The sequence below is a fragment of the Equus quagga genome, chromosome 12 (assembly GCF_021613505.1).
Source record: "Equus quagga isolate Etosha38 chromosome 12, UCLA_HA_Equagga_1.0, whole genome shotgun sequence".
Lineage (NCBI taxonomy): Eukaryota > Metazoa > Chordata > Mammalia > Perissodactyla > Equidae > Equus > Equus quagga.
Window position 1 is genome coordinate 57540567 of NC_060278.1, and position 71555 is coordinate 57612121.

The following is a 71555-nucleotide window of genomic DNA, read 5'->3' on the forward strand; positions in this document are numbered from 1 at the left end:
GGAAGTTTTATCTTTCTTGTGAGAATGTATTTCTCTCTTTTGGCTTCCATCAGGCAAACAGAGGTTCTACTAACTTGGGACAAGTTCTTGTTTTTATCCTGACTTTGATTTTACTGGACTAAGTGGGTATAATGAACTAAATTGTGTCTCCCTCCCAAAGACATATGTTGAAGTTCTAGCCCCCAATGTGACTGTACTTGTAGATAGGGCCTTTAAAGAAGGATTAGGGTTAAATGAGGTCGTAAAGGTGGGGCCCTGATCCGACATGACTGGTGTCCTCATACGAAGAGGAAGATACACCAGGGATGCACGAGCACAACGAGAGGACCATGTGAGGACACAGTGAGGAGACGATAGTCCTCTGCAAGCCGAGGAGAGAGGAACCTGTCATCAGGAGGAACCAAACCTGATGACACCTTAATCTTGGATTTTTAGCCTCCAGAGTCGTGAGAAAATAAATTTCTGTTGGCTGAGCCATGCAGTCTCCGCCATTTTGTTTTAGCAGCCCTAGCAGACTAATACAGTAGGGAATAAAACTTTTAACCTCTAACTCATGTGTGGACAGACCTCTCTACAAATTTTCAGGGCAGTCCAGGCAAGGTTGGACAAGTTCCATGCCTTCTCTCACTGCTGGTGGATAGATTTGTTTCGTGGTCCACTCATTCACTAAGGGCAGGGCTGGGACTAAGGTGAAGTCAGAGCCATACTGGCTTCACCCTGCTAGTGGCCCTGCCTAAGGGTATAGCTCTTTGAGTGTCTCAAATTTATGGCAGGATCTTGGCTCAAACTACTCATCTGGCACAGCCCAAGGCTATATCTCCTGACTCCATTAAGCCATTAAAACTCAAGCATCATGGTGACCAAGATTGATAGACTTCTCCAGGGCCACAGTAATGCCAGAGACAAATTACAACTCTGAGGTTAAACTCAGTTTTCAGTTTTTGGTACCTAGATTTTTCCTACTCTTTCAGGCTTACTTATGCATTTAAAAATAGGGTTGTTTTATTTTTCCACTTAGATTTTTTGTAAGGAATGTTTTTAAGGATATCTACTGTACCATACTCCTGAAAACTGAAGCTCCCTTTGTCTTGATTAAGAGTAAGAAAATCTTTTCCAGAAGCCTCCCTGCAGAATTTGCCTCATGTCTCATTGGCTAGGAGCTTGCGTCAGTCAATCAATGCAGGAAGAATGGGATTTCCAAGCCTGACTTAGACGAGCCAGAATTTATCTCAGGAACCCAAGGGGGAGGAATGGACAATGAGACAAATTTGGGGAACAAGGAGGGAATAAGTGTTGTGGAGACAAACTAGCATGCCTGCAACATGGGTAATTTAGGAGAGGTTGGGCAGACTAGTCTGACTAGCACAGAGTACTTGACCTAGATAGTAACAGGGCATAAAACCAGAAAGGTATTTCAAGGGTCAAAATGTGGGAATACCATAAATGCCTAGCGAATGACTTCATATTTTGTCCTACATGTAAAGTTGGGACACTGAGGATTTTTGAAGCAGAAAATGACAATAAAAATGGTGTGTTAATAATATTATTTTGACAATAGTGTTAAGCATGAATTAGAGGAGGAGACTAGAGGCAGTAATTATAATTTAGGAGTCTTTTGCAGTAACTTAGGCATGAAGCAACAATGACCTAAACCAGGTAAGACTGCACTAGGAATTGAAAGGAAGGGAGACACATTATGAGAGAAGAATGAATGAACTTTGGTGACTGAATTGGACATGGGATAAATTAGGAGGAAAAAGGCAAAGATTTAGTTTACTTAAATAAATATATTTGATAGTGTGATAATGACTTAGAGTCAGATTGGAGGGTTCCAGTTCCAGCTCTGACATTTCCTAGGTAGTAACTTTGGACAAATCATTTAGAATCTTTCATCCTCAGTTCCATCACTGGTAGAAATGGAGAAAATTATGTATTTTCTACCTTAAATTGTTGTGAGAATGAAATGAAATAGAGTTCCTGAATGTATGTTTAAGATTATAAACATTCATTAGGGCATGTCTACCGTATGCAAGGATTTCGGTTGGGTATCGCAACAGAAACTAGTAGATATGATGCTATTCTTTGAGGTTATAGCTCAGTGTTGGGAGAAGGGACATAATTGTTTATGTCCTAAGAATGTATGAGGAACAAAGAGACATGGGGTAAATCAGAGATGGCAAGTACAGAGCTGGGTATATATCCTAGCTACCTTACTCGAGGTGAGGCAGTATGGCAATGAATGAAGTGACTTCCAGGCTGAGGTGGTTGAGTACGTTTTGGTGAATTTAGAGGTTAAATGTTAGAAACAGTGGTACCAAAAGATGCAAGGAGACAATAACTGGCCCAGTCCTTGAAGGAGAGCTGACTGACCAGAAACATCCTCCATGTGTTTTCCTGAGTAAGAAATACATTTTCATTGCATCGATTCACTAAGGTCTTGGTACTGCTTGGTACAGCAGTTATCTTGCCTTGAAACATGGAGGTTAAGAGAATGTTTCAGTTAACCATTGATGTCATACATGTTACCCCAATACTTAGTGACTTAAAGCAACAACCATTTTAACTGGCCATGACTCTGTGGGCAGTAGGGCATGCTCAGGTGAGCAGTTCTTCTTCTGGTCTCCCCACAAATCACTCATGAGTCTGTGTTCACCTGACACACTGATGGGGGCTGGATTGTCTAAGATGTCCTTATTCACGTGTCTGCCAGCTGCTGCTACCTGTCAGCAAGAGTGCCTCAGTTTTCCTCCTCAAGACCTCTGCAGAAGCCTAGCATGGACTTGTTTACTTCACGCTGTCATGGTCCCAACTATGGATAAAAGAGCGGAAGCCCCAGTGCACAGGCTCTTCAAACAGCTGCTTGTGTCACATTTGCTAAAGTCACACTGGCCAAAGCAAGTAGCATAACCAAGTTCCAGTTTAAGTGGGAAAGATAGACCCCACCTCTTGATGGGAGGAGATGTAAAAATTGCAATGTGAGGGTATATGAGTGCATGGGTGGGGGGAATTATTCAGGTCAATTTTATGAACGAACTGTCATGAAGAACAAGAGGTCACATTTTAGATATATATGAAAAGGCTGAAGGAGGAAATGGCATTTTAGGTGGATCCTGAATGATGCGAAAAAATTTTATCAGGCTTAAAACAACAATAATTTACTCTCTCCCAGTTTGGGGGACTAGAAGCCGGAATCCAGTAGGGCTGCACTCCTGGGGACTCTAAGGGAGAATCCGTTCCTCGCCTCTTCCAGCTTCTTGTGGCTGTCCCGGCATTGCTGGACTCGAGACTGCGTCGCTCCAATCTCTGCCTCCATCTTCACATCACCTTCTCCCTGTATGCCTGTTAGAAGGACGCTTGTCACCAGATTTAGCTCCACCCACTCCCCTCCAGATAATTTAGGACAATGCCCTCATCTCAAAATCATTAGCTTAATTACATCTGAAAAAACTCTTTTTCCAAAAAAGGTAACATTTACACATTCCAGGGATTACAACATGGACATATATTTTGGGGGACCACCGTTAGCCCACTACAGTCTAAAGACTTTATTTTTCCTCTTTCTCCCCAAAGCCCCCTGGTACATAGTTGTACACCTTTAGTTGTGGGTCCTTCTAGTTGTGGCATGTGGGACGCCACCTCAGCGTGGCCTGATGAGCGGTGCCATGTCCATGCCCAGGATCCAAACCAGCGAAACCCTGGGCTGAGGAAGCAGAGCGTGCAAACTTAACCACTCGGCCACAGGGCTGGCCCCTCACTACAGTCTAAATACCAACTAAAAGGCAGAGATTGCGAAATTGGAATTAAAAAAAGACCCAACTCTATGATGCCTATAAGAAACACACTTTAAATATAAAGACAAATAAGCTGAAAGTAAAAGGATGGGAAAAGAGACACCAGGCTAACACTTATCAAAAAAAAAAAAAAGCTGGAGTAGCTGTACTAATATCAAACAAAGACTATTTCAGAACAAAGAAAAATATCAGAAATTAAGAGGGGCATTATATAATGATAATGGGATCAATTAATCAAGAGGACGTAACGATCCTAATGGTTATGGATCGAAGAACAGAGCTGCAAAGTATATGAAGCAAAAGCTGAACAAATTGGAAGAATAAACAAATTCGAAATTATTTTCAGAGACTTCAATACTCATTTCTTAATAATTGATAGAATGAATAGAAACTTATGAAGGATTTGAACTCATGAACAATTTGACCTAATTGACATTTGCAGACAATTCCACCGCAGAACACACATCCTCCGCAAGTGTATAGTTGATAGGAGGGTGGGAGGAAAGATCACAAAAGGGCACAAGGAAACCTTGGGGGGATGAATATGTGCATTATTTTGACTGTGGTGGCAGTTTCATGGGGGTATCTCATCAAATTGTACACTTTAAATATGTGCAGTTTATTGTATATCAATTATTCCTCAATAATGCTACTTTTTAAAAAGAGACAACCAGACTAACACACATATCGTGGATCACACAGCACAAACAACATATTCATACACATACAACTGACAAAGAATTCGTATCTCAAATTTGCAAATAACACCTACAAATAGATAAGGAAAAGACAACACAGTAGAAAGATATGCAAAGGCTATCTGCAAGTATTTCACAAGAAAACAATATACAGGACAAAGAAACATGAAAAGATGTTCAATCTCACTTGAAATTAGGGAAATGGAAATTGAAATCACGCTGAAATATTATTTCACACCCATGAGATAAGCAAACATTTTTCAAGTTGACAATATGTAGAGTGACCTAAATTCTTATCTACTGCTAGTGGGTGTGCAAATGAGTAAAACATTTGGGAGAGGAATTTGATAACAGCTGCTACAGTCAAAGAGGCACAGACCCTTCAACCGAGCCATTTCCCTCTGAGGCAAATACCGTGTGAGAATCATACCACAAATGCATTAGGTGGTGGGTATAATAGCATTTATGGAAACATTTTTTGGTAGCTATAAATTAATAACATCCTAAATATCCATCAAATAGGAGAAGACTAAATAAATTGAGATACATTAAACAATAGAATCCTGACATGATAAAAATGCAGTAGAGCCACATAAATTAACATAATCTCTTGAAGTTAATTGGAAAATCAAGTTTTATAAGGATTATAGAGTCTGAAAGCATTTATGTAAAGTTTAACAACAGGAGAACAATACCATACATTGTTGAGGGATTCATATATATGTATCGAAAACACAAAGACATGTATGGGAATGATCAGTTTAGGGTCATCGAGGGTGGGGACTGGGAGATAGAGAGATGTTCTTGGGGAGGGGTGCACAGGGAGTTACAACTGTGATTTTTCTTTTTTTTTTTCTTTTGAGGAAGACTAGCCCTGAGCTAACATCTGTGCCCGTCTTCCTCTACTTTATATGGGGGATGCCTGCCACAGCATGGCTTGCTGAGTGATGCCATGTCCGCACCCAGGATCCAAACCCGCGAACCCTGGGCTGCCGAAGCAGAAAGTGCAAACTTAACTGCTGCGCCACTGGGCTGGCCCCACAATTGTGATTTTAATGTTTCGTTTCTTAAACTGGGTGGTAGGAATATGGGCATTTGTCACATTGTCTCTATATTTTTATGTGTGTTTGACATACCTATAATAAAACTCAAGAGGCACAACAAAACTCATCCTTCCTCTTGCACTGGACATTGCCATGTCTGGATACGACCTGAAACTGTAGCAATCCCGGCTGTCATTCTGAAGTGAGCAGTGAGTATGATCAGATGGACTCACTGACGGCACCAGAGCTGAAAGACGAAAGGCACTTAGGTCCTTGCTGATGTTGCGAAGCCGCTGAACCAACACACTCTGCAGCGCCTATGTCCGGACTTCCTGTTCTGCGAGATGAGCAGTGTTCTCACTACAAGCAAATCAAGTTGGTACTTTCTGTCGCTTGTAACCAAAAGCACCTCACTGATACCGTCCACAAAAGCTGTCTTCTTCAAATCTTCCTCTTACCCAGGTTTCCATCCCTAGCTCCTGTCAAAATTAGAAACAGTCTTTAATATTCAGTTCAAATTCAACTTCAGTCATCAAACTTTTCCTTACCACGAAGTTTAAAAAGATATCTCCCTATTCTGAACACTGATGTCACTTCATGTCTATAACTATTTAGAGCAACTCAGCGAATATGTAATTTAAATTTTTACAGTCAAGCTGCCTTTGAAACATGATCTCTGCAATCTTAAACTGTAATTTTGGCTCAGTGTACAAAAACCTTTCTTTTTAAATTTTTTCCCAGCTTTATTGAGGTATGACTGAGAAATAAAAATTGTGTATATTTAGATTATACAATGTGAATTTTTTTGGTAAGTTCTCCAACATGACGTTCTAATATAAACATATATTGTAAAATGATTACCACAATCAAGTTAATTAACATATTCATCACCTCACATAGTTACCTTTTGTTGGTTTGCGTGTGGTGAGAACATAAGATCTATTCTTAGCAAATTCCAAGTATACAATATAGCATTATTAACTACAGTTACCATGTTGTGCATTAGGTCCCCAGAGCTTATTCATCTTACAACTGAAAGTTTGAACCCTTTGTCCAACATCTCCCCATTTCCTCCCATCTCCACAGTCTGCTCTCTAGTTTATGAATTTGGCTTTTTTAGATTCCATGTATAGGTGAGATCATACAGTATTTGTCTTTCTGTGTTTGACTTATTTCATCCAGCATAATGTCCTGCAGGTTCATCCATGTTGTCACAATGGCAGGATTTCCTTTTTTATGGCTGAATAATATTCCTATGTGTGTGTGTGTGTGTGTGTGTGTGTGTGTACCACAACTTCTTTATCCATTCATCCATCAGCAAAGACTTTGTTTGTTTCACTATGTTGGCTATTGTGCATAAGGAACCACCATACTGTTTTCTATAATGGCTGCACCAATTTACAACCTCACCAACAGTACACAAGGGTTCCCTTTTCTCCACACCCTCCCCAATATTTATTGCCTGTCTTTTTTATAATAGCCATCCTAACAGGTGTGAGGTGAAATCTCCTTGTGGTTTTCATTTGCATTTCCCTGATTGTTAGTGATGTTGAGCACCTTTTCATATACCTGTTGACCATTTTTATGTCTTCTTTGGGGAAATGTCTATTCGGGTCCTTTCTCATTTCTTAATTGGGTCATTCTTTTTTTTTTTTTTTTTTTTACTGTCGAGTTGTATAAGTTCCTTATATATTTTGGATATTAACCTCTTATCTGATATATGGTTTGCAAATATTTTCTCCCATTCTATAGGTTGCCTTTTCATTTTGTTGATTATTTCTTTTGCTGTACAGAAGCTTTTTTTTTTTTTTAAGATTTTATTTTGTTTTCCTTTTTCTCCCAAAGTCCCCTGGTACATAGTTGTGTATTTTTTTTTTTTTACTTGTGGGTCCTTCCAGCCATGGCATGCAGGACACCGCCTCAGTATGGCTTGATGAGCAGTGCCCTGTCCGTGCCCAGGATTCGAACCAGTGAAACGCTGGGCCGCCACAGCAGAGCATGTGAACCTGACCACTCAGCCACGGGGCCAGCCCCAGAAGGTTTTTATTTATTTATTTATTTAATTGAAAAATCTGTTTAATTGTGCACATATCTAGCGAGTTCTTGTCATTTACAGTAAAAAGTAGTAATGATTGAGCCAAGCTAAATCTCTTGTCATAAAGGATGGATGGTGAAATAGGCAAGTGAACTATTGGGCAGCTGAGGGCTGACATATGGGAAGGTTGAACACACAAAGTGGTTTCCTGCTTCAATGACAACAGCTACCATTTAGGAGCCTCACACTGCCCCAGATGGTCTCTAGCCAATATCTCATTAATGTTCAAATAACTCAGCTCTGAGATACTCACATTCTAGAGAGGAGGAAGCCCAGGCTTAGAGAAGCTAAATAATCTCAGTGTCACAGAACTAGACAGGAGATAGGTTAAGATTCAACTCCAGGTCTGTACACCTTCAAAGACAGTGCTCTCTCCACAAGCCACGCTACCACTCAGACTTATTCCTTCACTGGACTATGGGTCAGGCGCTATTCTTAACAGTGGAATAAAAACGGTGGGCAGAACATATATGTTCCTACTATCATAGAACTTAGACTGGTGGATGAATTACTCAATTGTATCCCAAATGTACCACTATTTCCAAAATCACAATATGGACAGGGCACTATAATTTTGCAGGGTTCCACCAACCATGATGCTTTGCTTTTTCTGTTATTACTGGTCCCATGATGTAGTACAAACAGGATTAGCTCACGACAATGCTACCCGAAATGTGCCATCGAGACATATCATCAGATAGAGTAGTTGGTGTTGATGACATCCTTACAGAATTATACAAATATAACAATTCATGCAGCAATATTACAGTTTAGCTGCACGTAAAAGATTCACATTCCACAGGATTTCAAAGATGCATGAATTCTACACCTGTAGAAAACCTAAAGGGATTGTGCGTGCTGTGCTGATCACTGAGGCGTATCACTCGTGCCTACCACTGGGAAGATATTAACATGTATCATACTCAGTAGACTAGTCATACACGTCAATGTCATGGATATTTGACCTGAAACTCAGTGTGCCTTTCATTCCAGTCATGGAACAGTGGACATGCTCATCTCCCTCAGGCAGCAACGAGAGTGCAGAGAACAACACTCTGATTTGTATGTTGTATTTATGGCCTTAACCAAGATCTCTTTACCACTGTGTTGGTATGTGGGAAATCCTACAAAACAGTGGCTGCCTATATCGTTTTAAAAGCACAGTATTAATCTATTTATTGTAATAAGGTACAAATGGAATTAGATTCTTGCTATTTTTTTAGCCAAGGTCTTTCTGGGGATTACACTGTTAATATTGACTGTACATAAGAGTAGGTTTCATTTCTAATACTTGCATGACAAAAGGGCTAGCAGTAATTAGTCTGGATATTTTATGTGACAGTGATTGTGTGCATGTAGTTTATAATTGGAATGATTGTTCGGGGTTAACAAGGCTGCCTTCACTGTCAACATAAACTTACTTCATTTGAAATGCAGTCTGTATACTGCACTTACCATTAATTCAATGACTGTTTGGGGGCAACTTACTAAATAGATTGCCAAATAAAATCACAGTTACCTTGTTATCTTAGTGTATTGTGTCTCAGAACAATAGCTTGAGAACAGCTGATGTGTTGATAAAGCCCAATACTGATGCCTAACCAGGAAATATGAGGGGGAGATGCATTTGTATCATTTCCTTCCTATGTGACTCAGACGTGGGGTTTTGCCACCATTATGCATTCATCCACTCATTTCAACGAGCATTTCTTTTTCAACCTTTTCTAGGTACATGTGCTACTAGAGATACATAGATAATTAAACTGTCTTTACCCTTAAAGACCTCACAGTCTGGCAATAAAAAAGCTCTCCTAAACATAAAACTACAATAAGAGAGTGCAAACATGGAGACACACTTTGGATATTACGGCAGCATTGAGGCGATGCACCCAGCCCAGCCTGCAGAGGAGACTGGGGAAACAATGAGCAAAGTGAGCAGCCAGGGAAAGCTTACTGGAGGAGGTGACATACGGGCTGAGGCTTTAGGGACAAGTATAACTTCACCACTCCAAGGACACGAGGGATTATTTTTGTCAGACTAAACAGCATGCACGAAGTATGAACAATACCTCTTCAGCCCTTAGCAGAGGGCCTGATACAGACTAAGTCCTCATTATATGTTATTTACATCAATGAATCACTCTGTTCTAGTCAAGGGGAAAGAAATGATAACGAACTGGACTAGAACATTGATAGAAGCAAAGTAGGACCAGTTTGAGACACAGATGAGTAAAATTGGTAGGACTTGGTGATTATCTGGATGGGGAAAGGTGGAAAGGGTAAAGGATCACTCTAAGATCTCTGAATTAGATGAACAGTAGGACATCTGTGTTTTTAACATGGAAAATAAACAGGGAAGATTTCAAAGGGAGTGATGGTTAAGTCTATTTTGGACATGGTGAGTTGGCGGGTATTTTTAAGCGTATATGTCTAGCCAGATGGATAGATAAGTGTGTTGCTCCCAAGCACTGACCCCGATGCAGAGATCATTGGCAGTGGCGGTAGCAGCTAGACTGAGATTCATTAACGAATGATGGAGAGGATGGAAGAGGAGGTGAAAGGGTTAGATTACTTCATACTGTGTAGTTCACCTACAGCTCGTCCAGGAGAACAAAAACAAAATGGAAAGATAAGAGCCAAATGCAGTAGTGCGCTGGGCATGTAGCACTGGTGGCGGGGCGTCCACTGTGAAGTCAGCAGAGATTCGCTGGGCTTGCCAATAGAAATGGTTATAATTCCCAAAAGTATTTTCTAAGACTGGCTCTGTGAAACAAAGTGTGCTATCGGATGTCCGATTAAATGAAACAGATTCCCTATAGGCAACCTCAGGGGCATGTAACATTTGCTCTCAATCATAAGAATTGAAAGTGAAAACACACTCTACATGGAGCATGACATGTCATTACACACCATTCGGCTATTTGAAAAACATCAAATACATAAACCAGTGTCCAAAAAGAACTGGGTGACACAAGCAGTATATGGACACGAAATCTGTGGGCAGCTCTGTGGCTCCAGCACAAATTTGTCCACCAAAAGCACAATACATTCATAATTCATTAAAAGATAACACAAATTCAATTAGAGGCAGAATTTCAGGGGCTTAGATTGGATAATTTGATAATGTATGCATCTGTCCTGTTTGTCAGAAAAATGGCCCAGTTATTTAATAAATACAACTTAATGAGATTTTAGAGTTAGTACCTTTATCACTTAGTTTTCTTTAAGTATTTATTTGCAACAATATATAGCAAATATTTGCAAATCTGTATTACCATGTACAGAATATTAATTTTAAAATTTCAATATGAATTTGAGAATGAAAAAACACTGACATTTATCCATTCAAAAATTCATTATTTATTATTCAGTTAGTGTTGTAGTACCATGTACAAAAGTACAAGGGGGCTGTGGAGATATAAAGATGAAAATGACATGTTCCTACTGTCTTATGATCTGTTGGAAAACAATGCAAAAAAACCTACTACATGTAAAAAGGTAAAATGGAGCAAATAATTGTGGGAGATCAAAGGAAGGAAGTCTAGAAGGTAACAAGAGGAACAAATAAAAATGTTTTAAATGATAAGCAGATACTAAAAGGATTGGGTGAGCTGGTGGTATTTATTTTGCCCTTGCAAGTCACACTGCAGTGGACATTTTTAACTGCGCCCCCAGCATCAATACAGACCATTCTCAGCCACTGGTTTGGGTGGGGTTGTACACAGGCAGCTCCACAGGCAGGCCGATTGGCTGAAGCGTAACCTATACTCATAAAGATTGATTCAGAAACAGAAGGCTGTTAGGATTTCTGGGGCAAAAAGGCTCCTTGTCCAGGAGCTTCATAACAAGACTCTCTTTTTAGCTAGACAAGGATGAGAAAGGATGAAGCCATAGGAGCTGTTTGCAGCCATCTTTAACCAATAAGAAAAGAGCCTTTCTGAAAAGAGAATTAACATTAAAGACGCACAGCTGAAAAATGGAGAGACTGAGCCCCGGTCATATCATTGAGCCCTTAATCAAGTCACACTTCATGATTATGTGAGCAAATTCCTTTTATCGTAACTGAATTAAGTTGTGTGATCTATATCTTGCAACCTGGAGAGACCTAACATAACTATTTAAAAATTAATATAAATGAAACCTAGGCGAATGCATGTCTCTGAACGACTCTCCTCCTCCCCTCAAAATAACAAGCATGTTCAATATCAACATAAACATCTCAAATGATGGGAAGGATTATAAAATATATCCAATATCATGTTATGTGCAGAGATGTGGCGCAAAGCAACACTTTCTAGGGCAAATTTAGGCGTAAACGCTTTGTAAATAAAGTAAGGACTTAATTTACCATTCTAAGGTGGAACATTGTGTCCCGACTTTCATAGTTTTGTCTACTGTGAGCACAGAGAATCTGAGAAGAAATGGACATATGCTAGAATAAGGTAAGAGTCAAGCCCTGAGGAGGTGTTTTAAAATAAGGGACACAATGAATGAAAGTTACTTGATGTGAAATGACACCAACTCTAACGTATGAAGATCAAATGACAATTGAAGGGGGCAGATAATCTATCCAATGTTTAAATGATAGTCTAATTATCCAATGTTTGAAAATTTTTTGTAAATAATTTAAAATACTTTATCAACTCTTGAGTATACATATTTCCAACTCTGATTATATTTTAAAGAGATATATATCTATAAAAGCATGCACATAGGTAACATGTGAATAGTACAAAACAGCTCTCTCAGTCTGAATGCCCACAGGCATTTTAAACCTGGGAATGGAGGAGATACAGAAAGTCTGGTTAATTCAACGATCTGGCTCACCAAGTAATCTGAAACAATTTTTACATCTTTTTTTTTTAATTGCTGTTTTTAAATTTTGAAATAATTATAGATTCACAAGAAGTTGCCAAGACAGCACAGAGAGGTTCCCCTCACCCAGTTCCCCCCAATGATTACACCTTACATACGTATAGTACAATATCAATACCAGGAATCTGACACTGGAACAAGGTGTGAATAGTTCTATATCTTATCACATGTGTAGACTTGTGTAACCCTCGTGATCAAAATAAGAACTATTCTATTACCACACGGATCTCCCTTGCCCCACGGCTTTACATTCAAACCCACCCGGTCATCCATCAGAAGTTTCATGTAACAGCACTTTTCCTAGATTTATTTTCTATTTGTACCTGGTCTAGTCTATTTCACTAACATAAAATACTATGCCACTGTTTGAATTATGACGTATTTATAGGTCCTCATCCTCAATTTTAAAAACAACGGAATCAACCTGAACTTCCAGACTTACTTCCTTTATTCGAGAATTTGGTTTCGCAAACACACACACCTGATTTATGGTGAATTCCCTTTTCTAATCCAGTTGCTCACTTTTGGTGATGTCAAGTTTGGTGGCACCTTTCAGCTTTTCCTAGGGTCCCTCCTTGGCCTTCTGGGTATTAAATTCTTTTCTCAGATCACTGAGCATTCTCCGGATCCTGATAACTAATTTATTATTCCAACACAAAGGAAACAGATTTGCAAAATGGGATTCCAATTTATTAATTCACTATGAGATTTATAACGGACCAATAGGGTCGTTTCAATCAGCGCCTACTGAGAAAATTCAAACATGATTACAGGGTTGCATGGTAAATGCAAACACCAAGGGCAATGGTCTACAGTGGTTCAGTCACTCCTCTCCCGTACAACTCAGGAATCTACTCTTGCTCTCAGGGATCAATTCCTGCCCTCGGTTCTTCAAAACGGAAGATCACGTACAAAATGGAAACTCTAACCTTCCTTCTCCTGAGACCCAGGCTGAGGGTGGGGGACGGAAGTGCTGCTAATTTAATTCTAACACTTCAAATTACCTCCTGGGCTTGTGCTAATTTTCTCACATTCCATTTTGTGGGGTCCCCAGGATAACTTTCATCTTTTCAGACAGGAAATATAACTTTAGTTTAGATCTTGCAAATACTCAGCAACGTGAAAACACCGCTTTTTCCCAGGCTGCGATTTCGCTTTTGGTTCTCATTTCAGGCCGGGCCAAAGAACCAAGACAGAAGGCTCTGCTTTCACCTTTATTCTTGGCACATATTCCGTGTAAATACTCAGCCTTTCTGGATGGGCCCCACCCTTTTCTGGATCTGGCATCTCATCATCGTCGTGCCGATGCTGCTGAAGGATCCCAAGTCTACTCTGACATAAGAAAAAAAAAGGTCCACTTTTCATCTCAGAAGAAAAACGGAATACTTGGAATTTCTGTGCAGAGACTGGAGACGGCACGTTCCTCCTGTCCCCGCATCTTCTCGGAGCCTCACCAGCGGCCTAAAAAGTCCACTTTGTTCCGCGGCCGGGCGGAGCGGGTCCAGAGGCTCGGCCCACGCCCCGCCCCGCAGCGCCCGCTCCCGCCCCGCGCTCCCGCCCCCGGGGCCCCGCGCCCGCCCCGCCTCCCGCGGACCGGCGGCGGCCATGGCGGCCAGGCAGATCCCGGCGGTGGCGGGCGCCGCGCTCGGGAGGCAGCCTCCCGCCGCCCTGCCACCCAGGCCTCTCTGGGCCGGAGCAGGGTGCCGACCGCGCCTCGGCTTAACCCTCCGCCCCGCTTCCGAGGGAGACGGAGGCGACGCCGGGCCCCGCTCGCAACCGAGGCCGGAAGAAGCGACCAGACGCCCGGCAAGCGAAGAGTTAACGGCGGCGGAGCGGAGGATCGCGGAGCTGCACGCCGCCGCCTGCGCGGTGAGGCCCCGCCCACCCGGCACCGGTCCCGCCTCCCGGGGCCCTGCCAAACCCGAACCTGCCCCGCCCACCAAGGCCCGGCCACGCCCACTCGGCACCGGTCCCGCCTCCCCGGGCCCTGCCAAACCCGACCCCCCCCCCGGCCCCCCCCCTCCCCCCAACCCCCCGCCCCCCCCCCCCGGCACCCGTCCCGCCCCCCCAGACCCTGCCAAATCCGAACCCGCCCCTCCAGGCCCGGTCCCGCCCACCAAGGCCTGGCCCCGCCCACCCAGGTCCCGGTAAGCCCGGCTCGGCTCCGCCTACTCGGCCCCGCTCGGGCCCACGGCCCCGCCCCACGGCCCCAGGGTCTGTGCGCCTGCGCGTCCTGGACCGCTCGGGCCCCAGGGGCTGCCCTGCTGAGAAGGAGGTTGCAGGCAGCCCGCGTGTCCTGCCTCTGGCCACTGACCCTCGCGCACACTTCCCGCTCCGACCATTTCGCTTGAAAACTGGCCACGGTTTCCTATTCAGGGCAAAGGGTTAACGTGTATCTGTCCTGAGTATGAGCGCGATTCCTTTCTGACCGGTGTCGCAGCTAAACTCCGGTCGCAGTGTGGGACCCATCGTCGCTCTGCTGTGTGTGTGTGTGTGTGTGTGTGTGTGTGTGTGTGTATGTATTGGGGGAGGGGACTAAGGCGTTGATGGAGGAGGTGGAGGAGCTGAGAAGTAACAGGAAAAATGTGTGTGTATTTGCACTATCAGTTGAACACTTTGCCATCCAATGATTTTAATGATAAAATAAAACAGACTTATTTTTAATTTAATTTTCGCTACCGTCCTTTCGTCCTTTCCCTCCGCTCTAACGCAGCACAATTACAAGGAAACTAAAATCAGGCATTTACATTCTTCCTAGACAGTCTTGAGCTATGTTTTCCTCTGTTTGGGGGACTTGACAATTGCTCGTTAGCACCAATATAAAAACTTATCATCTCCCATCACGCTTTCTAACACCTCACACTAGGTAGTTTAAAGGTAGCAGGTTTATATTTTTATTATCTTGTGAGAGCAAGTGAGTTCTATAATAAAGATAGGAAAACGATATGAAAGTAACTTATTTAATACACTGTGTGATCAGTACTTGATAGGACAGTCAGTGTTATCTGGTGTGGCTTGAGCCAAGCGAGTAGAGGAGAAAACCTTGGAGGTCGCCTAAAGTTGCCTTTTTTTCACGGACAGTGAGTAGGCCCTGAGAATGCACTGCCTGACTCATTCTAGTGTTAAAACTTCTGCATAAAGATTCATCAGGAAACGAGTGGCAGCTCTTGATTGTTCTCGTTTATACCTTTTTTTAAAACAACATGTGTAATTTCCCCATTCTCCATATTCATCAACCTATAAATATGGTAAATATAAGCAAAAAGTTCCATTCTTTTTAGAACAAATCCCAGTGGCGTGTAAAAACACGTTCAGTCAGCCCGGGGAAGGAAAGAAACTTTTTCTCCCTCAAGGAACCACACTTGTTTCATCAGTGTCAGAATCACAGGTTCAATGACTGTTTGGGAGACCATAAGTAAGCCCAGTAACAAGCTTGTTGTTTTTATTTTCCAACAAATCAGAGCCCCCTCACAAGGGTCCTTCTTCCCTGCCTCAAGGCAGATCCTCCTCTCCCCTTTCTCCCTGTGCCGATCTGCGTCACTGAACATCTTGCTCTCCGGTCAAACTGTCAGCACTCTTGCTGCGTCTTCCTCTGTTGCCGCCATTACCTGAAGCTCATTGACTGAAGACAAATTAAGTTTGTGTGGGCAGCCAACAAGCTCAGAGTTTCTTGATAGACGTGGAAAACAGGAGAGCAGGCACGAGTGCAGGAGCAAGCTGTTAGGCTTCCAGGTTGCTGGATAATTGCCCTCAGAAGACTCCGAGAAGCTATGAAAAGTGAGAAGGAGGCTGCTAACACTGTTGCCAATGTTTTTTTGTTTTTCTTCCAAGTCTTCAAATATGGGCCTTGTAAATAAAGAAATGAGGTCTTGACAGTCAGTCATTCTAAGGTTGTTTTAATGCTTCTGTTTACATCTCATCTGCTTCTGTGGTCCCAAAGGATTTGGGAGGCCTCTTCGACTGGCCTTGGGACTTGCTGGATTTCTGTGGCCCCCATCTGGCTTTGCTGGAATGCCTTAGGGGGGACCTGGACTTGAATTCTTTTTGTCCTTTTGCTCCACACTCTGCTCATGAAGCAGAGTGGGCTAAAATCTCAACCAGAATGAACTATTTAACCATTAAGGAAGATGCTTTGAAGAAGTGGTTTGTGGCACATACAAAAATATATGTTAGAAGACATTCAAGTTTCACGTGTATTTAAATGACAAGGCTCCAGGCAGAAAGAGGCAGAGTTACTGCATGGTAAAAAGGTTATATCAAAAGCTCAGAAGAAAGTTCCTCTGCAAAATCTCGAGACTAAATAGTATCACCCACGCGGCCCAAATCCAGAGAAGAGGTTGCATTATTTCCTTTGCCTTACATGACATATTTGGGACACTTTTTAAAAACCATGCTTGAACGTAGGTAGAATATGGCGCCTTGACATCTGAAATGGTGGAGTAAAACTTGCTTTGGATCAAACTCGTGAAAGCAGTGAGTGTTAATATGTAAAAACAGTACTTTTTTTTTTTGCCTAAAAACAGAACTAACAACACTCCCCAAAAAAAGAAAATAGTGTAAAATGTGCAATGGAGTAACTCGTCGTGAAGGTAAAGAAAAGTGTTCAATAAGAGGGAAGGTAATACTTTTCTATAAGGACTGTTGGTTTTGATTATCACCTTTTCTGTAAGTTTAAATCATTATCCGCATATTTTAAGTACTGAAATTGCAACTGCAACTTTTGAGTGAAAGTTCATTTTCAGCCTCTTAAGCTCTTAAAGTCATCTAAATCACCTGTTATTAAACTTGTTACCTAGAAACTGAATGAAAAATACCTGAGCAGCGGCTACATAGTTACCGGGTATAGAGGAGTTCTTGTTTTTCCATCAACTTCTCATTTTTCTCAACCTGTATATTTTCTCCTTATGTCACATAAAGTTGGATGGTGTATAATGTTGGAATGCATTCAGTCTTTAATTGCAAGTGCCACTCAAATTGCCTGGAAGAAGTTTAATATTGTTTAAAGAAAATGTTGCAGTATTTTATGAGTAGAAATTATAGTGAGGAGATATGATGAATATTGAGATTAATGAATTGTTTTATTTCATTACTCTTCAGGCTGGCCAGCTAAACTATGTGGATCCAGCTACTGGCTATGTGGTGTTCACACAGCTCGCCCACTTGCAAAGAGGAGAATGCTGTGGCTCCGCCTGCAGACACGTGAGTCGTGAGTCGCAAATTCTCACATTACAGCAGCAGTTGGCGTGCTTCTCAAACTTTGTAAATACCTATTATTTGAAAAACAAGTCAAATAAAAAAGCTAAATAGACCTGGAGTGCACTTTTCACAAGCTCCTTTAGCCAAGGACAATGAAGTGCTTAGGACCAACATAGGACCTTTAAAGTTAATGGAATTTTGTAACATTTCACTGTGAGCATCAGTCCCCTTGACATGCTGTGACTGGAAATTCATGGGAGTTCTTTATTGCAAGGAAACTTTTCACGAGGTTTCAAATAAGTTGTGTTCACTAGGCAAGTAAAAAGAGGACAGGAAAAGAAATCCAGAATATTGCAAACTAGATCCCAGAAAGCATTTCTTCTTCATTATTAGCTGAATAAATAAAAACTTAACCAACATTGAGAGGTGGGTTTCCTTTAAGTGATAATGATTTTTCTTTCTTTGTTCCTTCTTTCCTTCCCCTCTTCCTTCCTTCCTTTCCTCCTCCTCCTCTTTCCTCTTTCTCTCTCTTTCATTCTGTCTTGGCTGTTTTCTACTCTGTCTTTAAAATAACCATGGAACTAGCTACCCCAAACTTAGGGCTGTACATTTCCTAAAAGGTATATTTCAGTGAATATATATCTCTGTGTCCACTGGTCAAGATGAACCAACTAATCCTTCCCTATTTTGAGCAAAAAATAAATGGGAATGTGTTCTTCACTGTAACTTTTTAAAAGCATACTAGTAAGGTAAATTGTTTTAGAGTTAAGATTCCAAACTGGTAACAACCTCTGTTTACAGACCATTTTAACTATATGTTTTCAGGCCAAGAAGGTATTGTTTCCTTTTACTAGCCCACTTTATAATTAAGGAACAGACACTAAATGCATGTATTAACTGTAGCCAGTATTGAAAAGCCTTCATTTTACGTATGTTCCTACCTGTGCCATTAGGTGCTTCTAATCAAATGCGTAAGAGCTTTGTGTAAATTGAGGACCTGAGGATTTTCTAAGAGAACGTTTTTGACAGTAAAAGTCTTAAAGTTGGGAGGACGCATTTAGGAAGTGATTCTTGGACCCTAATTAGGACCATTTGACCCGACAGATCAAATGATCTATACAACATTGTTAGCAGTCTCTTTTTTTCACCATGAGAAGTGTTGTACTTTTTGTTGCAAATGTTTGTTAAATAATTGAATAATTGTTTTATTTCTTCTGCAGTGTCCATATGGTCAAGTCAATGTTAAAGATCCATCTAAAAAGAAGCAATTCAATTCGTATTTTTATGTTTGACAACAGCTTCATCTCTGTTCTCCAACTGAGCCTTATTTAAAAAAAATAATACAACCCTGATTCAGAATTGCTCTCTGTGTTGTTAGTATTTGAGCCTAGTCTAATTTAAGCATATATGTTAAAAGAACATCAATAAAATTAAAAAGCTAGCAAATGTTTGTGTGTTTCTGAAGAGGTACACTGATAGTTATTTTCCTTTTTTTTGGTTCATTATCAGACACATATGTTGAAGAAAGAAAATAGTGACTGTTCCGTTGAATAAATAGCAGTGATCGGATCACATTAGTAGCTCTTGATTTTTCTCATAGCTGCAGTTCGCCCAGTGTTTTCTCCTCAGTGTGAACAACCCAAGGGAGGTTGCTGGCAAATAGAAGAGCTTGAATACATTTTCCACTTTATTTATATCCTGAGCTATAAAGAGATGGATAAAACGCTATATTGTGCGGCATATGAGTGCCCAAGAAGTGCCATTCTGCGTCCAGAAATGTTCTCAATCTTCCATCTGTTCTCTCAATAAAAACTTTAAATCATTCTGACTTAGGGGTCAAGCGGCGTGAGACGCCCATTAAACTGTTCTTCTCTCCTCTGCATTGTACCCCTCTGTTTCTTATGGCACTTCCCAGGGGAAGCTATCTTAGAACTTTTTATCAGCTTCATACCCTTTCCATTCCCTACTGTGAAAGCCCCAGAGCATCAGTCTCCAAGCCGGGTTAGGACTCAAGGGACCATTCTGTTCACACCTTCTCTGCTTCTCCCTGAGGACAGTAGCCCCCAGGAGGCTTCTCCTTTACCAGTAAAATGAGGCTGCTTGCCCACTTAGGGGGCTGGCTTTACTCCCCAGACTTTTCTCCCAGCAGAATCTGACAGGTTCCTGAACACCTCAGGGGTTTGCTGTCCTCTCTGCCTGTGGCCAGAATGAGGGTTTCAGAGATCAGCCACCAAAAGGTTCTGGTACCTTGTCCCAAATTCTCTTCAAAATAAAAGCCCTTTTAAACTGTACAATAAGTGAAAAGCACAGTCATATTCCCATTGATTGTGACTGCTCTTGTGGTTCATTTTATGTCAGATATTAAATTGTTTCCCGAAATTGTCGGCATGTTTGGTGCCCCAGTGCCTACAGCTGGTGCTGGAGCTGTGGTGCCCTGAGCTACGCTGGCCCAGGGCCCTGGGAGGTGATAGCAGCCTCCTGGGATGTAAAGAGTAGTCTCTGGCCTGGTTTTGCCCTCTCCAGAAATTGTTTCGAGGAGGAGACTAGGAGAGGGGATCAGCATCTGCTAAGGAGACAGCCTTTCCGGAAAGACTCCTGGGAGCCAATTTCCATTCTTAGGTCGAGAAGCAACCAGCCAGCTCCGTGTTTTCCGCTCGATGAGAAGATAACCAAGGCCATTTTCCGGCGGTGAGGGAGCTGGATGACGCGTTTTTTCAGCAATCCCAAGAGGAAGAAGGTAAAGAAATGGAGTCTTAAAAGGCCGTCTTTCTGGAGACACGAGAAAAAGAGGAAAGGAAGTTCATCTTGCAAAGGGGCACCCACGTAAGGCAGTGTTTCGAGAAAGCCCCTGGGCAGATGGAAATAACTTATGGGATGTATCCTTCCTCGAGGCGGTTCTTTCCTCTTCTCAGTGCACTTCCTGCAGTGGGGACTGGACCAAAAAGGAAGGGCTCCGGACATCCATCACCAGGACCCTCCTGCGGAATGTTTGTGGCTCTTCCTGGCTGAAATCCCAGCCTTCCAGGCGACAGGAGCTAAGGAGCCGCCGCTGGGGGGCTGGGCGGGCTCTTACTCTTTCCTGCGTCTGGAGCTGGGAGCTAAGAAGTTCTCCGCTGTGGTTCTGGGGAGATGCTTGTGAACCACACGTCAGGGGTGGCAGCGGGCGGGTGCGCCCACATTAAACACAATATGGCCACATAAATGGGCCTCGCTGCAAGCGCTTCAAGCTATATTGTATTCGCACATTGTAAAGTAAAAATTCAGGTTTCTTATTGGGTGTGTGTGTACAAACACATGTGGATGCCGAGAAATAGAGAGACTTCCCAGTTAAATGAACTCTGGCCGCTGCTGCGCTTTCAAGGTTTCTGGAGATTCCTGGCGCAAGGCGCCATAAATCAAGGGGAGATTGATTTCTAGATTGTTCCTAACACAGAAAGACCCGACGGAAACTGGGGAATCTTGTGGGGTTTCCCGGGGTGGCGGATGGGGATAGATGCCCGCGGGGTGGTTCTTCCTTTCGCTGGGAAGAGCCCTGCCCTGGGCAGTCCTCCCAGCAGGTGGATTACCATGCACACTGCCCTCTCTTCGGAAGCCACACTGGCCCCATCGATTTTGCGGAGCAAGAAAGGGAAGAGCTTTCATTATTTTTTTTTCCAAGTGAAACTTGGGGCTCCCAAACCAGGTGTGTGTGGAACAGAAGGGGCAGCGAGAAAGCGAGATGCTCCCCGAGCCCAGCGCGGATCTTCGTTCCATCTCAGGGCCCCTTATCCTAAGGCGTTCGCAAAGTCTGTTCCTCACGCCAGGTTCCACCCCCAGAAACCACCGGGACTTCGATTCGTCTCCAGACAAGGCCAGGAGAGGGGGATCAATACCGGGCGAACGGCAGTCCACATGCTGCCTTCCTATGGGTACTTTGAGACCTCACAGACCCTGGGTAGGCCAGAAGGAACCTCTCCCCACCCCCCTCCCCCCATGCCAACACCTGCCATTTCATCTTCAGTACATTCCAGCAAAGGCTTGAGTTTGTCTGCCCATAGTGGAGGATTTAAAACTCGGTGCTGTTTTTTTACTACCCTGCAACAATGAAAAGGTACTTCTGGGTACCAAAACTCTCTCTTCCTTCAGAAAAGAAAAAAAAAGGCAGACGTTTACGTGTGTGAGAGTGTGTGTGCGTGTGTGTGAGGGGGTTGTCAGCACCCTCTTGCGCGCCTCTGTGGAGAGCCTGATTTCCGAGAGAAGGTTGCGGAAGAACCCGCAGCTTTTCAGCTGGGGATTGGGTCGTCCTGGGACGCCCAGCCTACCCAGGCCCTCCGGATGCCCGGCTGTGTGCCAGGCGCCCAGCGCTGGGTTGACGCTCGCTGGCACAAACGGTTTCAAGGTTGGGCTCATGGCACAAAACCTCCAGACTCACGGCCCCCCTCCCTGAGACTATGAGTGTGAAAGAGAGTGTAAACCCGAGAATCGTGGGCTCTAGGGCGATTGGGAGATTCGCGACCACCACATATTCCCACCCGAAATTTGTATTCCAAAGTGTGAGCTTCTTCAGTGTGTGCTCTTCAGTGCGCGCGCGCCTCTGGGTGTGTGTGCACGTGTGTGTCTGTGTGTGTCTGTGTGTAGAATGCATATTTTTATCAAATACCTAAAACGGGTTCGTGACCCACGAGAGGATAAAAACTGCTGCTTTGGACAGGGATGAATGAGAGCACCTCAGCGTTTTCGGGTCGATATCGCGGTCCAGCAATTCGATGGCCTCGCCAGCGAGCAGAGAAGCTGAACCTTGTCGCCTCCCTGGCTGCGAAAACGAACCGAGATTGGGGGGGATTCTCGACCAAAGAAAGAGCTAAGGAGGCCACGACGGAAAGGGGAAAGTCGGGGGTGAGGGGGAACTTAGAAGGTAAACTAATGGGACCAATTGGCTGGTGGGACTGGTCGTGAAGCTAAGTGTTCCGGTAGAAATAGGGACTCTGTCCGCGGTGCTCTGAGCCACATTCCGAGATTTGGGATGGAAAGAAAAAGCCAGAGAGCTTGGATTGGCGGCTCCTGCTGGATCCCTTAGCACCCCTAAGCTGCTGCGGAGCGCCCGGGACGGCGAAGAGGTGGGTCCAGCCCTCCACAGCCCCACGCGCCCCCGCATCCCACGCGGTTTTCTCATGCTGCTCGTCCGCGCGCGGGCGCCCCCAGCCCTCTCAGCCCTCGGCCCACGCGCCGCGGAGGAGCTGCTCGGGTGACACAGGGGGAGGGGCGGGTAGGGAGGGAGGCACATCACGCGGACCCGCGTCCCGGAGCGGCCAATCTCGCTGCTCACACCCCCTTCCGCATCCGCGCGGGAGCCTCTCAGCGATCCCCGCCCCCCATCTCCGACTGTGAGGGGCGCACTGGGTGGGGGAGTAGGTAAATAATTGGCCAGAAGCCCGGCAGCCCGGTCCTCCCTCCACTTCCCCGAGGCCTGACTGCGCCCGAGGCTGCTGGGGCGACGCAGCCCCTCGGGAACCGGAGACCAGGTAACCTGGCCCCCGCCGGGTCCCGGGTCTGGGTGTCTATGCCCCCGCGAATGCTCCGTCTCCCAGGGTTTTAGTCCGTTTCCTCCCGGAAGGTTAATCGCTCTCCCACCTCCTAGCACGGGCCGGGCGGCAGAGATACCTCCGGCCCGCGCGCTGACCCGGCCGGGAAGGCCGCCTCCGAGCGCAGAGCGCATCCCAAAAAGCTGGGTTCCCGGCGCCCAGCCCCGGAGCGCCGAGAGGGAAGGGAGGACCGGGAGGGGAGGGCGGGGATGTGGCGGGTGAGCCATCAATAGCTTAGCTCCGATCTCGGCAGATGCTACTGCTCCTTCACCGTCTATGCAGGCACCAGCTGCGGCAGCATCTTTTAGGTACTAGCCCCAGGAAGGCAGGGGCCAGCTGCGGGGCCGGGAGCCCAGGGCGCGCCGCGGGTCTCTAGCCGCCCGCTGCGCCCAAGCCTCAAGATGCTCTGGGCTTTATGAGGTTCAGTTACGGCCGAGTCCTCCATTAACACCTCCCCTGGTTGTTGAGGGGCTGGAAGGGCTGAACGCAGCCTCAGAGCGTGGCTCGGGGCACCGGCCGGCTCCTGCGCCCTCTGCCCACCCTCTCTCCTCCCCCTCCTGATCTGGAAGCATAAACAGAAAATAAAAGACAGGTGGAGGGAGCTGCGGGTCAGAGGTGAAGAATTCGGGTCAATTCCGACAGAGAGAGAGAGGGAGAGAGAAAGAGAAAGAGAGGGAGGGAGAGAGAGAGAGAAAGATTGATTTTCGTCCAACGGTTTATTTATTTGGCTTAACAGAGAAACCCTCGGCGAGACCTGGGAACCGGCCCACGCCTCTGGCCGCCGCCTCCCGCCCTCCCTCGCCGAGGACCGGGTTCTTAGGGGGAACTTCTGCACCGTAAGGTAAGATCCCCACGAGGGTTGTCTCGTCGGAGCGAGCGGTTGTCTGGCCTCAGTGCGAGTCCATCCCGCCGGGGGTCGGGGTGGGGGCCCAGGAGCGTCCGGGGCCCCTCCTGAGGCAGGCCCGGCCCAGTGGGCGCCGCCCGGCACCTGGGGGCGCAGCGGGAGGAGGAGCGGTTGGGACCGGGCCCGCGCGGGGTGGGAGGTGCTCGGGGGCCCGGCTCAGCGCCCGCCTGACACTCGGCTTTTCTCTGCCAGCGTAGCCTCCATTGCAGCGTGATCCACTCCTTCGCTCTAAGGATGCTGAACGGTACCGCTCTAGAGGCAGGTGAGTTATAGGCCAGGTCCCTTCTCACTTTCCCTGCCCTTTCTCCTTTTCTCTTGGGCCACTGTGCCGATCGTGTGAGTGTAAGGGTGTGTGTATGCACGCGCGTGTGCGCGCCTTCATTGGGTGGAGGGAAGAGGGGTGTGTGTGTGTGTCTTAGAAATTAAACCGCTCTTCGCAGGCTCTGAAATACATAGTCTTCCCTGACAGGATTCCTCAACCTGCATTTCCCTCCTTTTGCCCCTCTCTTGAATGTCCCTGACTTTCCTCGGGGAGGTGGGGGCGTGGAGGGCGGAGGTCACGGAGCTGTCAGTGGCGAGAGGGATGCGCTCCCGGGGCTCCGCGGAGCTACGGGGGCGTCTTCTCCCTGGAAGGGTTGAGGGCGGGGAAGCCACCGGTTCTCACCTGTGCAGGGCTTCACTGGAACCCGGCTTCACTCACCATACCCTGTTCAACCTAAACCCCGCACAGCGCCCGCGGGGCGGGACGTCTCCTTTATTCCTGGGGCGGCCGAGCCAGCGGCGGCACCGGGCAGGTAATGGGGCTTCAGATTTCAGAGGCACGGCGTCCTAGACTTGGCAGCCGCCCCCTTGGAGGACCAGGGCCTGGAGAACAGAGGTTTGAAGGGAGCCGGGGAGCCGGCGGGAGGCTGCGCGGGTGCGGGGGGTGCGTGGATAGGGGGCGCGTGGTCCCCGGGCGCCAGCCAGCGAAGATGCGCAGCTGAACTCCCCGGCCCAGCCGGGCTCAAACCACTCGCGTCTGGTCCCGAGGGAGGCCCTTCCAGCAGGACTGAATCAGAGGTGCGCAGGGGCAGGGGCCAGTCTGGACCTGCCATTCCCGACGGTGGGGAGGTTTGCACGTAGAGCCTCCCCCTGTCCACCGACTAACTAGAGGAAGGCCCGGCGCCTCCGGACCACTCGCTCACCTCCGGCTCAGTGCAGCCGGGGCAACCAGTGCTGGGCGGCTCCGCGCTCAGTGCGCGGTTCCCAGGCCCAGCACCACGCAGACTTCCCCGGGCCCTGAGATGCTCATGACAGTGCCGAAAGCCGGACACTGCTTCAAGAGTTGCACCTCTCAGACCAAGGAGCTCCTCAACCGGCTTAATAGGGTCAGGAGAAAGGGTGACCTCTGGCCTTTAAAGGGCAAACCCAGGGGCACAGGATCTTGGCCTCCAAAATTCGGGTCTAAAGAGACCTTGAGTCGCCTGTGCTCTCAAGAGATGCTCTCAAGAGTAACCGCTGGGTTACTTTCCTTTCCGGACCCTAAAGCCTCCGCTGCTCCTGGATCTGCCTTCCCTTTACTTCCCCTCTCCTCCCCTCTGGGGACTTTGACTGGGCTGGAGCCCTGGACCAGGTTGCCGCCCTCATGGAGATTCTAGGTCTCTGAATCCTCCATCCTGACTCCTCCGCCCCGCTGGCGTCCAGCCACTGGCTTTCCTGAAAGCGGCAACAGCAGTCGGACGGGTGGCTGGCAGAGCAGAAAGAAAAGACTGGACTGTGGGTGCCCAATTGTAGGGGAGACAGCGCCTGGCTAGGGTTCTAGTCCATTGCTCCAAATAGAGCTTTGAGTTCGGAGAGGAGATTCGAATCTTATTCCAGGCCGCGGGCGGGTGAGAGCCGCGTGCACCTGTCCCATTGAGAGTGGCGGGGGCTCAGCCCCAAGACTTGAACCATCGAGCAGTCCAACTTTTATGGAGCGCTCCCGGGCTATTCCGCCAGCCGTCGGCCCAGCCCCTCCTGGGGAGAGAGCCACCAAGACACTCTCCTTAAAGTGCTTACTGTCCCTTGAGAGTGAGGGGTAGCGAGGGGGACCCTCTTGGGTAATTCCCGGGGCTCCGAGACAAAAAGGTTAGGACACCCCAGGTCACACGCTAGTTCTTGGAGCATACCCCCCGCCGTGGGCTTCCTCCTTAAGGAACTGTGAGAGCAGGCAGGGTTGGACTGATGGGGAGCAATTTCCGCAGGACTCACAAGGACCTCCCAAACTCCAGCAGCCGCGCCCCACCCCTGCCTTTCTGCCAACTTCCTGCGTTGGCTGAGAAGGAAGAATCCAGGCGGTTGGCTTCTTTCTGGGAAGCAAATCCCACTGGGGGCAGGAAATTATAACCTGAATTTTATAAGAAAAAGCAGGCATAACTGGGATCCAATCAGAAAGCTGGTTGCAGAAGGTGCTCAGCTCTGCTTGTACCTGATAGATGATGAACAGATATGTGTGGAACACATGAATGAGTGAATGAAGGAATGAAGGAAGGAATGATTGGAGGGCTTACAGGACTTCTGTGCTTGGCTTCCCTGGAGACTCTTCACAAAGTTCTGTTTTTTTCTTGGAGTTCTTTAACTTTCACTTCATGGGGTCTTCAAAATTTCATGTCTTGCAAAGGGGGGGGAGTGGTGTTCTTGGGCTCTTTGTTGTTTTTGCCGAGCAGGACCAAAACCCAACAAGAGCCAAACTGATTCCAAACAGTCCCATTTGACAGGAGAGGGAAGAGTTTAGCCCGGAAACTAGGCAAAGCGGGACCCTGGATTGAGGTTCTGTATTTACTTTTTTCTTGGAGCCTCCTTGGGGTAATTGACTGATGTTCCTCTTGGAGACCCCCTCCTCTTTCTCCTCCTCCTCCTCGGGGTCTGAGTCCATTTAGCCCCTGACTCACGGGAAGGCAAGCTGCCCCTTTGTGAGAGGACCTGCTGTCTCTGAAAGGGCTGCCGCCTCCAGCCCCTCCTTGGGGCCCTTCGTGTGTGCACGTGGGTTTGAAAAGCTCATTGATTTCCATCCAAAGGGGCTAATTACATTACTTACAGTAAATAGCAGCCCTGCTGTCCGGTAGGGCTGCCAAAGTGAGGAGGGGGGGAGGTCTCCAGCTTAGTTCACTTGATTGGATTCATTTTTGTGTGAAATTGTGTTTTATGAGCTGTATTCCGGCACCCGGAGGACTGTAACAGCGTCCAGTCTGCAAATAACATTATTTTTGACCCTGAGAAAGAACAAGGGAAAGCATGGTGTCTGGGGTTTCATGGAAGAGGCAACTCCAGCAGCTTCAGGAGGCGATGCTTTGGGACAGGAAGTCAGGCTGCCGTGCAAGGGTTGTTTCCTCCTCCCTCCATTCTTGTCTCCCTTCCTTCCTTCCTTCCTTGCTGCCTGCCTGCCTTTCTTTTTCCTCTGTCACTTCCTTCCTTCCTCGTGAACCCTCCTCTTTCATCCCTTCCCTCTTGCTTCCTTTCCTATTGCTTCCTTCCTTTCCTCCTTCTCTCCCTCCCTCTCTCCCTTCTTTCTAGATTTGGCCCCACTTCCTTGTCGGTTCCCTGAAGAGGGAAGCACTTGTCTGGGGTATCCTGGAGGTGTCAGGACCTAGGCCCACGTTCCTGGGAAGCCCATGGGGAGTAGAGGAAAGACAGGCAGCTGAGGGAGGAAGAGAGCAGAGAGCAACGGGCGGCTTCCTCCTCTCCCTGGCTGAAGCTGGGTTGGTTCCTGCCGCAGCTCCGTGCTTGGGGGCCCCTAGGGGGCTTCTGGTGGTTTGAATGAATCGACAATATCAGAGTATTGTGGACACTTTTTAATAGGGCCGAGGAGGGGCCGCCGCTAATGGGGACAGAGGGAGACAGAACAATCCCGCCTCTTGTGAGGCGCAGGTCTGCCATTCTGCTCGTCAGCTCTCACCTTCCCCTCCTCCACGGCGAGGAGCCCCTTTCACATCCTCCTCTCTGTGAGGTGCATCCAGTTTTACAAGTCCCAGTCCGGCCAGGCCGATGGGAACAGCACGCAGTAGGACGCGCCTGGTCCCGCCAGGGCGGGCGCCAAGATCTCCCGGGGCCCCGGGCCGCTGCCCACATTGACAAGTTTCAAAGGCAGTTTTCCTGCAAAACTGTACGGGGTGAGAGAACACTTCACTCTACCGTCATGGTTCAGCTGCATACTCGCGCCTACAAGTCCACGCCCTGGCCTCGACGCTAATTTTGCAAAGAAAACCTTTTTTGCCAAAAGTAAACTCCAGAAACATGGGCTCTCCTAGCCTGCTTTTCACTTTGGGGGGATGCTCCAGCCCCTGGTAGAGTCGGGGGTTCTTGGGAAGGTAAGGCGATTTGCTCTTAAAAAGTGAGCTGAGGAAGACAGGATGGGGAGGAGAGGGGTATCTGGCCAATATTTACTTATTTGAGGTCCCCGTGAGCTGGGGACCAGAAAGTCCACAGAGAGAAAACTCAAAGTTTGGAGCCAACGTTCTGTATGCCTTGAGCCTGGAGTCTGATCTTGAACTTGGACCAAACAGGCCAGCTCTCTGCCTCCTATGCTGGGGCAGGGACAATAAGGGCTCCTTTTCCCCCTTTAAAACGTGATTGCTGGGAATTCTTGGAAGGACGTGTGGGGTTGTGTGTGTGTGTGTGTGTGTTGGGGGGGAAGTAAATGCCCCCGCCTCCTGCCTCCCCCCTTCCCCCCCCCCCCCCCGCCTTGTAATGTTTGTCCTCGCTTGCCCATCACCAGGGGGTTGAGAGGAGTATGACAGGTCTTTGTTGTCTGAATAAAAATCCGTGGCAGCTCCGGGGAGAGAACTCCTCCTACTAAATTATCAAAAATGGGCTGGCTTTAGTCTCTTAACAAATTGGACACAGCTCTGGCAGGAGCAGTCCCCAACCCAACCTACAGGCACTGGGAACCTGCGAGCAGCCAGGGACCGCTGAAAACAGCACTTCTTTTTCTTTCTTTGTGTTCTAAACTAATTTCTTTCTTCCTCAGATTTTGTTGTCCTCCCCCGCCGCAGTTGTTTCCCATTAGTAATTCGATCTCTCGGAGCAGTAAGATCCCCCTTCTTCCTCTGCTCTCCCCTCCGCCGTGTTTGTTTGTTTTCTGCACATCTCCTTCGAGAAGCTGCTGGGGCTCCCCCCGCCCCTTTCTTCTTTTTTTCTTTTCCGAGCAGACCGATTTCCACTCCGTCTGCCTCTTTCTTCTTCCCTTTCCCTCCTGCCCTCGGTCCCCGAGCATCTCCGCGCTCCTCCAGAGCGCAGCCCTCCGCGGTCCCTTCTGCTCCTTCACTCGGATGAGCTGAGAGCTCCGGGCGTGTGTATATGGAAATAGTGGGGTGCCGAGCAGAAGACAACTCGTGTCCTTTCCGCCCCCCAGCCATGCTCTTCCACGGGATCTCCGGAGGCCACATCCAAGGCATCATGGAGGAGATGGAGCGCAGATCCAAGACCGAGGCCCGCTTGGCCAAAGGCGCCCAGCTCAACGGCCGCGACGCGGTAAGGAAGGGCCCCGGGGCGCGGGAGTCGGCGCCCCTGCGCGCTCTGGAAGCCGAGCCTCGATGCCCCGGCCGGCGAGTTGAGGATGGCGCGGCGTGGGGACCGCCGCTCCAGGCTGGCGGGTGGGTTTTCTCCGTGAGAAACGGCCCCTTTCTGACTCGAAATGTCTCCGCTTCTGAGACCCCGAGCTCACTACCCGCTGCCGCAGCGGTTCCCGGGAGAGCAGGGCGAGCTGGGAGTCGGAGGACTGGGTCGTCCTCTCCTGCAGACCTTAGAGCCCGGGCTCCGGGCCCCCGTGACTCCCGGCCCTCCCCCGTGAGGATCGGCGGCCGGAGGGCGAGCTGGACGCGGGAAAAGGGCGGACGGCGCGTGGCCGACGCGTCCGGGCCGAGCAGGAGCCCCGGGGCTCTGGTCTCTGGGACACATGGGAAACTTTGAGTGGAGGACACCACTGGGCTACTTCCAGTTACCCGGACGCTCGGAGCTTGGCACCCCCAGACCCTGAGATTTTCGGGGTCTCTGGCAGCCCAGCTCGGCCCCTCTAGCGAGAGAGGACCGCGTTCAGCTTCCAGGCCGGGCGGGTGTAATGTGTAACGGAATCTAATAAAAAACCCGGAGGAGCGGGACACCTCGCCCAAGCCCTTAAACCATGTAATTAACTACCGCTGTTGCTACTATTCTTAAGAATAAAAGTCACGTCCGCTTAATAAAGAAAACCAATTAATAATCTATGCGTTTCCCTTTCCCACTTACGAGCCAGAGGGGAAAAACTACAAAAGTCTCCGGAAATGATTTCAGCCGAACAGAGCTGTGCAGATCCTTTGGCATCACACCGGGCCGTGTAGCTCAAATTAACCCGGTAGCCTGCTCTGGGCGGGTCAGCGGTGTTTGGGGTTCCACCAAGTAGCCGAGTTGCTGGATCTTTCTACGTTTGCGACATGAATTCAGTGCGGGTCCCTGGTCTGGGTAAAGGACAAAACTTTACTTTTCCAGGCCCGCCAAAGTTTCGTGGGGGAAGTCCAACCCATTTCTGCTAGTCTTAAGGGTAAAGTCCAGCGGTTAACTTCTTTTTTCCTCTTTTGTGGCTATCCTGTTTAAACACAGAAAGCGCCAACGCAAACCCGAATTTCACAGCGGGCCTGCGCTCGTCAAGGAGAGGTTTCCCCATCTTCGGCTTGGCGGTGGGGATGCAGGCGAGAATCTTGGGCGCTAAACAGATTTTTCAGGACAAAGATCTCCTAGGTATCTTGATGCTAGGGAAAGAAGGACTGTGCACAGGGTACCGGACAACAGCCCCTCCCTGGGAACAGGCTCTTTACGCTCTCACTAGGAAGAGGAACGATATCCCTGAAAATTAGAGACCAACAGATCTGCTAAATATATGCGATCGAAAGCGTCGGCCAAATGAGAAGCCTAGGCATAACCTTTCCCTTCCTTTCAATCTCAACGCTGCTAATAAGAATGTGCAGAAATAGGATTGTAATTGCGTTTGTTGGAAAACAATTCGTGCTCATTCAAATCTCCTTTCCACTCCGCAATAACAATTTCTGTGGTTTTATTTCATGTGCGTTGAAGGCCACAGTTTTTAGCCTGTAATTACTCGAGTTCAGAAATATGCACCAAACTCTAGTCAATGCGCTCCTAGCCGTTTTAAAACAGACAGCCGGCCTGTCTTTAGGTGAACAACCCCGGGAGGACTGAACGCTGGCTCGGGCAGACGCTGCAGAAACGCGGCGAGCCGCAAAGGGAGGAAGTGCAAGCGTTTCCTCGACGTGTGCCTTTGCGCTGGGGGGCCCCTACCCTGACGCGCTCCCGGATGCCTGGGACTCGCGCCGCGCGGCCCCCGCGCGTCCTCCTCAGCGCGCCTTTGCTTGCCTTGCAGGGCATGCCCCCGCTGAGCCCCGAGAAGCCCGCTCTGTGCGCCGGCTGCGGGGGCAAGATCTCGGACAGGTACTACCTGCTGGCCGTGGACAAGCAGTGGCACTTGAGATGCCTGAAGTGCTGTGAATGTAAGCTGGCTCTCGAGTCCGAGCTCACCTGCTTCGCCAAGGACGGTAGCATTTACTGCAAGGAGGATTACTACAGGTATTCCCGCCCCACTCCCTTACGCCCGGTACACCTGGCACGGCCACCTCCGAGCCCGAGAGCCCCTCCCGTCGTCCCCCACCTTTCGCCTGTCCGCGGAAGGTTATCATCCCGAGATCTGGGAAATCCACTGCAGACTCTTCTAACTGCACCCCCGCCCCGCGACGGGCGGTGAGGATGGGTGGCAGGGATACCCAGGTCTGGAGCGGCATCAGTGCACATCATGCGCTCCCGCACTGCCCAGCCAGGTTGAGGGAACCTGGAGAAATCCGGGAAGAGTAAAGGAACGGTGTCTCGGCCGACCAAGACTAAAGCAGTTTTTTTTTTCCGTTTACTACGAACTGAGCAAGGTTCGTGCCTTGGAACTGAACTGGCGGCCCGGGCAGCAACAGACACCGGGTGTTCGGTTTTCGCGGGGGGTGGGGGGGGGGGGGGGGGGGGGGGAGCCGTGTAAATGATCATAAGAAGGAACATCGCGGTTGCCGAAACCCAAGCCACTCAGTCGCGAGTTCCCTTCACTGCTGGTTAGAGCTGAGCCCGCCAGACTGGAGAGGGCCCTGGGCGCAGGCGTGTTCATTGAGTCTTCCCGGCTCTGTTTCTGGATTGGGAGCGAGAACCACGTGCAGGTGGCCCAGCTCCGCTCTGAGCTGGAGCCAGAGAGGTGGTTAAAAAAGAATAAGCTTTCCTCTGCAAAAGTGTCGTTTTTCCGGGGCTGCGTCCGTCTGAACGCTCTCACGCACGTTCACACATCCATGCGTAATAATAACACCACTCTTCGTTCCTAGAATGTTTTGTAATCGATGCAGCGTTTTCACTCGGCATCGCAATTTAATATTCTTTCGACAAAGTTATGAGTTACGTAGTGGCGGGTTTTGCTTTTTTGTCTTTTTAAATCTCCAATTTATAGAGAAGGAAACTGAGGATGTTACCCGCTTCTTCTGATTTTAATGCAAAGGATCTTTGTCCTGGTTCACCAGAACGGGTCAATACGCAAATAAGATTAATGTCCAAGTGGGCCCCTGTCCTCTCCTCCCGGAGCCCCCTCAGGTCTCAGTCTTGGGCCGCTGCTGACCAAGCCCCTGGTGTCGCGGGTGGGAGATGGGCCCTGCCTTTGCCTCAACCAGAGCCCTGACACGACTGTTTCCTTCCAGAAGGTTCTCTGTGCAGAGATGTGCCCGCTGCCACCTTGGCATCTCCGCCTCCGAGATGGTCATGCGCGCCCGAGACTCTGTCTACCACCTGAGTTGTTTCACCTGCTCCACTTGCAACAAGACCCTGACCACGGGCGACCATTTTGGCATGAAGGACAGCCTGGTGTACTGCCGCGCCCACTTCGAGACCCTCTTGCAAGGGGAGTATCCTCCGCAGCTGAGCTACACCGAGCTGGCGGCCAAGAGCGGCGGCTTGGCCCTGCCTTACTTCAATGGCACTGGCACCGTGCAGAAGGGGCGGCCCCGGAAGCGGAAGAGCCCAGCGCTGGGAGTGGACATCGTCAATTACAACTCAGGTGGGCCCCTGTCACTCCCGTTCTGTCCTAGCCTCCCATTGCCCCCAGGAGGATTCCACAGAACTCCTTCCCAGTCCAAGATCTTGTTGCAAGAGGGCGCTTTGCGTAGCATGTCCCTTTTCTTCCTACAACACCCCTTCGCTCAGAAGAAAGGGAAAGATGGAGAGAAGGAGGGAAGGAGAGGGGGAGAGAGAGGCAGGGAGGGAAAGAAAGAGAGAGAGAGACCTTTATTTAGGTTGTGGCAAAAAACACATTCATAACCATGGGGCTGCAATGACTTCTCCCAAGCAGGCTGAGCCAAACCCTGGTTGCCCATTAGTTAATGAGCCCATTAGTTTCTGGCTCCCAGTTGGAGCAAAACAGCCCTAGGGCAATTCCTGTGTGGAAGCCAAATTATAGATCCTGGAGGAGGTTTTCCTAAATACTGGGGGAAAAAAAAATCAGAGCAAACCCCAGTCTGTCTAGCGGGGGCAGAGGCTGTGGTCACCAGCCCAGAGTTAATCAGAACACAGTTGGCAGGAGTGTTAAAAAACCAAATCCCCCATCTTGGTGCAAAGCAGCTGCAGGGGTGGGGATCCCTCTCCGCAGCGGAGGAGCTGGCTGGACCCCTTCCTAGGTCAGGGTCCTCATCCAGCCAGCTCATTCCCTGTGTGGTCAGCCATCCAGACCCCTGGAAGACTGAAAGAACCTCCAGGCTTGGTGGTGTCACAGGCTCCTCTTCTGGCCTCCACTAGCCTCCTCTCTTAACTGAAAAGAAAATGCAGGCAATGGGCCAGAGCACACTTTCTTCCTTGCTTTGGGGCTAACATCTATCATTTATCAAACTCTCCCACTCACCAACTTCCCACTGTTGCTAGCCTGTCCCCATCCTCCATCTCCCCGGGAAAGGGATGGTGACAGGTACTGTGGACCATACTCTAACTCCGCACAGGATGGAAGCTCTTCTTGTGTGTCCCAGTTCCCAGGAAAGGGGTTCCAGGAAGCCCTAGGGTGACTTTTCAGAAGCCTAGAGGCCTGCTGGCTGCTCTGATCTCCCCTGCCCTGGCCCAGCCCTGGATGGGAATCTCAGCAGGCTGGAGAATCAGGCTAGGGGAGTCCATTCTGTTGGAAGATGACCTTGGGGACCTCGCTGTGGCAACCGCACCCCGTTACCATGAGCACCCACATAGCAGCCAAAGCAAGGACATCCCCAAGCCCGGATCTTGCTTGTTTTTCTCTTCCAGTCCCAGAGCCTGGTATGGTGCCTGACCATTGTTGTTGCTCAGTGGTAAAGGAACAGTGTCCAACCAGATAAGTGATTTGCCCAAGGTCACACAGCCAGTTGGAACGAAGCTGAACTAAGAGTTCTGCTCTGACCTCAGATTTTCAGGGGGAGCCCCGCAGGACGAGCGGCTCCCCCCAACCCTCTCCTGGGCTCCCTCAGTTGAATGCATGCTACAAGGTTACAGAGAAAGTTGATGTTGTCTTGCTGCTGAAGGAGGGAAAAGTTGTGGAGGCCTCCCTCACCCGAAGGAATTTGTACATCACGCCACTACCGATCAGATGCCTCTTAATGGCCTGGCGGGGCGCTTCCCATGGAGAGTAGGGACGGCGCACCCGGCGCTGCTGCACTCCTCCCTAGAGGGTTCAGGCCAAGGTCGCTAGGCGAAGGGAGAGGGCCGGTCTGCTCGCTACAGACCCACCAGAATCGGTTGTGTCTGGGCGGCGGGCGCAGCCCCGGGTTTTGCCAACCCCCCGGCGGCGGGTCGCGGCCTCGCGCTCCCCCTGCTGCGCTTCGGCCGGGGGCCACTTCGCCCGGCGCGCTTACTCCATCTCCTTTGATGCGTGGTCCCCGGGGCAGGACAGGCAGGGCACTAATTGTCCTTTATTAATAGAAGATGACATTGGAATCTCAAGCCACTCACCAAGGCCCTAATGCCCTAATTAGACAGAGAGAGAGACCCACATAAATAGCGAGTCTTTCAGAGAGAGAGAGAGAGAGAGACAGACACAGACAGACAGACAGAGAGACAGAGACAGAGAGAGAGATAGACCCGGACAAAGTCCAGAAAGGGGCCGGGGTGGGGAGGGATTTCTAGCCAAACGGCGGCAAGCCTGCCTTTTCGCTTGTTTATTTAATCTAATTAGGTAAATTTGATTTCTCCTTGGATCTTATTTTATGTTAGAAAGATTCAAGGGGCTTTAAGGACAGTAGAATTTAGCTTCTCCTCCTTCTCCAAGAACTAGGGAGTACAAATTTATTTTTTAAAAAGAATGAAAATCGCCTTCCACTTAGGTCTTTAGTTTGCAGATTCGTGCTGCTACAAGGTTAGAGAGAAAGTTGATGTTGTCTTGCTGCTGAAGGAGGGAAAAGTTGTGGAGGCTTCCCTCACCCGAAGGAATTTGTACATCACGCCACTACCGATCAGATGCCTCTTAATTAGCATCCACCCCAACCTTTCTCCACTTTCCCCAGAGATACAAGTAAATAGTACATACTTCTTCAAGATCAGGTGAAAATAATCTAGAGAAACTGGGTTAAAGATGATTCACCAAAGATCAACCCACCATTAAAAAGAGTTTGTGAATCTAATGCCAGTTTGTTACAAAACTAACAGAAGAAAAGCTTCGGCAAATTAGAAACATCTTAAAAGTTAGAAAATAAAACGTCCTTGCAGTTTTAGCTCATTATTTGGATCTTCCATTGCCATCTCTGCTTCAGTGTCAGCCACTCTCCGAGAGAGTAGTGTTGATACTAAAGAAATATAATTTATACATTGATATATATTCAAAAACATGTACACAGAATATATTTAAGATCCAGAGACTTCCAGAGAAGGTGTGAAACTTGGTAAAGATCAGTTAGTGCTTGGCATAAGGCAAACGCCTTTTAATGAGAATATTCCTAATTCAGTTTATCCCTCTTTGTGCAGAAATCAGGCAGATGTTTTAGAAAGACGTGGAAAGTTTATTTGGAATGCTGGATTGAAATAAAGCTCTGCGGAGGTGAGAAGAAGCGTTAGTCTAAGATAGGGAGCTCTTATTTGGGTAACTGAACGTTAATTGAGAGACTAAATTTTTGCCACTTCTCAAAATCTCCCTTCCTTAGGTTCTTTCTTCACTCTCAAACTTCAAAAGCTCCCGGTAGTCGTTCCATTAGCCTGGCACTGACCCCTAGTGGTCTCTCAGGGATCAGTTCGTTCTCTGAAGGTTCCCCACCTTCAGAACAGAAACTCACGTTAGTATAGGGGCTATTTCATAAGTGACTGGAAAATAAAATATTCAGATCTTCTCATTAACTTTATAACACCAGATTTGTACTTATAGGTGTATGTTTAAGACAGTTTTAAGAGAGTTGTCATTTCATCCTATATTTCAGCAGAAAAAAACCATCTATAGCTTTAGAAGTAGACCCTGGGGAAACACAATCACTTGCAAGTTTACACAATGCATTTGTAGTTAAACATAAGTAATTTAGGATAATGCACTGAGTTAGTCTGTAGAAGAAACAGATTGCTTTATTAAATTGAATAACATAAGTGATTGCTCAGTCACAGGAAATCATATACAGTAATATTTGTTTAATAAAGAGCTAACTTAATCTCCATACACACTGAATTTTATTCTTTGTGAGAACAAGTCCCATAATTGTGTTTAAGGCACGAAAATTCTCCACTGAGTTTTTAATCTGCAATAATGGATATAGAATGCATGTTCAGAGAAGCAATTTTATCAAATCATTCTATAATTATCTTTCATAAACTTCCTTTTAATGACTAATGAGCATATAGTTAGGTTAGGAATCACGTTCATTTCTAAGAAAGATTACTTTAGGGGGGAAAAATGGCTCAGGGCATTATTTAAACACCAAGTTAATTCTTCTATCCCAAATGTAATATTCAATTTGACGTGCTGCTCAGGAAAAGCTACGTGTTACTCACATATGATAGGGACGAAATCTTCTTTGAAGAAGCCCTCGATGACTAAGGTGTGCCTCCTGGACCATTTTGTTGTGGGTACATTTGTAATCTGGTTGTGAAATATAGCTCAGTTTACTGGAGATCAGTGTAGTTTTATAGTAGGTCATAAGATGCTGTTTCATCCATTTGAGGCTATGAATGTACAACTCTGTAGAATATTGGAACTTGACATATCCCCACTGGGCTGACATAGGGTAAAATGTAAAGTATATTCTGTCTCTTATCTCTGGGTATATGGTAACCTTTCTGGTGGGGCTTACGAAGTCTGTATTCAACATTTGAGTGTATATATCTAACTGGGATCCCAGTTCAAGTTGATTTGGTTTTGCACTAACAGTCACTCATAATTTTATGGATGAACAGAGATTCAAAATCTTGATTGAACGCTTCTTGAGCTCCCGGCCCTGAGCTTGACTTCGGGGCCCCACAGGTGAATCTGGTATAGTCTTTCTCTTAATGAACTTGCCTGCTCTCTTACCAAGTGCACCCTCCAATTTATGCATCTTATGGAGATATAAACAAAGGAGACATTAATTCATGCCTGATCGTCTTACATTAGGGAGAATTTCTTGTTAAATGGATTTTGTGATGCCGCTGACCTCTTGGTTAATGACTAGAACCATTGTGTTTCTGTATATATGCTGATTTACAGAAAATATTTTTTAAAAAGTAATTGTAATCAGAGCATAGCAGGCAAATAATATCTTATCAAGCAGAATGGAAGAGCTAAGAGTAAGAGATGCCTCACTTTCTTCAAGGTTCAGGATTTTCCTCCGCCTCTCCCCAGTGACGGGATCAGCTTGATTTTAGATATTTTATTGTAATGCACTGAAATGCAGGATGATCAGATCTGAATATACATCAGATAAGTATCTGAAGCAAGGGTTTCAAGAAAAGAAATTGCCACGCCCTATAAGTTGCAAAGTTGGTTGAATCAGTAAGTCACTAGCAAAATGTTTTCATTTTGTCATCATATTTCCTATGCAGAGCCGGTAGATTATTGGAAATGACCTCTTAAACGTGCAACCTCATAGCCTGGGGAAAATGACTTTCAGGCTAGTTTCAAGGGCTGGGTTGTTTTGCCCTCAGTGCTGAGGATGCCTTGCAAGGGGAGAGAAGATGCCACCTCTTTCTGCTGGTCCGTCCAGAGGCACAGCTCCAATCCCACTCACACACAGCTGGAGCAAGAAGTGCTGAGATCTGAGCCTAGAAATAAGCACCATCCGTGTCTCTGTGCTGTGAGCTGTAGGGCGTGCTCCAGGCTTGAACCAACCCGTGATGAGAAGTCTGGGCTCATTCTCTTTCAGAAATATTTATGAAAATAACCCCATGGGAAAACTGTTTTCTTCCTGGTATAGCTCTAGGTTAACTCATTATAGCTAAAAGCCCTCAAAAATAATATTCTTATAATGATGTGGGAAATCTACACATTTTTACTTTGTAACGTCTCCCCCTTCTCCAGCCATTTGCTCACTTTTTCCTGATCGAGAAGGCTCTAGGACCATCAGAAAAGGCTCAAAATTGGAATTCTTCCTTAGTTGGTAGGCTCTCAGAAATGCCCAGATTTGAGGGAGCTGAAATTACTTGTTGGCATAAAAAAGCAATACCTTCACGATAGTGCATCTCATTTCACAAATTGGGCAAAACATAGAGTCTGTGTGTGTGTGGAGGGGCAGTGTGCTGATGCACATAAATATATTAGAAAAGAGCTTTTTCTTTTCAGTCTTGGTGATTTCTCTTACTCTCACACTTATGGCTTATTCATCTTCCCAAGTTTTCTAGGAACCACTAAGTAAAAGAGAGGACTCATCTAGTATTTTTCTACTATATGAACTTCGGTTGCGTCTACATGAGCAGACTGGCTTGGCTGACTTTGGCGATTAACCTCTTTCTTTTGTCCGGATCCCACTCATAATTGGGTCGACAGCCTTTGCCACCGTTGCTTTATTATCCCAGCATTAGTATCCAACATCCGCCATCATTTCAGCTCATGCAGGAGTTTCCACTGAGCCGTGTGTGTTCCCTGTTACCGCAACAGGTTGTAACGAGAATGAGGCCGACCACTTGGACCGCGATCAGCAGCCTTACCCACCCTCGCAGAAGACCAAGCGCATGCGCACCTCCTTCAAGCACCACCAGCTCCGGACCATGAAATCCTACTTTGCCATCAACCACAACCCGGATGCCAAGGACCTCAAGCAGCTTGCTCAGAAAACAGGGCTGACCAAAAGAGTTTTGCAGGTAAGAAACCTCCATCATTGGCTGTGCATACATCTCCCTTCCCCTTGCCAGTAAAAATAGTTCTCTTCCCTGTTTAGAGTGACACCTGTATTTCCTGAACTGCTTCTCTTATATTAGCATATCTTAGTTATCTCCCTAGAGGGTGTGCTGAGATTTTGCAGGGTGCCTCCCAGAGGGTGCCCAAAGAGAGACCCAGGATCTTTTACAGTGCAGCCACATTCTCCCTACAGTTGGAGAGATGGGTCCAGCAAAGCTGGCAGAGCTTGCCTCACTGCCCAGCAAATGCAGGTTCTTTGCACGGGCTGTGGCTTTAGAGATTTCCATCCCCCGAAGGCTCAGGGCACAGACTTGAGGGGCACCTGCTGAAGCTGTCTTACGTCAGCAAACTCTTGGCAGACTCACTCACATGTTATAACCTTCCAAATTCAAGTCGACCCATGTTTTCATCTCCTGGGAAGCCACAAGTCTGTTTAGTGTCTCAGCAACCAACGGGGGCAAGTATTTTCCCGTTTTAATAAACCATATTTAAAAATTAAATACTGGGAGTTAGATCTGCTGTCCAGGTGTTTTCCTAAAGTCACCATGGGACAAACATACAAATAATGAAATTATAGTGGTTGCTGTGGGTCCCCTGTGATCCTCTTCCCCTTCTGAGTGAGGAATAGGAGGCATTTTAAATTCCGCCAACCAGTTTCAGGCTGCTTGGTGTCTGTGGCCCTGGAAGTTTTTCCTATGCCAGGAATACTTGCCATGTGTCAGACTCAAGAATAGCTTGAAATCTGTTTCAGTGATGTTCATTTCATATGAGTGATTCTTACTTTTCCAAACTTTCAATGACCCTGCCTCTCCTCATTCTCGAAAGACCACAAACAGTTGAAGAATCAGGATCTATGTCCCCCACTTTATCTCTGTGCCTTCATTTCCATGGTATCTCCAAGTGAGCCTCAGTTGTCCCGATGGCACTTGTCATGCTGGGGGGAGGACGTGCAGTTGACAGAATACTTGTAGCATCACTTGGCATTATTCTGTTTTAAAAGCAAGGCAAAAAAGTAAAAATTAAAAAAAAAAAAGGCCCTTCTCTCCCAAGAAAAATAAACAATTCTATCTAAAAAGAGAAACAGATATCCAAAAAAAAAAAAAAAAAAAAAAGAAGAAGGAAAAAAGGAAAGAGAGAGAAAAAGAAGTATAAAAAATAAAAAATAAACATCGGTAAAGAAATCCATTGGGGTTGGTTTGCAGGTTTGGTTCCAAAACGCACGAGCCAAATTCAGAAGGAACCTTTTGCGGCAGGAGAATGGGGGTGTTGATAAAGCTGATGGCACGTCGCTTCCGGCCCCGCCCTCAGCAGACAGCGGCGCTCTCACTCCACCCGGCACTGCGACCACTTTAACAGACCTGACCAATCCCACTATCACTGTAGTGACAGCCGTGACCTCTAACCTGGACAGCCACGAATCCGGAAGTCCCTCACAAACTACCTTAACGAACCTTTTCTAACATTGGTTTTTTTTTTTTTTTAATCCTTCCTCTTCTTTTTATTATTATTCTAATTATTATTATTTTATTATTTACAAGACATTATTTTTTTTTTCTTAACCCACAAGATATTTGGGAAATTAAAAAAAAAAACAGCTTGGTGTGTAGCATCTGCAGCCACTTGGCAAATGAGTTTACAGTATCGTCTCCTTTACAAAGTGTATTTTTTTCTTTTTTGTCTACGAAGCGTATTTGGATTTTTAAAAAAATTAATTAGATCTTTCAGACGGTAAGGGGAGTTTTTGAATCATTCTATCAAGTGCCTCTTAAAATTGTATATTACTTATTTCCAGAATCTCGAAGGAAAAAGAAAAAGAAGAATTGTATTATGATGGGCAAATAATCATATTCCCAGTTAAATGATTAGGCTAATAAAATAAAGATTAATTAAAGTTATTTTTCAAATCCTGCAATTGTATGTGTACTTATGGAATTTCGAACACTTCACATTTTTAAATATTTTAAAACTGAAAAAACGTTTCAATTATTCCTTTTACTTGCAGATAAAGAATATGATTAAACAAATCATTAACTGTAACAACTGTAAATATTAAAGATTAATTAGGTGGTAAATTTATTCCAGGAATGTGACTTTTCCTTCTCTTAGGGATGTACATCCCAATAAAACTTTTTAGTTAGTTACGTGCTTTTCAACATTTGAAAAATACTTAAACTCCCCGTGTATCCATGAAAGTTCCAAATAGAGTTTGAAATTCTATACTTTTAATCTTCTAAAGCTTAAAATGATAGTTGTAAAACCATTCTATCTAAATTAATTTTTTTCCCCAGGGAAAATGGAAATAAGCAAAATATAATTTTTTAAGAAGTTAATCAAGTCAGTATAATTTAATTATTAGCTCTATTAATTGGCTTCAGCTGTACCATGATATTGTATCTGACATTCTGTATGAATAATGTTTAAAAAACCTTAGTAGATTAAAACCAACAATGAGATTTCTTTGGTTTTGTTCAGCTTTATTTTGCTTTGGCACAGGTTGATATATTTGTTAGAAAAAAACTTCTGACAGAGATTTGAAGTTCTTCGTCTTAAAGCAGATAAACTCAGAAGCCTGGTGGATGCTGATCTGAATATATTTCCTAGTTTACAGTAGCATTTTTTTTCTTTTAATTTAAGCTAAAATCTTAATGGTCTGGGCAGTGGTGAATGTTCATATCCATGCTTCTGTTGTAGTTAAATACCAATTAGATTGTGGATTTCCTAAAAAAAATAAAAAATAAAAAAGAAGTCAAGATATATGTCTTGCTTTAGTGGATTGTTAAGAATAACTTTGCACATATTCTCCACTTTTTGGACCCCTTAAATCTCCTCTGGTGGTCGAAGTGGCTATTTAATAGACTTTAAAGGTGTCCTTCTGGCTGTATAAATGTGTGGTTACATATTGACAGTTCACTGCCCACATTAAAGTGCATTATTGTAACTTTTGCTCAGGGTCTTTAGAAAATTAGCACAGAAAGTAGCTTATTTTTTAAAAAAAGATGATGGAAGATAAGTTAACACTGTAACAGAAGAAAGGTGTGATTGCCATTATATATTTAGCAAGTGTGGTTATCATCTTATATGGAGCTTAAATCTTGACTTTTCATATTTCTAATACATTTTGGGCATTTACCACTAACCAGACCAAACAACCTTGATAAGGCTGAGATCTTATTAATACACTTTTACAGGTAAAATATTGATACTTAGAAATTTTGTTCTTTGACAGAACAATATATGGTACTATAGATCTACTTTATTAAGTAGACTAATTATAACTCAGTTTTCCTATGTGCCTTATGATATAACTTGGAAGTAAGTTTGTGAAAAATCAGGATATATGTGTTGTTTGTTAAATTAACTGTTTTAAACCCTTTTGACACCTCGCTAGTTTTGTACTGTTTTACCTCTTATTTCTGAAACTCTTTTTATGGTGTATCCTGTTAGAGGGGACGAACATGTCATAGAAAGCAGTTGTGCACTCTTTCGAATATAGTTGAGAAATTCAATAATCTTATCTATTGACCTTCGTGTTTATAGTACAGTAAGTGGTCTGGCAAAACTGTCCATGTTTCTTTGTTTATTGATAAATGCATTGTATAGAAACTATTTCCCCTAAATATTTATGGACCAAACAATTGTGATATATCCTATTAAATTTGTGTGAATAAACCATTTTGAATCTAAAGAGTTTTATTTCCCATCAGTTTTATTTAAGGTTTAACTGTACTGGTGCATTTCCAATGTCTATGTGTAAAAGCCATTAAAATGGTAATACAAAAAATTTTTAAATATTCAAACATACAAACAGTTTTTAGATTTCCAAACTTCTGATTAATTTTAAATGTCCACACCATTGCATATGCAATGTGATTCTACTTAGAATTACCTTTAAATCTATTTTCTTATAATAAAAGTAATGCCCCACTGATTTGACTCAGTCCAATTTTTAGAATTAAAAAAGAGCTAATTAGCAAATAAAGTAATTGCATGAAAAGAAACCTTAAATATGATTAAGATATAATGTTAGGTCTATTGAGCACAAATGGATATTTGTAAATCTAAATAGAAATTGCAGACCCCTAAAAGCCAAGTTGCTCTGTAGTTAATAAATTGTCACTATGATTTTTTTCAGGGAGAACAAATCTTGGGGCATTACAGCCAAACATCCCGACGTTTGAAAATTCCCTAAAGTATTAAAAGAAGGGGAAAAGTTTGATCGGAAATCCACTGCAGTGAAGACAAAGACAATATTAGGTTATGATAATCATACATTTTAAAATCTATTAAGCCAAAAAAAAAAAAAAAAAAAGAGAGAGAGAGACAGAGAGACTTAAATGTCATTTACTGAATGTTAACAAAAATTCTGTTCTATACGGTGTCTAACACAAATGGAGGCTTAAAATTATGTGGCTTAAAACAAAATTAGATAAACTGTGTAGAAACCAGAGCAACCTGGCAGTAATATGCCCACCCCGTATTTGAAGAAAATTATTATTGAAAAAAAAATCCCACACATTTGTCAAGCACAGTAGTTGTAAAATAAAGTCCAAAAACACTCATTTCACTGCTTGCTAATGTGTATTAGTCCTATCTGTTAATGGCATTTTCCAAGTGTAAATTCAAAGAAAGGCTATCACTCATTTAAGAGAATAGGCATCCAAACTCGGTAATTTTAGTATTATTGTTTAGTACTTCCTTTTTAAACAGAAATCTCTGCATGCACTTCTACATCTGTCCCTTCCAGTGTGCATCTCTGTATGATGACTTACCTTTGCTGTTTCTTGTATGATAAAGAGCTTTCATTAATAAACATTTTATTTGATGCAAACATAGTTAACTTTATGTTAAACACACACTGTTGAAATTAATTTCGAACACTGCCTTAAGAGGCAGCACAATACATTTCCACCTTGTTATAGTTAGGAGGAGATCCAAACAACAGAGTGAGGTTAAATTCTGGTAGTCTAGTATAAAATTACTTACTTGGTTTTTAACTTTTCATGACTTTTTAGTTGTTGTATTCAATTGACATGTGTATTAAAAATTAAAAAAAAAAACAAAGGAAACCAAAATTACAACAAAAATAAACCTTAGAATAAACTATCATGTAAGGTTTCAGCAGCTTTTTTAGATTATTAGGGTAAAATTTATAGATCCTCTGTAAGTTTACATGTTCGCTATGCAATGAGCAAATTTATTGAAGTATACGAATATATTCTGAGCTATGCAAAGATCCAATCTTTGCATAGTTCAAATTACATATGATGTTACGAACAAAGGAGCAAGTGGAAAGAAAAACAAATATTTAGGAATGAGGTTTTTTTAATTGTTAAAGGGAATATTTGAAGAAAGAATTTTTTAACAACTCCTATTTAGCTGTTTATCCAAAGCATATGTTAAACAAATTAACATATAACTTTCCAGAAAATTTTCATTATGATGAAACTTTTATTATATACAAATGAACCCTATGTAAATGATGTAACTTTTATGAATGACAGACATTAAATGTTTCACTTACATGTATTCTCAGAATTTTGAATGTTTTCTTAAGTGCTTTCACTTCCTGAATACTAAAAAAAAAAAAAATTTAAAGGAGAGAGCAACTTACTAATAAAAAAAAAAGCAATGCACCATGACAAGTAGACTATTTTGAGCGATCATGAAACAGGTTGGTTTTGTCAGTAACTTGAATGTTTATGCCTCATTGAAACTTCATCCATGGCTATAGCAACTTAAATAGATTTTCCAATACATTTCCAGCCAGTTTATTCAAATCCTTGTTCTTCAGTTTTGCCTTCTTTCCCTGTGCTGTCACCTATGGCAGTTTCATTTAGAAATATTTTGGAAGCTCGCCTGGTTTTACAGACCTTTAAATATTTGTCTGGTATGTGAAATGCAGGAAGAGACCGAAGAGGGAAAGAACATAACTGAAATTAGACATCTGAAAAAAATAATACAAATTTGAAACAGGCACGTTTTTAAAAAGTAAAAGAAAGGAGCACTAATTATGTGAGTGGGAAGAGAAAAAAGCATGTGATGCAGAGGTGGGAGGTCTGCCCTGCTTTCCTGGGATGCACCACGGTCTTTGAGTCTGGGCAACCACACACTTACTGGTTGGCATGCAAGAGAAGGATGTGGACTTCTTAGCAGGGAGCAGGGCACTCAATTTTCTTAGCTTCTACCTCCCACATGCCTGGGTTAGTCTAACTTCTGGCAAATTGATCTTGGGCAAGAAAAAGCTTTACTGAGAGGTAGCATCTGTCAGCTTTGGTTGAGTAGCCACCTCAAGGCTGACTTACAGAGTGGGTAGGTTTATTATACCTCAAATGAGGATAAAACTCCATAATAAAGGACCCAAAGCAAGCACTTTCAAGAGCTTGATGATTTTTTATCACCTAAAATGTAGTTAGCTTTATTTAGCAAAACCCCAGTAGAATCCACCATGCATCTTTTTCCCCAGTATCCTTTCTTTGGAGTCACAGCGTTTTGTAAGCCACATATAAATATCTCACTTTCCGTTGCAGTGTGCTTGCAGGGGGTATCATGGTGGGAAGCGTTCGAAGTGGGGAATTCTGGAATGGAAATTTGGAGTCAAGTCATTCTAGGCTGCTATGGAGAATGCTAAAGAGAATACTGTTGTTATAAAAGATAAACACCTAATTTTGTATGGAGTTTTGCTATTGAATTTTCAATTCTGTTATAAACAAAGCTGGCTTTATCGGTGGAGAGTGTGTGCTCCAGAGGTGATTCACCACGTTGTTCATTTTATGGTTTCTGGACACTAGGGTTAGAATAAGGACAATAGGACTTCGTCCAAACTGGAGAAATGGAGTTGTATTTTCTTTGAAACCATAAGTATAGATAAACTCCAGATTGGCCTTTTGGATCGATTTTATATTTTTGGTAGTTGGGAACCAAGTCTGAATATTCAAATAAATAAACACCCTCAGATGTAAAGCCACACTCCTTGTTTTATAGGCAATGTCAAAAATGGGAAGTTACTTTCTTTATGGTGTGCCATTGATTTTGAAACATTTTTATATTACCTACTCTGCCCTTATAACTTTTTTTTCAGGTATCATTGCCACTTACCTTATTTTCAAAATAAATTAGAATTCTAGATTAAAATATTGTTTTGAGTGCCCTCTGGGAAGATTTGTTTTTCATATTGCCTGTTTCCATAGCCAAAAAAAAAAAAAGTTCAGAACTGTGCATGGTACTCAAAGAAAAGTCTAAGAATATGATGTAAGTAGCAATATAATCACCACAACTAAATTTCTTTTTAACTGTGTTGCAAAATAGATTTTTTTTATCTAAAATCACTCCTCACTTCCAACATTTCTTTGTGAGTTTTAATATAGCAAACCCTCCCTTATCATGCACCACATCAACAAGTTTTTCTTCCCTTGGATTATTAATTTTTGCTTCTTTGCACTACATTTGTCTTGTGCCGAAATGACAAAAGCAGGCAGGAACAAAGATCTGGGTACTAGCCATATGTAGAAAGTTCTGGTGTGCATTTCTGTGTCCTTTTTCCTCACATATTAGAATTGTCAGGAACGGTTTTTTCCTTTGGAACTTCATGTTGACATCTTGCATGATCTTATAAATTAAGCTGAAGAGAAACTGGATACCTTTTATGGTTATTTGAAAATAAAATTTGCTACAAATAAGACGCTCTGGTCTCTGTTGCCTCATATCATGCATGAATATATTAATTTTTTTCTGTACTTCCCCATTGAACCAGAAAATATGAACCTCAAAGGATATTTAAATTGTTATTTATGACAAATATACAAAGAGGAAGAAATTCAAAGGTGAGGTTGCCTTTACTTAATCATTCTCATTCTGCTCCTTTTTCTTTTCCAAAGCAGCAAAAAACGTGAAGAGCTATCTGCTCTAACTTTGACATTCAAGGGTTTGACAGCTTGCCTCACTTAAAGTTATATTTATTATTCAGTAAACTTTAATTCTATAGAATAAATGCCCTTTCTGAAATGTGATTTTTGAAAAGCACAAAGGTATTTCACCATTTCGAGCAGCTGAAGCTGTTTGAATTCTACAAACACATAGAGTGTTTTTTCAGAAGAAAAATATAGTGGAAAATTATCTTAAATATAATATTTGTAGCATTTTACCAGATTGACCTAGATGCTCTACAGGCATTTTAAAGAGCCATAAAAACCTCCAAAATGTTATGATGTAAATAATTAAATGATGGTATTTTTCCGTGATATAAATTGAGACATCTTATTTTATAAATACAATTTCAGATTTACTTTCTTATTTCAGTGCAGATCTGAGGTCTCACCCTGGATAATTTAGTGACAAGGAGGGCTTTCTATTTCCAAGGATTCTAACGTGGTTCTTTATTCAGTTTTCTTCTTAAGCATTAGGAACAAGTGTGTGTGTATATGTTGTATATTTTCTTCCTAACACCCATGAAAAGATACATATTTTTAAGAGAGAAGGCTCATCTATTTTAAGTCAATTTTAATGAAAAGCAAAACAAAAAGGCAACATAACGGCAATTTTCTTTTGGTTGGAGATACTGCAATAGATCAGCTTTCTGTTAGTGATGCTCCTGAAGGCCGCCCTGCTAACGCCCTCATCCTTCTGGGTTCTGTGTAGGTTACTGTCTTCGTGGAGCTTGGCCATAGCTCTGCCTTTTACTGGAATTATGTTGCTGTTTGGAACTTTCTCATTCAACAAAGTTTGACAAATGCTTATATTTCAACATAAACAACCACCACCACAACAAAAAAGGGGCAAATTTTGTGGGAATGAATAGTTTAATTTACTTCCCCTATTAAAGGAGGCACATCACAAACAAAAGGTCCTTTCACCATTCAAAGAGGATATTCTGGTTTAAATTGAGCATTATTCATCTGTTAAGGTGGCGGGACCTCAATGAGTTCATTAGCGAACATGAAGCATAAATTTCTCCATCCCCCCATATGTATGTACACACAGTATACACTGTGGTAAGGTAAATATGCATCCGTATAAAAGAGCCTGATTCTGAGGCTCACCAAGAGACAGCTCACCACATAGGCAACTTCAGGAGCCTGAGCACTGAACTAGCTAAGTGTCAGATTATCAAGCACTTTACCTTCAACTCTGGTGTTTTCGGTTTTTCTAGAGTATCTCGTGTTGGAACGTTCACCAATAAAAATGATCACTGTGGGCATCAATTTGTCTTAATTTTTAAAAAATATTTTATTTATTTACTTACTTTTTATCTTTTATTTTTCCTTCTTCTCCCCAAAACCCCCCAGTACATAGTAGTAGATCCTGGTTGTAGGTCCTTCTGGTTGTGTCCTGTGGGATGCCACCTCAACATGGCTTGATGAGCGGTGCTATGTCAGCGCCCAGCATACGAACCGGTGAAAGCCCGGGCCACTGAAGTGGAGTGCACGAACTCAACCACTCGGCCATGGGGCCGGCCCCTGTTTTGTTTCAGTTTTGACTCAGATATGGATAAACTCATGGAATCACTCTGTGTGCTGGAAAGACCTTACTAGGTTGTCTAGTTCAAATCCTCATTTGTTTTTAATAGAAAACACACAGACAGATATGCCTTGTTTCCAGTTCAGAGACAATTGTGGGCCTTCCTCAGAAAAATATGGGTATCAAGAGTTCCAGTTTAGTCTCTGAAGATTTGCTTTGATTTTTTAATCTATTTTTTTACTGTTGCTGAAACAGTGTCATTGCAGCAACACACTCACTACAACTACTTCTCGTTTATTGCTGCTGCATTGTTGGCGCAATTTCTGTTTCATTTAGAAAGACTGCAATTATTACAAAACACTGATGGTTATTGCTTCGTGGAATTTTCTATAAATGTTCATGGCTCCCCGTTCAGAGCATCAGTTACTTACTCTCATTCTTCCAAAATTCCCTTTCATCTCAGATCTATTCCCATGTCACTGTTGAAAACTTTTGCCTTCAAGTTAGTAATGCTCTTTTCCTTCCCTGAATTGTGGCATTTTCCCTGTATTCACATTTGCTTTTCTGCCAGATTTACACCCCTTATTACTTGCTTCTCTTTAAAACAATTTCCCCGACTGGCATCTGCCACAGGCAACGCACCTGCCACTTCTCTCTTGTGCTCTTGGGCTCTGCTTACTCAGAGCAAGCACATCCTCGTCTGGCTCCAGGATCTCCTCTTCCCTTCTTGGGCTCTGCTTACTCAGAGCAAGCACATCCTCGTCTGGCTCCAGGATCTCCTCTTCCCTTGCTTCTCTGGAAATGGCACTTCTTTTTTTTTGAGAAAGATTATCCCTGAGCTACCTACTGCCAACCCTCCTCTTTTTGTGGAGGAAGACTGGCCCTGAGCCAACATCCGTGCCCATCTTCCTCTACTTTATATGTGGGACGCCTACCACAGTATGGCTTTTGCCACCGGTGCCATCTCTGCAGCCGGGATCTGAACCGGCGAACCTGGGGCCGCCGAGAAACAGAATGTGTGAACTTAACCACTGCGCCACCTGGCAAGCTCCCCTGGGAATGGCATTTCTTAAAGTTTCAACTTTCTAAGGATGACTCCAACTGTATTTTTTGGGCTATTTCCACCTGACTTTCTGTTAGCTGAAATACAGTATAAATACAATTGAACTCATTTTTTCATCTCAGCAAACTTTACTTCTGGACTTTTTCATTTCTGCTAATGATATTACTCTTCTCCCAGTCACCTAGACTGGGAGTCATCGAATCACCAGTGTCTTCATTGCCTTCCTCAAAAATTATTTTGTATCATTCTGGTACCAAAGCCTATTGATCCTTTCTTTGTTCTGTGTCTTTGATCACCCCTCTTGATCTTCCTCTCTTGTGCCATGCCCCTACTGCCATGCTCATGGGAACAGGTTTCTTAACCTTGGGGAAGATGGTCCTTGTAGAAAGTCAGAGGAGTTGTTTCAGGTTTTGCTTTCCCTGGCTCCACGCCCTGATCCCCGATAAGAGTAGAACCAGTGGTCGGAAATTTAAGAAAGGTTATATTTCAACTAATTATATGATATTTTCTCACTAATGTAGAATCATATGATCTAGAAGTTTGTGGCTCTTCTCTGTGGGAATTTAAAAAGAACCTGGTTGTCACTTATTTGGAACAGCTGGAGGAGAGCTTTCTCAGTCCATGTATAAGTGGAATAGAATATACTTGTCATTAATTTTACTCGATAAAAATTTTGAATATTTAATTTCATACTAAAACAAATGGGATACACAATAGAAGAAATGAAAGTGTTGCTTGAGTTGCAAGATGAAATCTCCTGTTTTGAAGTAAGTTTTGGTCTGCAGGTGGACCCCCTAGGGTTGTGCCCCAGTCCTTAGGAAGACTTCTCTGGAGGAGTTTGAGAAGTGGCGGAGTAGATGGTCTCCAACCACACGTGACAAGTGTCTGAAGCAGCAGAAGAATCATGGGCTTTGGATAGACAGACCTGAGTTCATATTCCACCTCTTCCACCCAGATTCTGGTCCAAACCCTCATCTATCCACATTCCTCAAACAGCAATCACAGCTTTGTGGGTCCCTTCCCTTCTCATCTCTCTCTGCTCAAAACCTTTCCTCCATGCTACAAGAGTAATCTTTCTAAATATTCTCTTTCAGCTATGCTTTCTTTCTCAAGAACTTTAATGGATTCCCATTGTAAATATGATTAAATAGAAGCTTCTCTCTGAGGCAGTCAAGGTTCTTTGTAATATGACTCAGCTTTACTATTCCAGGTTATTTTTGAATCCTGTCCAGCACTAACTAACCCTTCATTGTCTACAGCACGTGTCGTATTAATTCTCACTGTCATGTTTTTGCACACAGTATCTTCTCTAATTATAAAACATTTTTCATTCCTTCTTATCTGCCTCAGTCTCACAAATTCTTTTTTCTTCTCTAATACTACATAATATTAATAAAGGAAAATTTTCAGAAGGAGTAAAATCACCTACAATCCCCAAACCATCATATAGCATCTATATAAAATTTTTTCCAAGTTCTTTTCCAGTTCTCGGATTTTTTACATAATTGTAATAATTTTGTTAAAGTTCATAGTATGGCACCTGGGACAAAATAAGCACTCGATAAATGGGAATTGATTTGAATCTCAAACCTATCATTTCTTTAAATTATTCTGATCGTATCTCCATGAAAATTGTCTTCATTAACAGTTGTGATCATCGATGTCCTCCTTCCTGACACCACCATAACTCTTGCTGTATGTCCTACACGCTTGACATGGGTAATATTAGGCTTTTATTATAGTCTCATCACAAGTCTAATTATTTCCTATATCTCCCTCAAATGTTATATCTTTCTTGAGAAAAAGGATGATGTCTTATACTTCCATTGTCTTTCTAAAGGTGCTAGGAAAGTAGTAATTGCTCAGTAAGCATTTTAAAAATTGAGTTGTGAAGCAGTAATTCTTTCATAGATGAGTGGATAGGATGGACTGAAGAAGACATTTTGATTTGAACTCTGGGGGAAAGGGCAGCTTTCACGATGGAGAACTACTGTGGACACTTACAATTCTCCAGGAAGGAAATCAAGGGAAAGGTACAGATACGGGTCAAGCAGGATTCGTTCAAGCCTTACTTTCCTTCTCTGAGACCAATAAGTGCTTCTCGGAGGTCACCTCTCCAGAATGCAGAGCATATAAGGTAGCATTGTCATTACACATTTCTGATTGGAGAGCATTGCAGGGACCAGTCCTGGTGCCTTGACCGGGGAGCGCAGAGTCTCCTTGCCCTCAATCTTTTGCCTATGTTGCGGTAGTAGTTCCTTCCATTTTGTTAAGAACTCTTACCACTCTTCGTTTTGGAGGCACACTTGAAAGGAATTTAAAAACTCAAAGAAGCACTAGTCACCGATGATGACAACACCATCACTACCTCTGCTTCGTGATGGCTTACACGAACAACAATCCATTTCATTGTTGTACTGTTCACTTGTCTATCCTTCAGTTTTGACTCTTGGTTTGAGTATGACTGTGTACTGCCCTGAACAGACTTTATTACATATTTACAAGGCAAACTTCACATTTAAATAAGCTTACATATTTCTTTGGTTCCAGACTCATGTTAAGCTATATTTTTTCCTCCTGCTGACACCCAGTGTATCTGACTCCACCCTCTAACCAACAGCATTACCTTATCAATGTATAAACTCAGAGCAAAACCAAATTTTACGCATTGATCAAAATTTGGCATCAAACCTTTGTGGTGCATACAGCATAGCTATGAAGGGTTCATGGGACTTCCATAAGCTGCATCATTCCGGCTGAGAATCACTGTGTTAGAAAAGACAGGATACTATCCTCTTCCTGAGAGGCCACAGCTCACTGGTGCCTATAGATGCTATTATTTTCCCATGATGGTTGCTGATTTTGGTATTCTTCACATCCAAAAACAGGTATTCTTTTCTCCACCAAATTGATGCTAATAGTCCTTATGAAGTATGAACTTTTTTAGTTAGATGGTGACCAGTAATTGGCCATCTTTACATTAATAAAATAAATATGACCTTTAGATAAACATATATGGGTGTTACTTGCAGTGAGGATTAATGAACAGTGAATGAGCACTGAAATAAGAGGCTCTGAAGTATTTCTTTTCTTTTTTGAGATGGGCAAACTTTTAAAGTATGATCAACTGTGCAGACAGGAATACTTTAGATTGGTTGCTCTCCAATTCTTATTTTAAGCAACAAAACCTTGCTTGCTGAATTCTTCACAGAACTGAATATATAAAACAGATCAGAATAAGGCTGTTCTAGGGGAGGAAGACAGTGTGCAGAAAGCTGTGGTTCCACCATTGTCTCTGATGCCTTCAGACAGCAGCCCTGAGCCTTGCCCTGGAGTCTGGGGGCATCTGGGTAGTCACTCCAGAAACCAAAATTTTGGATCCAGTCCTGAGATCCTGTTAAGGATTTTGATAAAAGTGTAGAGAGGCACAAAGTGGTACTCTTCGTGGTAGTCACTTAGATGGGGGAAGATGTTAACACGACAAAAAGGAGCTGTGACCTTGAGCCCATTGCCTGGACAGTGTTGGTCTTAGTATCATCATCCGGGAAAAGAGAGGCTGTTCTAAATCATTGTTACTAAAACTTACCTGATCCTAAGGTTCACCCGGAGGGCTTGCTGGAAAGAGGGGCTCTGGCCCCACCCCTACTCCATGTAAGAGACCTGAAATCTGTTATTTCGTAATTATGCCCAAGTAATCAGGTAAGTTTGGGAAAACACTGGCTTAGATACTTTCCATGGTAACTTTTCATCACCAACGTTTTTTTTAGGATGCCACTCAGTTCCTCTATTTCTACCATAACTTCTGTGACAGGGACATTTCTTCACACTGGTAAGTGTGGGGCAACTCTGAAAAGCAGGAATTTAAACACGATGGAGCAACGGAAATTATATAAAGATGTTTCACGCCCAGAAAACCTGCCCAAACAGCAGTCAGGAATCTTTTAGAAAGTAGCAAAAACTGGGGTACACATTCGAAGCTTGGAGTTCAGGAAGCTATTAAAGTGTTTCTCAATATCCTTTGGGGGGAAATGCGTACTGAGCAAGAAATACATATTTCTGCATCCCTCCAGGCGTTGTCAGTTGGGGGTACGGACGCATCACGTCATCTCAAACACCTGAATCTCAGTGTTCGGCTGCTTTGTGCTCCTGAAGGACATCCCCATGCTCTTACACCCGCTACTGGAAACGCCTGGGAGTCCCAGGGCTGTTTCAGACATCCTCATCTATCAGCCTTCCAGGCACCTGCTTGGGGGCGCCCTCATATTCTCCCCTGCCTCCTGGCTTCCCTGGGTGTCTCCTGCTTTTAAAGCTGTACAAGCGTGCCCACTACGAGAATGCAACATTTGTGCCAAAGATGCTGTTTCCTAAATGTTCCCAAGGAAGCGGAAGGCCCTTCTCCCTCACTCACAGCTGCACTTGGTCACCTGGGACCCAAGCAGCTCTGTGAGTACCCCCTTGTCTCAGAGTCCTTCCTTCAACTTCTGCTTGTGGTTGCTCCTATCCCTGGACCTTGATACAACCCACAGGATGGTGTAGGGAGAGCCGCCATTTAATATCCCCACTTCACCCCAGGCATCCGCACACCATCCCCCTTCCTCCTCAGCCCCAGACAACGCCCTCAGGTACGAACTCCCACCACTCTGTTCTTCTTAGGACAGTCCATTTTGCCGGACACGGTTCGACAGGTCTGAATCTCAGCTTGGGCTCAAGGTGGGAGAGCCACCCTATATGGCTCTGCAGATTGATAACTGATTTAAAAATCAGTCCCAGAGAGGATCAATTAATGAATTAATATACTCTGAGGGAGGTGTCTAGGGGGTGTCTAGGTGTCTAGGGTGTCTAGGTGTTCAAGGACTCTGTTCTTTTCAACATTTTTATTACAGAATTAGTCCGAGGACAGAGCTGTCAAGCTAATCACACTTGCAGATGGCGCAAAGCCGGGAAGGACAGAAAATATAGCGGATGGTAAAAATCCAAATTAAAGAGATACTAAGAGGTTGGAATGCTGATCCAAGCCTAAGAGACAAAATTTAGGAGAAAGACAATGTAAAGCTACGTGTAGGCCCTAAAAGCCACCTGCACAAATGCAAGCTGTGGTTTGTTGTTGTTAGCGCCGCGGAGCGGATTCTGACTCCTAGGGACCCCGTGCACAGCAGAGCAGAACACTGCTCGGTCTTTCTGCACCATCCTCCCTGCTTCCGGTGCCATATCAGACAACGCTGCACTGCTATTCACGGGGTTTTCATGGCCAATTTCTCAGAAGTGGGTGGCCAGGTCCTTCTTTCCGTCTGTCTGAGTCTGGAAGCTCCACTGAAACCTGTCCACCATGGGTCACCCTGCTGGTATTTGAAACCCGGTGGCATAGCTTTCAGTGTCCCAGCACAGCCACACACAGCTGCCACAAGATGACAACTGACAGACGGGTGGTGTGGTTCCCGGACTGGACACTAACCCGGGCCGCGGCGATGAGAGCCAGGTCTTAACCACTAGACGCCCAGGGCTGGCTATAAACTGTAGAGTGGTCTTTAAATTTATTTTACCATGGAATACTTCCATCAAGTAAAATCTTAGCAGACTTTTCATACGTAAGATAGTATCTGTTCTGGTTGAAGAGGGACTGGAGGAACCAGGGACCCCCTCCTTACTCCTCCTCACCTCTCTCTACGGCCCCTGAGAAGGTTTTGTAAACGTGGTTTGAAAACTCTTGGACTCTGGGGTGGTGGGGAGAGGGAGTGTGGGAGAAAGAGACGGGAGAGCTGAACGCGGCTGAGCAGCTGCCTACGTGAAAAACACTTGGTCAGTTTTAGTTCAAGGTAGACTTGCTGTGAGCCAACGGTGTCATATGGATATTCCCTCAAACATGGCGATTTTATCTCAGGCTCTGTTAACAGACTCAGAATAATGAGACTGGGAACGTGTCTCTGCTGGACACACCATACAAGGACATTATGTTTTCACACCATTGTGACCATCTAGAAGCTATGATTTTGCATCTTGCTTTTTCATAAACATTTTATCGTTGCTGGAAGCTTGGCCAAGGATGTCACATATGGCTGCACAGGCCATGCACTGTACAAGTCTATAGATACTATTTTCAGAGACTATAATGATTATAAAGGTTTGTGCCTCTTAATTTTTTCTCATTTTTTCATTTAGATTGCCTGCCACTCAGCGCTCAAAGATGGCTTATTTTAAGGTCAGACATACACCAATGGGTAGGGCTGGAAAATGGTGTGAATTTAAAAAAAAAGACATTTGTTCCTATAGGATTTAAAGAATTGCAGTAACAGCAGGGTGTGTTGTTCTCTTGTCGGCATGTGTGATGAAAGTAACCAAGGCAATAAAAATACTCCATGAAATTAAGTCCTCAGTGCCTTTTCCACAATCCACAAAGGATACAAATTGTGAGTCTGACTCTCCCAGATTAGCAGGTGGCTTCAGGTTTATCCTTTAACTCAGCTTTGAACTGTCTTCAGCACTTAGCTTCCTCTTCTTAAAAACAAGTGATTCAGAGGGATGTTCTCAATGTTCCTTTCCATGTGAATGCTTCACGATTCTATTATAGTTTCCAGTCGGTGAAAAACATGTTTTTCAGAGATGGAGGTGATAATACCTAGCACGTTACATTATAATTGAACCCATCGATTCCACGTGAGAGTTACACCAGCTCCTCGTGGAGATTCAGAAGCAATGGTTCTGAAAGAATGGTGCTGGGACTGCTGGGGGTTCCCAAGACACTTTCAGGGCTTCCACAAGGTCAAAATTATCTACAGAAGAATACTAAGATGTTATTTGCCATTTCCACTCTCATTCTCTCATGCGTGTACAGAGTATGAGAAATGTATGGCAATGCTTCAGACCCCATATTGCAATCAACCTTTAAGAAACTACCATTGTCAAGTTTTGGTGTAGGGTCAAAGAAGACCACTCACAATTGTCAGAAAGGCTATCAAAATGTTCCCCTCTCTGGGTGGCCCCATGGCGTAGTGGTTGGGTTTGTGTGCTCTGCTTTGGTGGCCCAGGACTCCTGGGTTCAGATTCCAGGTACGGACCTAGCACCGCTCCTCAAGGCATGCTGTGGTAGCATCCTACATAAAAGAGAGGAAGACTGGCAACAGATGTTAGCTCAGCAACAATCTTCACACACACACACACACAAAAGTTCCTTTCTCTTCCAGTTACACATCCTAATGAGGCCAAAATTTCTTCAGATTCTGTAGCCAAAACAACACATGGTAACAGATTGAAAACAGAAGCAGATATCAGAATCAGTCTTAATTTCTAATACAATAAATATTGATATAAATAACCTGCAAAAACCACTGATCTTTGGGGTACTGAGTAAAGATTAAAAGAGTAAGAGTGAGGCCAAAAAGTTTAACAGATGTTCTAAAAGGCTATCAAAACAGCAAAATGTTCTCGTCAAGCACGTTAATGGCTATTGTTTCTCTCTTGAACTGCATACCTTCCTGTCCTCATTTGTTTATGGGAAGCTCCACCAGGAATTTGAAAAGTGATCATCTCGTAATGCCTGTAGAACTCTTTGACTTCTTATATTTTGGTTTATTTGAGACTATGACATGATTCCCTTTCATGGAAAGTTTTGTCTGAGTTTTGTTTCAATAAAGGGCATCCTTTAGGAAATCGACGTAAGAACAAAATGATAGACAATTGTTAGATCTCCTAGGAGTAGAAGTGGAGTGTGTAGGGTGGAGAAGAGGACTGGAGGCTGAGATGAGGGTGACAGGCAATACCGGAAGTCCAAGACTCCCAAAAAGAGATTACACCCACCACCCTTCTGTGTTCCCCAAATGAGGATGTAGGAAGAGCAGGTGTCATAGTCACTGTGCCTGGAAGGATCCCACAGGAAGGGAGAATGAAATTTTTTTCTGGATAACTCCAGCTTGGGCTGTTTTGACTCCTGAGAAAGAGCCAGGATGTGCCCAGATGTGGTGGAGACATTGGTGGGGCCCAGTGGCCTCTCAAATGAGGGCCAGGCTTGTGATGGCTGTTACAGAGCCTGGAAGCCAGAAGGTGAATGCGAAATGCCCCCCCAAATTCCTTCATTGACTTGGAGATGCCTCATTAGTTGGACTATTCTTCTTTCTCTCTCTTGCAAAAATAATTCTTCACTTGGATATTCACAGTGCAGGAATCAGGAAAAGGGAAGGGATAGACGAACAGACTACACAGAGAACTTAAATTTTTGTACTTTCGTGTAACTTCCTAATGAATTTTCAGATGATCCCTAGCCTGTTGAGTTCCCCATCCCTTCCCCTCCCACTTTTTTTTTTTTAACTTTGCCATATTCCTGTTTTTCTCTCACTCAGGGTGAAGATGTGCGTTACCCTGGTGAGGCAGATAGAGGCTGGTTTCAACCCCTGCCAGAATGAAGGCAGTGTTAGAAGGGGCACAGTGGCTTTTATCAATGCCACAGGCATCACTCAGGCCCTTTCATTCCCAATCAGGTCACCAGTAACGAGATCCTGGAAGCTTTCCCCAGGGTCAGCCCCTGACGTGAAAGTAAAGCTCACTGCAATTTTGGCTCATCAGATGGAACATAGGAAGAGGGGAGGTGACAGCGCAGATCCTAAGCCAATGCTGGACTGGTTAGATGAGCGCTGCCTTCAAGCAAGGTTAGAAGAAGTGCTGTAAAGCTACTGTGATAGACAATCAGACGTCATACAGTCTGGCTATGATTATTCTCATACATGAATTTTCAAGGCACTAAAAGTTTAAAATATTTATGGAATAGAATTCTTTCATCACTCATCCTTCGTTCACTCAATTATTCATTCATTTATACACTTTGCTAAGACTCTGAGTTGTCCCATCCCTTCATCACATTTGAGTGACAAAAACTCAAACATGGATGAGCTTAATTCTGCATTTTATTTCCACGACCACAGCAAAACAGCTGAACTCTGCTGGAGAAATTTGCAGAATAGGTCAGATGGATAGTGTGATATCTTTGCAATATTAACCTTAACGTTTCCTGGCAATCCAAGTATTCCTCTGATGAAATTAATCTCTCACCCTCTGCAACAGCTCCTCAGATCTGCTCCACTCTTATCAAACTTCTAACATCATCTCCTCCATGACCCCCTACAACTGTACATCCCACTCTTTATAAGCAGGTAACCTGGCTTATTTCCCAGGAAACAGAACTTATTAGACGGAAACTATATCCACTCCTGCCAAAACACACCAACCTAGCCACTTCAAGATTCAGCCTCTCTTCTGTCTTGTTACAATAAAGGAGGTTTACCTCTCCCATTTAAAATCCTTCCATCCGTGGATCCATATTTTCTAGTGTTTTCAGGAGGCATACACAACAATTCATTCATCCTCTCTCTTGTTTGTCAACTGATCTCCTGATTATTTTTTTTATTTTAGGGATTGGCACCATTATTTATCCCTTCTGTAAGCCAGAACCCTGGACTAATGCTAGACACTTAGTTTTATTTATCTCTAATATCCATCTATCATCACATTCTGTCAATTTCTACTCCAAAATATTTTTCAAATCCACCTTCCCCCTCTGCCACTTCCATGGTCTAAGCTTGCATCCTTCCTTTTTTGGACTACAGCAAAAGCTTTTAACTGGTGCTGCCACAGTCACTCCTGCGTCCTTCAATTCATTTTCTACTGTATGATCTGCTCAAGACATAATCTAATCATGTTGTCACCCAAACCCCATCCCAGTCCTCCTGCTTTAAACCTTTCTTAAATCCTTCCCCACCATTTCAGAAAAAAGACCAGTTTTTAACTTGAGATGGAAGGTCCATCTTTTATTATGGTTCCTCCTGACTTCCTGGGCTCCATCCACAGTGGCCACGTTCTCCCTCAACACAGGCCTCTGCACATGCTGTTCCCTGACCTGGAATGTTCTTTAGCTCCTCTGTACCTGTTGAACATGGACTCATCCTTCATTTCTAGCTTAAATCTCACTTTCTCAGAAGCACACCTTAGATAAGATCAATTCTCCATGACAAAGTCTCATAGCATCATGCGTCTTTCCTTTGTACAACTTACGACAGCTGCCATTTTATATTTATTTGTGAGATTACTTAATTAATATCTGTCTCCCTAACTAGCCTCCAAACTCATGAGGGCAGGGACATTTCTGCTCCTGCAGTGTATCCCTAGCATAACGCCTGGCATGTGGTAGCCACTCCATACACGTTTATTGAATGGATGTGGATTGAATGCATCATGGTATGTTAGGGCACTATTTAAGATGCTCTAGGCACTGGTTCTTAGACTTCAGCATCAGAATCACCTGAGGCCTTGTTAAAGCACAGATCGCTGGACCTCGACTGCAGAATTCTGATTCAGTAGGTTTTGGGTGCCACGTGAGAATTTACATTTCTGACAGTTTCCAAGGTGATGCTGGGGTTGCTGGCCCAGGGACCACAATTTGAGGACCATTGCTTTAGGGAATTAAATACATGATTATGACATGGTCACTCTCTTCAAGAAAATTATAATTTTGTTCAGTTACAAATAGTAGATAAGAGGAATTTGAGTGAAAAAATGCAGTATTTAAAAGCTGTGGAAACCCACGAATAGGAAAAGATGTGCCATGATCTATATTGTCTATTGTCCATACATGTAATTGATTGCTATATCAATTTCATGGCCAGTAATTGCCATTGGTGTTTATGAAAAAGAAAGATAATTTCAGACCGAAATGGTTGTAGAAATAGTTGATAAGATAAGGAAATTTAAGAAGGGTTGAGGGGTTGAATTCTTGGGGTGGAGCAGGATGAGAAAATATGTGAAAGAGGGACAGTTGGAGCAATAACACAGAGGAGAGGAAGCAAACCATGTGCCTGGAAATATTGAGGATAAGGTAATTCAGCTGGAACCCAGGATTCATTCAGAGAAAGACTGTAAAATTAGGCAGGAAGTGGAGAGAGGGGAGGAAGACTTTGCAGAGTGAGAGCAGCCTAATATAAGAAGACGTGGCTGGGAAAATTTTGTGTGTGTGGGGGAGAATTCTATCTATGTTGATTTTTCATTCCCTACTCACTACCTGCCTCATTTATAGGAGAAATACGGTCCTGGGAAAAACCAAGCGCTCCTCCTGTAAGGCAGCAGATACTGTGAACTAAAATGTGCTCCATCTCTATCACCACGATCTCCATCACGCTGTTGATAGAGCCCAGGCTGTAGGACCAAGAGTGCCAAAATTTTTGTAATACTTAGTTTTGAGGTGACGAAAGCAGATCCTGGTACAAGTTGTCATAGTCCATTAAGATTCCAATATTTTATTAAAGTTGCTAAAAACATCACTATTGTCTGAATAGATTCTACAGCTCTTGTGATATCAAGCCATTTTTGGAGATAAATTGCAAAATCCTCAGAGCTTCCGCAGAATGTGCACTGCACAGGACATAAGGGGGTACTGTGCCCAGAAAAGTGACAGACCTTTGCTGAGACCCACAGGCAAGTAATGGAGTGTCAAGTCTGACCCAGCCCCGTTGCCATCAACATCTTTAGAAACATAGGCGTCAGACTTCTATGCAGGGGAAGCTCTTGGTTTTAGAATATATCACTTCCTAATCATGATTTTTTCAGTATAATGAAATATAAAATGTTGGATCACTTCGCTTGTAACGTAATGAACATTCAATAGATAGAGAATTGACTTAAATAAGTCCAGGGTTCTTTTCATGCAACTAGATAATTTTAGGCATGTTCTACTTCACATGTTCATACAGGTTACACAGTATACATTATGCTCTGAAATTGGCCAAATGTTTTGTATTCATTGCAGTCAGTCAGGTAGGAAAAAGTATTTTTTTTTCCCCTGAAAGACCTCAAAAACTCCATTGCCCGTTCACACGTGCGAAAGCAATATTTAAGGAAGAGTTCTGCCCTCCCACACATCGACTCCGCAGGATAACGGTTTGTCTAATGTGTAAATTCCCTCTGGTGACTGGCAATCGTGTCCCGATTTGGAAGTCAGAGAGGATAGAATCAAAAGCCGTCATTCCTACCAGCACTCAGCCCTTGTCTCCTGTCCCTTGAATGCAATCAATGTCAGCAGAGGAGTCGCCTTCTCCCCACTGGCTAACCGGAAGTAGTGTTGTGGGATGTTTCTCTTCTCCCGATCAGGGTAGTTTCCTATTTGTTTCTTCCTGAAATTGACATGGCATATTTGATCAAAGTTCACAGATGTTAAAAAACCCACCACTATTTTCATACGTGGAAATGCCACTGAGAGGCTGCATTTAGTGTAAATTGCACAGAAACGTTCTGAGGGTCGACAGCAGGTCCCATCTGTGACCCCTTATTTGTCACATCACTCTGTTGTGTCTTGTATTAGTTTTACAGCTCTGCTCTGTGCAAATCTTTTCTCCTCTCTAAGTTCACAGGTTCTTACACCCAGGGACCGTGTCACATGTTTTTTTGTGGTCTTTGGGGCCTATGTCTGTGCCTGAGCATAGCGAATGCTAGTAGATGGATTCATGAGATAAGAAAAGCCACTTCTAAATCTTGGACCATTTATTTCTTACTGAGGAATCAGGTAGCGAATAGAATCTTGAAACTCAATTACTAGGTAGTGTTTTTATTTTGTTTTTGTGACTGGTTTGAGCATTAAATACAACCATAATAATCACATCAGGAAGAAAAAGCATGATTATATCCAACAAAAAGATACTGTGTGTGAGAAGAAACAAAAGGATATCCTGGGGGTTGAATCCCACATACGCCATGACTCATGAAGAAGAACAGAAGTTGGTTTATGCTGTGCTAGGCCTGAGGCCAGACAATTCAATGGGTCCATGTGATGGACCAAATGCTTGTGTCCTCCTCATATGTAGAAGCCCTAACCCTCAATGTGGCAGGAATCAGAGATGGGGCCTCTAAGGATGTAAGTAAGGTCAAATGAGGTCATAAAGGTGGGGACCCTGATGTGATAGGATTAGTGTCCTTATAAGAAGAGACACTAGAGAGCTCTCTCTCTTTCTCTCATGTGCACACACCAAGGAGAGGCCATGTGAGGGCAGAGCCAGAAGGGAGCCATCTGCAAGATGAGAGGGCCCTCACCTGAAATCGAATCAGCCAGAATCTTGATCATGGACCAGAAATTTTGTTGTTTAAGCCACCCAGTTTCTGGTGTTTTGTGATGGCAGCCCCATCAGAGTGAGACAGGCCACATGTGATCTACATTAGTTTCCTCTCTTTGCTCCTGGTTCCTATCAATCAGCAGTCCCACCGGCCCACAGGGGAGCTGGTGAGAGTGACATTTCACTATTCTTACTTTAAAGGCAACAAAAAGTTACTTCCTAAGACACAGACGCACCACAAACAAGGAGAGTAAGTGGCTAGGCAGGGATCACTTACATAATTCTTAGAATTCACTCAACAAAGCTTTCTTGAGGGTCACCTCTGTGTCAGGCACTGTTCCAGGTGCTGAGGATAAAGCAGCAGGCAGACAAAATCCCTGCCTTTATGAAGCCTGCATTCCAGTTGATTGTCTGTTACGGTCAGAGAGAGCGTGAACACAAAGAGAAGTCCTACCTATAAATGGCGTTCGACGGTGATGTTGCTGTAGAGAAGAGTAGAGCAAAGCAGGAGAGTACGAAAGTACTGAAAGGAGTCAGAACTTCAAATACAGTGCTTGCTGAGGTTCAGCAAAGACCTGAAAGAGGGGAGGGAGTGAACCATGGGGGTAACTAGGGAAAGAGAGTTCCTGGCCGCAGATGATCTGAGTGAGCTCCAAGAACGGAAAAGAACAGTAAGGAGGCCTGTGTGGCGGGAGGGGGAGAGCCAAAGGAGATAAGCTCAGATCCCTACTGGATGGAGGGGAAGCTGATCATGTCCAGTCTTGCAGGGTATTCACTGGACTCTTGTTTTAGCTCTGTGTGAGATGGGAAGCCATTGGAGCATTGGCAGCGGAGGTGGACACAATACATCCAATGTCTAATGTTTTAACACCATCCCTGGGGCTGTGTTGAAAAGAACCTGATGGGAGCTAAGAGACTCGTCGGCAGACTATGATAATAGCCCCGTTGAGCAATGATGGTGGATTTAAGTAGGCCAGAGCAGTGGAGGTGGCAAGAACCAATCGGATTTGGATACATTTTGAAGGTAATGTTAAAAGGATTTGTTGACAGATTGGATATGGGATGTGAAAGAAAGGAATGAAGAATTATTCAAAACACTTTAATCTCAGCAACTAGACGGATGGAGAGGCCATCGGCTGAGGTGGGGAAGCTGTGGGAGGAGAGACCTGGGGCTGGGGGCTGGAGCATCAGGAGCTCAGATTGAGACAAGTTTGAGAGAACACTTATTAGATATTCCAGTGGAGATGTTGAGGAAGCAGTTACTATGGAATAAATGACATCATCCAGTTAAGATGGAATAAATGACAGATGTGTGTTGGCTGGTGGGAAAGATATTGCAGAGATGGGAAAACCGACAGTGATGAGAGAGAGGGGAGATTTGCTGGGGTGAGAGGGGATGGAATCTAGTGCCCCAAAGGAACATAGGCAGTTTATTCACAACAACAGGAAAAAGGCAGAGTTCGTAGCACAGGTGCAGGCGGTGCATAAAGGATGGTGGGAGCTGGTGGAAATTCTCTACTGATGACTTCAATTTTCTCAGTGGAAAAGGAAGTGAGTTGATCAGCTGAAAGAGAAGCTAGGTAAGGAGGTGTTGGAGGTTTGATGAAAAAGAAGATATGAAACCACGGTCGAGAAAATGGGGAGGGCATGGACTAGGAAGTGATGGGAGAATTGCCTCCCAGCTGAGAGGGCCCCCTTTAAGGTTATGGTGGCGAATTTAAACAGAGACCAGCCTGTCTCCAGTCACAATCAGTTGAGCAGGTGCAGTCATGGATCAGGCAGGGAGCTGGAGTTTTGCCAAGGAAGGAAGACAAAGTGAGAGAGGGCTCCCGGAGTGAAGGGCCAAAGCAAGGGAGAAATTATCATGACAAACGACGAAAGCTGAGCTGGTCCAGGAGTAGAGTGATGACATGAGGGGGCTGAGAGCCCTTGAAAAGGTGGCAGGATCAACAGATTGGGGTTCCCTGGACCAGCACCGGATGTTGGAGTCGTGGTCCTGGAGGAAGCGAGCTGGCATGAGAGGAAGTGGGGGCCGAGACCGAGATTCTTAAAATGAAGACTGAATCCTCGAAACCCAACTTACAGAAAGGCCTTGACTAACAAGGAAAATCCATTAATTAGTATGAGTTTTAAATGAAGTCTCGAAGTGCCGCATGCCTGAGACTTCTATCTGTGACTGTTTCCACAAAGAGAGGGCAGGCGAATAGAATTACTAATGTATTCCTGGAAGTTATGAATAATGAAACTATATGCCTGGAAGCAACTTCGAGAGGTCCTGCTTCAGATTACCTCCCATTCTTCCACCAATCCTAAACACCTTGGAGAAGAAATGTGACTACGAGCTACGTGAGTCATTTGCTCTAGAACTCTCCATCAGGTGATAGTTTTTGTAAAACACTTTGAGTGAATTTAAAGCCTATGTCCTTTTCTTTTTTTTCACTTTAGGGGAGAGAGAGACGAGCAGGTCCAAATCATCTGCTTAATAACCCTTCAGCATTGGAAGGCAATTTCCAGGTAGAGTTTGGTGCGTACAAAGTGTCACCCAGCAGAAGGTTTCCACCTGGCAGAGAGGGACAGACAGACCTCTCATGGCAGGAAGCCCATGAGAAAATCCATCACAGTGCACTGACATGGGAATGCCTCACTTCTCCAGGTTAAAACATTGACCTGCGTGTGCATTTACATCAATGGCATGAAATCTCAGAAAAATCATGAGCCTCACATCTAAAAAAAAAGGTAAGATTCAAATTCCCAAAACTTGAGTGTTTATATATTTTGAAAAATAATCCCTCTGTGCCAACGGTTGGAGCTGTCTCCTTGCTGTTTCTTTGCATCGGCTCGAACTGTGCTTGGAATTCTCCAGTTGCGAACTCCGGAACCCAGCCCTCCTTTCTGGTGGTATGGGGAACTGGGGGAGGACAGCCTGGGAGGGGACTCGTTACACCGTGAACCAGCTGACTCAGGTGCTCTTGAGGGAAGTTTGTGCGCAGAGGAAGCTCTATTATTGTAAGGCCTTATTAGGGTTTTTAAGCCTTAGGCTTTTTGACAGGTCGATGTGCCAAATCATTAAAAAATATGGAAAGTCAGATAGAAGGTCTTTTCATTTCTTTTTCTTTTTTAAAGGCTGGAACCAAGCACACCAGACAGACTAACCAGAAATCAAAGTGAAGGGAAAACAATGCTTGTTTTTTTTTTAACTGCTTCTTAAGGCCTTGTTGCTCCTGCTGAGACTGTTGTAGTCTGTGGGGTGTATGTTTCTGGTTCTGATTAAACGTAAGCAGATTTTAAAAGGACATTCTTTTTACTAAAGGGGCCCCAGAGTCCCAAATTCAAGAGAGAAGTGAGAACAAAGATTGATTATTTCAAACTTGCCTCATTTACTAAAGTAACAGACACCTACGGAAACACGTTCATAGGATTCTAACAGAATTATGAGAAGGAAGCAGTTGAAAGAAGAAACATGCTGTTTCAAGATGGGTTGCTTCCCACGGTGGGAAGAAGGTAGGAAATGAGGAGATATCTCAAAGAGGAAGATAGGAAGAGCTGGCACAGACTGAGGTGCAGAACTCACTCAAACTAGCTTAAGGGAAAATGCAACGGGAGGAAGTAAATGCAGCTGGACCTGAGGGACTGGAAAGAGGAAGCGGGATGCTATTGGGAACCAGGCTGTATCTCTCTTCCCTCTCCCCTCCCCTCCCCAGCCCCACATCCCCACATGGTCTTTGGCTCTGCTTCTCTCTTCTCTCTTTCCTCTTTCTCCTCCTCCTCTTTCCTCCAGCTCCTCCTCCTTTCTCCTCCTCCTCCTTTCTCCTCCTTTTCCTCTCCTTCCTCTCCTCCTCCTCCTCCTCCTCCACTGCCTCCTCCTCCCTCTCTCTGTCTAGCTGAGTTTTTGCTCCCCTACTGCTCAACATGTGATCAGTTTGTCTGCACCGCAGCTCCTGTGTGTGCATCTGCTGAGATCAAGGACCAGAGTGGCCGACTGACTTACCTCTCTCATAATTCCAAATTCCTGGAGAGAGATTCTGATAGGCCCCATTACGGTCACGGCTGTGCCAGCAAGGCAGGGTCATATAGTACAAACCAGAAGGCCAAATTTCTCCCTGGGGCTGGGTGGGCAACAGAGGCTCTCTGAGAGGCTGTGGGCTGGGGCGACACCCCAGGAGTGATGAATATAGAAGGCTTTATATCACCAGGTTGATCTAAATGGGACTTTGGCAGATGTATAGTTTGTGTAGTGGCTCAGTTTTTTTGCACAACTGTGTTCCTGTTGACGTGTTGAGCAATCTCTCTCCTGAGACCTGAGAAGATTTGAGGAATATCATAGATCATAGTTAATTGCTAGTTCAGTCTGCCTCTTCTCACCGGTGCATCACTGTTCTGCCATATTCACAAGCCCTTTAGGTGATGTGGTATGAAGGTGTGGAGCTCACCACTAATGAACAGGGGTCTAGTGGCCTTCCGGACCCCTCTCACTCTGTAGTGCAATGAATTGGAATCATGGATGGTACTAAGGTGGAGTTCACTTTTCTCGTGTCTCTGAACCCATTAACACTAACTTAGTGTTTATTTAAATGTATCGATTTCATCATATTTTTAAATATTTGAGGAAATTGCAGCACAGAAGATTTTCAGTAAATTTGACCACAGGCCCATTTACTAACATATTTCTATGCTAGGAACATGACAAACAAAAAGAAAATTTGTATTTCTAGGGAAGATATCTGAATTTCCTAAGTAACCTAGAAACTCTTTACCGAACGAGCGGCTGTGTATTTCTGCATCTATTTGGACTAGTAGAGTAACAAATGTGTGAAACCATGTTGTCTACTGTGAGTCAAATATTGTTCTCTGGGGGCCGCGCTACTTCACACATCTCCTTTTTGAGAGTAAAATTGGGAGGGGAGTGTCTCTCTCTTTTCTTAATAGAATATATGTTTTCATTTAATAGATTTTGGAAATAAAATTTAGGGCTCGTTTTTCTTCTCCACGTTTTGCCTGCCTCTTGACTCATGTATTGATCTTGCCAAGAAACTTTTAGAAAGCAAATAGTCCATATTTTGAGATACCTGCCTCAACCAATAAGTAAACTGTGAAATTCTCCGTAATTCTTTGATTTAAAACACTTGGAAGGCATTTAGTTGGTGTTTGGTAGTGTTGACGTGACTATATTTAAAAAATAGAATGCTAGATTCTGTTTTCATTTAAACAGCTTTAAAAGATCTTTCTCTTGTGGGTGAGTTGTCAGAGCATCTCAGTGAGATGGAAAGATAAAGGACAGCCCTTCCTTTATTTTATTAACTGAGTTTTATGAAGTATGTAGATTAGTATACCAAGGTTAATAAACCTACATTAATTATTAGACATTATTAATATAATCTCTCCTACTATTGGCCTATTAGCAATAGCGGATAATATTTTATAGGGGAGAATGACTATAAATATGAAAGTGGATTTGAGATAATGTCAGAGTCTAGGATGGTACTAAGGGTTTTCATCCCTGCTCTGTTAACACTTGTTGTATGGACTTCAGCAAGATACATAATATTATTTAGAGATTCTTTGCGTTCTATGTGTGAGAAAGAGAATGGCATCTAAGGGTCGATCTTTTCAGGGCTGAAAATCATCAAATGGAGTCATTCATGCTACACTCTAATGGTTGGTGTTAAAGACATTGTCACGGTAGAGACATCACGGTTGCAGGTGGGCTGACCAGCTAGACATGTTTTCACAAGGAAGCAGTCTTTGATGGGGTTTCCTTGCCCTGGGACCCAGTCTGCTGGTTTGAAAGTGAAGCATCTTGATTTTTTTCCACGTCTTCAGGTTTTATCAGGCTTTTCAAGTCTGGCTTATGTTAACTAAATTAACAGCAACAACAACAACAAACATCTGATTTTATTCAAAGCGACAATTTATTAATTTCCAGAGACCATGGCCTTCCAATATCCAGGTATTTGTTTCTGCCATTCAGGGATTTCAGTTTCTGGAGTTCAGTTACTAGGAAGGACATAGTAATAAATGGAATACTGCCTAGTGATTGTGGAGTCAGAACAAAGGGAATTGGGTTTGCTTGAATATTTTAACGATGCCACAGTAAACACGGGTGAACTTTCTCTCCTCCTCGACAGGGCGTACTTCCGTGGTGACTCATCTTCTAGATTCAGTGTCTCTTTTTGTCTCTTCTGATTCAGAGTTGGATAAAGATTGTTAAAATCTTGAATCTTGGGTTTCCATGCATTCTATATTCCATGCAGACTGTAGTCCAGCTTTTTATTAAGCCGTCACTGTCTTTTCCAGACCATCATATTTCCTGTAGCTAAGTGCCCAGTAAAATTGATTGGACTTGGGATTCTAAATGTCTCTCAACCTCCCACTTTTAGACTATCTGTCAAGGTGGGCTTCTTGTACCAATGGCTGATCTCATGGTGATAATCACTGCCATTTTTTTGAGCCTATAACATGCCACCAGGCTTTATGTTCTCCCTTTTAGTTTGCAGACTGTGTATTATAATACTCATTTTATAGGTAAAGAAGCTTAAGCTCAAAGAGGTTAGATGACTTGCCTAGGGTCATATAGCCTGGTTCTGACTGAATCAGAATTCCAAACCAGTTCTGTCAGACTCAAAGCTTGTTCCTTCTAACGTTGATTCCTTCTACTTTTACTTTTGGGGGATGACTAATGTCCAAGTTTTGTAAGAACCCTACTTTGCCCTTAAATACTGATTGTAGTAGAAGTCTTATATTTTGAAATAAAAATATGTAACGCAGAGTCTTCATATCAATATGACAGAAGTTTTATAAAGCTAACATTTTATTTAGCAATAACACGTGCTAGATACTATTTGAACATGCTTGAACATGCGTAATTTCATTTATCCCCAGGGACAATTGTTTGAAGTTGGTGGTACAATGACCCACAATGTGTAGTTGAGGAGATTGAGTCACAGAGAAGTTAAATAACTCCTCAGAGTGACACAAGCTGTGACTCGAATCTATGATGTCTGACCAGGTTTGGCCTTTTACTGTTACAGTGTACTGCCTTTTTGGTTAATAGAAACTTGAGGACTCAAGGTCCAAAGATCATGTTTCCTGAATTGCTTTTACATAGAAGTTTCATTCAACAAAATCTATATCTACTCTATGCCAGACTCAGATAATAAATAAGTCTTTTCCTTTAAAAATTGTATTGACATATAAGCGACATCACCATAACACAAAGTGATAAGTAAGGAGGTATATGGAGCCATAAGAATACAGATGAGGAGGAAATTAATTCTGCCTGAGGGAGGGGGTTGAGAGGGCACTACACGTAGGAAATGAGAAGTGATGAGTAAGGTGGGTCCTAAAGTCAAAGTGGGACTCAAGGGAGAGGGAAAGGGAAAGAGAAATATCATATTAGGCAGTGGCAAGAGACCCGGAGGCGAGAAAACACTGGGCTTGTTACAGAAGAGTGAACAGAGGGAAGCTGCTGGAATAGCCAGAAGAGGATGCTGCTGGTGAATGACTAGAAAATAAGACTAGAAAGTCAGACTGGGACCAGATTTCGAAAAGCCTTTTATGCATAGAGTGTGGATGTTGTAGGCAATAGGGAGCCATGGAGGTTTATAAGTATCATAGTAACGTGATTAGCTAAGATGCATGTGGAGAATGGGAGTTGAAGTGGAGGAAATATGTAGTTTACAAGAGCAGTTTTCAATAATTCAGGGAAGAATAAAGGATGAGTATCTAGTCTAGAAAAGCAGCAATGAACATGGAGATTGCTAAAGTAGAATCTACAGGAACTGGTGGCTGATTAGATGGAACCAGGGAGCCAAGGATGACCTTGGGGTTTCCCACTTGGGCAGTGGAATGAATGGTGATTTTTCACAGCCAATATGGACAATTTACGATGAGGAGCATTGTGGCAATAGTGTTTTTCTTGTCGTTTGTTTGTTTTTTGACACAATGATTTTCATTGTGTCCCTTGAAAATTCCTAAGTTGTTAATGTAAGTTTTAGCTTGTATGGTCTTAGTTTTATTTTTCTCCGAAATAATATTTTATTTATTTATTTATTTTTTAATAGACTTTATTTTTTAGAGCAGTTTTAAAAAATTTTATTGAGGTCATAACAGTTTATAATATTGTGAAATTTCCATTGTACATTATTATTTGTCAGTCACCATATATGTGTATGCTTTTATCCCTTATGCCCACCCCCCAACCCTCTTCCCCTCTGGCAACCACTAATCTGTTTTCTTTGTCCATGTTTTTGTTTATTTTCCACATATGAGTGAAATCATGTGGTATTTGTCTTTCTCCGTCTGGCTTATTTCGTTCAACACCATACCCTCAAGGTCCATCCATGTTGTTGCAAATGGGACTATTTTGTCTTTTTTATGGCTGAGTAGTTTTCCATTATATATATACCACATCTTCTTTATCCATTCATCAGTTGATAGGCACGGGGTTGCTTCCATATCTTGGCTATTGTGAATAATGCTTCA

General features: G+C 44.2%; 2 protein-coding genes across 3 annotated transcripts; both read left to right on the forward strand.

The window, feature by feature from the left end:
• The first annotated feature begins 14078 nt into the window (after positions 1 to 14078).
• On the forward strand, positions 14079 to 19061 carry C12H1orf53 (chromosome 12 C1orf53 homolog). Of its 2 annotated transcripts, none has more exons than XM_046679403.1 (3): positions 14079 to 14371; positions 17600 to 17708; positions 18919 to 19061. In XM_046679403.1, the coding sequence occupies exons 1-3, from the start codon at positions 14108 to 14110 to the stop codon at positions 18942 to 18944; spliced, it is 399 nt and encodes a 132-aa protein (XP_046535359.1). In that variant the 5' UTR covers positions 14079 to 14107; the 3' UTR covers positions 18945 to 19061. The 2 variants fall into 2 exon arrangements, with proteins under 2 accessions (XP_046535359.1, XP_046535358.1); XM_046679402.1 differs by having other exon boundaries at positions 17600 to 17701.
• A 5336-nt stretch (positions 19062 to 24397) lies between these two features.
• LHX9 (LIM homeobox 9) lies at positions 24398 to 40939 on the forward strand. Its single transcript, XM_046680063.1, has 6 exons — positions 24398 to 24425; positions 29532 to 29650; positions 31533 to 31735; positions 32887 to 33242; positions 39240 to 39442; positions 40682 to 40939. The coding sequence occupies exons 1-6, from the start codon at positions 24398 to 24400 to the stop codon at positions 40937 to 40939; spliced, it is 1167 nt and encodes a 388-aa protein (XP_046536019.1).
• The last annotated feature ends 30616 nt before the right edge of the window (positions 40940 to 71555 follow it).

Bases quoted from the DNA above. Each gene is read 5' to 3' on its own strand.
- LHX9 (XM_046680063.1), top strand. From the start codon at position 24,398: ATGCTGAACGGTACCGCTCTAGAGGCAG. The intron at 29,651-31,532 runs GTAAGGAAGGGC...CTTGCCTTGCAG, and splicing joins AGCTCAACGGCCGCGACGCG to GGCATGCCCCCGCTGAGCCC. The intron at 33,243-39,239 runs GTGGGCCCCTGT...TTACCGCAACAG, and splicing joins CATCGTCAATTACAACTCAG to GTTGTAACGAGAATGAGGCC.
- C12H1orf53 (XM_046679402.1), top strand. From the start codon at position 14,108: ATGGCGGCCAGGCAGATCCCGGCGGTGGCGGGCGCCGCGCTCGGGAGG. The intron at 14,372-17,599 runs GTGAGGCCCCGC...ATTACTCTTCAG, and splicing joins TGCACGCCGCCGCCTGCGCG to GCTGGCCAGCTAAACTATGT. The intron at 17,702-18,918 runs GTGAGTCGTGAG...TTTCTTCTGCAG, and splicing joins GTGGCTCCGCCTGCAGACAC to TGTCCATATGGTCAAGTCAA.